The sequence below is a fragment of the Emys orbicularis genome, chromosome 25, assembly GCF_028017835.1.
Source record: "Emys orbicularis isolate rEmyOrb1 chromosome 25, rEmyOrb1.hap1, whole genome shotgun sequence".
Taxonomy (NCBI): domain Eukaryota; kingdom Metazoa; phylum Chordata; order Testudines; family Emydidae; genus Emys; species Emys orbicularis.
The window spans coordinates 2,637,645-2,709,451 of NC_088707.1; the positions used below are offsets into that span (position 1 = coordinate 2,637,645).

Consider the following 71,807-nt stretch of genomic DNA (forward strand, 5'->3'; position numbering starts at 1 on the left):
GCAGTATACCTTTTTAAACTCCTTAAATTCAGCTTGTTTAATAAGGTGCCTAAAGAAAAGACCCCTTGCCCTGTAGTGAAGGTATGAGCTGGCGTTTGATTGAACGTAGTGTCTGAACTTACATTTATGTTACTGAATACATGAATAGGTTAGATTTGTCAGAATTTTCATTGTTTCTGTATGTCATAAGCATATACAGCTTTCTCTGCCATGCATATATCAATATGTATGGTATCTTTAAATTCCTGTTAATTTAAAAGCATTAAACAGTTTCAGTTAATGTTTTTCAAATCCATCTCTGTGTGTATATATGTATACATTTGGTAATGCATACACCTCATGTACATTATAACTCTATGCAAGTATGTATGCATTGTTTCATAGAACTTCATAAATGTAGTGAAACATAAAAATATCCAGATTAAAAATACTGAAAGCAAAAACACTGAACATTAACCTTCTTGGCCATTTTCAAGTGTGGAACCGCAGTCCCCAATCCTGCTAATACTTATTTGAGTCTGATTAATTTTAGACATGAAAATAATCCCATGGAACTGCTCACGGGTGTTTGCAGGATTGGGGCCTTTAGAATCTACAGTTGTTACAAACTATATGATGTCAGTATACTATTCCAGGAGGAACAAACCTTGTCTTGTTATAAATGCACTATTTTTAACTGAGATGGTGTGTAGATGGAAGAGAACAGAAGATTAAGTGGATGCTACAGCTTTCAATCAATAACAATTACTGTTTAGTGTCTTCTTCTTTTTTTTTTTTTAAGTGCAGGCAACGTGCTTGGCATTGTACAAACCTAAAGGAAGACAAGGTCTCTCAAGGAGCTCACAATCTAATTTGGACAAGAACAATACAATTCGGACACAAATGATGCACAGGTTGAGGGATCAGTCTCATAGGGATTTTTTTTAATATTTGGATTGACTCCCAAGTTCCCATTGAAAGATTTCTTGGAAGAAGTGTATTTCTAAGACGGATTGAATGAAAGAATGTCTAGATAATTTCCTGCTCTTTCATACTTTCTCCTTATCCTTTTCCCAGTAGTAATTTCTTTAGTTGTCAGAGCAGGTACCATAACAGTGATTCTCATCAAAATTGAGGAAAACAAACTGTTGGGACCGGTGAGCAGAAGCAAATTTTTAGATTCTCTTTTGGTTTTGAGAAAACTGTCCCCTTTTGGACTTTTATTGAGTAACCTTTTTCAAACTAATACTTGGACAAATACATTTGGGGCCGGGGGAGGGGGAATTTTGCAAATTAATATGAGGACCAGTTATAGTACCTGTACATGTATTTAATATACAAGAGTATTTATATTCCCAGACTACTGTGTATTGAAATTGCCTAGTTTTCATGTTAAGAAATGGATTTATCCATTTTGTTTTTGTTTTTTATAGGCTTCCTCTGGTATTACAATTCCCAAACCCCCAAAGCCACCCGATAAGCCTCTGATGCCCTACATGAGGTACAGCAGGAAGGTGGGTACACAGTGTTTTGGATCTAGGTTGAATAAGTAGCATTAAAGGTTAAGTTTATGCCAACAATTGATTAGTTATTTTAGTTCCAACTTCTAAACTCTGTTGAATTCTAACAACCTGCAGAGTTTACTTATTCATAAAGGGAATTTTAAAACACAGTTGCTTTCCCCATCAGAATAACAGCAACAATGGTTTAACCATATGGTAGCCACCTTCTAGGAAAACAAAATTATCCCCCAAACAAAAGGTCAGCACCCTCTATTTTCCTGTGTGACTTTTTTTTTCTTTTTTTTTTATCTACAGGGTTAGGGGAGGGGAAATTAAGATTTTTCTTTGAAATTATTTTTAACTACCTTTGTCCCTGCTGTCAAGGATCCACATATTGTCAGCACTTCCTCTGTATAGAAAGTGCTCATTGTGGCATAGTATGATGCTGTAGCTAGACTTCAAGAGTAGCAGTGAGAGGAATGTGTGTGTTCACCTACTAACCTGTAGCACTACTTCATTATTCTGTGAACTGTTTGAGAGGCAATGGGAAATTGAATATTGTGAAGAGTCTGGAATCTGATTCTGCATGGGAAGGGCGTGTGATCCAGTTTCAAGGAGTGGGTGAGCCAGAAGGAAATATACATGCCTTCCTGTTTCTGGTAAAGTGTCTTTACCAGCAGCCTGAATTAAGCCAACAGCCCTCCCACCCCTCATATCTGGTATTCCTAATCACACATGGCAAGTAATAACACTGACAGCTTGCTTTCTTTATATAAAGTTAGAAACTAGGTTTTGATGGAATCAGAACTTGTTGGAATTGAAATTGATCAATATGACTGAAAACTTGTTGAATACACGAAGGTCCAAGTTCTGATCTTAAAAGTTAAATGCACATTGTCATGTGTCTGAACATAAATGTTGCTTGACGTGTTTGCATAGTAATATATTTAATTTTTTCCCAGAGATACAGTGATGTGCATTTTGGAATAGAATTCACAGGTTTCAGGGCAAGATTCACAACTGAAGCTGGTGTCAATAAATCAGGCTGTTGCCAGTTTCAATAGATGACTGTACTACTGTCTTCCTGCCCCAAAAAGTAATCACTGGAGATAGCCAGACTTTTTCTTAATATAGCTTGGTTTTATAGTGATCTTTTCTGAAAGAATACTAAGATGATACCATAAAACATTTAATTTGGAAGTGTTTGCATATCAGTAGTAAAGCTCCAGCTGTTTCTGTTAAGGTCTGGGATCAAGTGAAGGCATCCAACCCTGACTTGAAGTTATGGGAAATTGGCAAGATCATTGGAGGGATGTGGCGAGATCTCACTGATGAGGAGAAACAAGAGTACTTGAATGAATATGAAGCAGAAAAGGTAAAGGGATGAAATCTTTTGTTATTAATGCTGATTCTCTCATCTTATGCCCCTGGCACCACTGTCATAAAGAGTTAAGCTTGTTCCCCAGTGCAGCAAGATAGTTAAGCATGTGCCCAACTTTAAGCACATGAGTAGTCCCATTGAAGTTAATAGAGTATTCTCATGCTCTAAGTTAAGCATATGCTTAAGTGCCTTGCTGAATTAAGGCCTTGTAACATTTCACAGTACATACAAATAGAAAATAATTTCTTAGGTCATCTAGTCCTTTCTAGGATTGTTCCCCACAATATGTCTTCCATCCTGTGGCGTTTGATGTTTTTATTCTAGAAACTACTCTGAGAATCAGATTTCATCTTTCCTATATGGTGGCTTGTGTATGTCATTTACTAAGCCCTGTATATACTGATAAGCCTCTTGATCATAATCGTATGTCAACAGGGACTTCAGTTTTTTAGACCCTACTCAAAATGAAATGTTTATATTGAATAGGAATTTTAACTGAGTGGACTTGATTTTTTCCACACCAAAATCCTCTTTCAAAACTGATTCTCTGTAGCTTCAGCTGGTCAGTTATGAATATGTGTGTAAGAATTGGTTTCCATGATACAGCCTTGAAAAATTTTACTCTGCCAGAATGTTTTTGTTGTTGTTTTTTGATGGGCAAGTAAAATATCACTAGTTTTTCATTATTTATCATCATGGCAAAGGGCAATAATATATTTTCTGTCCATGCTGATAGTTTTAAAGAGTTTTGCAAGGCTGCTACAGTAATAGATATCCAAAGCTATGTAGGACAATTACAAGCTGTTTGTTTGACATCTCTCGTGTTGTATTAAAATTGCAGGCATCTGAGGTCATAGGTAACCTGGTCAAATAGGTGCTTAGAACTGTTTTCATCCAAAATACCACCTTTCTATTTTTAAAGAACAGAAAAATTATTTTAAATTAGGGTTCTGCCATTTGAAGCAAAATCAAGGATTCCTACTTTTTAACTCAATAAAAAGGACTAATTTAGTAAAAGTTAAAGACACCTTTGGGTACATACAGCAGTATCATACAGTATAACTGACCTTTAATACAGAGCATCTCAAAACAAGTGAAAGACTGTACTCAAAAAAAGTAGTTATCAATGGTTTGCTGTCAGACTGGGAGGGTGTATCTATACCAGGGGTCAGTCCTGGGTCCGGAACTATTAAATATTTTCATTAATGACTTGAATAATGGAGTGGAGTGGAAAGTATGCTTAAGTATTTGCAGATGACACCCAGCTGGGAAGGGTTGCAAGTACTTTGGAGGACAGGAAAGGAATTCAAAACAACTTTGACAAATTGGAGAATTGAATTCGACCAAGATAAGTGCAAAGTACTACACTTAGGAAAGAAAAATCAAATGCACAACTGCAAAATGGGAATAAATAGCTAGGCGGTAGTACTGCAGAATATTATGTGGGGATTATAGTAGTTCACAAATTGCATATGAGTCAACAATGTGATGCAATTGCAAAAAAGGATATCATTCTGGGATGTATTAAGAGGAGTGTTATATGTAAAACCTGGGAGGCGATTGTCTCACACTAATTGGGACTGGTGAGGCCTCAGCTGGAGTACTGTGTCGAATTCTAGACACCGCTCTTTAGGAAAGATGTGCACAAATAGAAGAGAGTCCAAAGGAGAGCAACGAAAACAATAAAAGGTTTAGAAAACCTGACCTATGAGAGAGGTTAAATGGGCTGGACATGTTTAGTCTTGAAAACAGCAGACTGGGGAGGGGAGAGGCTTATAAGTTTTCAGATATATTAAGGGTAGTTAGAGGACTGTGATCAATTGTTCTCCCACGTCCACTGAATGTAGGACAAGTAGTAATGGGCTTAATCTGCAGCAAGAGAGACTTACCAAGAAAAACTTTCTATCTAACCTAACTGTAAGCTCTGGAATAGGTTTGCAAGGAAAATTGTGGAATCCCCATCATTGGAGATTTTCAAGAACAAACACCTGTCGGGTAGCCTAGATTTACTCGATCCTGCCTCAGTGCAGGGGGCTGGACTTGATGACTTCCCTTCCAGCCCTACATTTCTGTGGTTCTGTGAAAATGTTTATTTTGAGTTTTTAAAGCAAGGTTTAAAAGTGAGATTTAAAAAAGTGGTTGAAATGGTCAGTAGATCAATGCAGGCAGGTGGAGTGATACAATTCTGCTACCTGAAGTGAGAAAATAGACTGTCTGGATCACCCCTAGCCACGTGTAGGGAGGGACTGAAGAACACAATAAAAGAATGAAAAGTGGGATTTTTAATACATGATGATGGAATTGACAAAAATAAAAAATGGTTCTGGCCTGTCCTGGAGGAAATGATAAGCAGGCTCTGAGATAAGAGATATTGGGGGGAGGGAGGAGAGGACATCAGGATCAAGGTTAACTCTCAGGATTTTTAGATGTGTAAAGTAGTTGGAAGTGATAGAATTGGAAACATGGGATGTCTCTACAGTAGTTATAGACAAAACAAAGAATTGCTTGCAAGCTTTAATCTTTAATCATAGCAGTGAGGATAGCATTAGACTTCCCAGAATTAAATTCTTCTTGACTCTTGTGTGTAGGTGCCCCACCACCACTCAGATTAGTAGTGCACCCTAAATCAAGAGCAATATGAAAGAGGTTTGTGTAATTCTTTCCCCTACAGAGAATTCTTTCTCAGGAATCTGGCTGGTGGGTCTTGCCCACATGCTTAGAGTCTAAGTGATCGCTATATTTGGGGTTGGGAATGAATTTTCCTCTAGATCAGATTGTCAGAGACTCTGGGATTTTTTTGCCTTCCTCTGTAGCATGGGTTGCTTGCTGATTTAAATTAGATTAAATGATGGATTCTCTCTAACTTGAAGTCTTTGAATCAAGATCTGAGGACTTCAGTAACTCAGCCAAAGGCTCTGAGTCTATTGCAGGAGTGCAAGGGGGAGGTTCCGTGGCCTGTGATGTGCAGGAGATCAACTAGATGATTACAATGGTCCCTTCTGGCCTTAGTCTCTGAGTGTATGTACCTAAAAGAGAAATGCGGTAGAAAGGGAGGCAAATCGTTTATACCAAATTGTCCTTTTGGATATTTGGCCGATGTCAATAAGCAAAACAGGGCTGCCAAGGTACAATAGATAGTTTTTATTTCAATAAAACAGTATCCGTCAAATTTCAGATAGAGTACAATGAATCCATGAAGGCCTACCATAACTCGCCAGCTTACCTTGCCTACATCAACGCAAAGAGTCGGGCTGAGGCTGCGTTAGAGGAAGAGAGCCGACAAAGGCAATCACGCATGGAGAAAGGTGAACCTTATATGAGCATCCAGCCAGCAGAAGACCCAGATGGTAAGCAGAAAGGAGATTTATATACACTTTTGGTGAGGTATATTTTTACCTTAGGACATAAAATCTAGAGTAAGTTTCAGGCAGCTGTTTTGTTTATTCCCTTGGTATTGAAAACTGTTAATATTTCACTGACTTACTCCTGGACTATAATGGGAAACACTTGCACACCATATAACAAAGAAAATACTAAATGTATAACTTTAGTACTAACTTTCAGAATCATCTTACCTCAAACTACAAGTTAAGGTGACACAACTGTTCTTCTTAACCTTAAGACTGAATTGACCACCAGCAGCCAGGCTACTCTTAAAAAGTTCTTGTAAACCTCTAATGTTGTGGGTTGCAACCCTGTTAAAAATATTTTCAAAATGCCTGTTTCAGACTTGACAAGTTGATGGTTATTTGTGGTTTAGGCTACAGTTTTGCTAAAAATTTCCATTCTAAATTGCCCAGCAGAGATGCAGGGGTTAAATGTAGCTTTCACTACAGCAACATACACAAGAGTGGGAGCAAGCTCATGCTGCAGCTACTGTCACAGTCTGATCATTGTAACCTTGTGCATGGGGTTGCAGTGCCACTCAGGTTTTGTCCCGTTTGCCTCTCCGTAAATGGAAATGGAGGAGCTGATGGGTCAAATTTGATTGGCTTTGCAATCTAGCATATGAACCAGGTGGCAACACTTGATTTGGGGGCCTAATCATATGTATTTTTACAGCCATTTCTAAGATTTAACTGACTTTTTATTCAAATTCACATTTTCTGTGATCTCAGTGACAAAATCCATACTCCTATTTGTAGTCCGTGCAGTACTTTATACTTCGTAGGGCTCCCTCAGTCCTACTTGAATGAAATGTTGTACTTTAATAATAGGTGCAGCAGGTAGTTCTCGCAGACTCTACTTAATTGTTGTCTTTCGACTTATTCCATATGGTGATTGAACACACCTAAGCAGCTGAACTTAAAAAGGCTTCTGTCAATCAAAAGATAACTTCTCAACACAAAGTGCAACTTAATGAAGAAACTGTCAAAACATTTCCTTTAATTGAAAGGAAATACCACTTTGGCATCCATATCACACCCACTGAGAAAAGTCACGCAAAGATATTGTCAATTTCAGTTTTTAAAATGATGCTAAAAGGCTGACTGTTGAAATCTGAGGATGAAAAATGCAGCCAGGCAATTACACCTCCTCTTCTCCCTCCTCACCCCCAAACAAGCACAGCCATGAGATAATTCCCATGGTAAATAGCACTTTCCGCCGTGTGCAGTATAAGCTGTGTAAAACACATGAATGTGCCTGGGGGTTTTTTAGCAATTGGCATTTCACAGCCTACTGTTCAACCTGATTATACCTCGGTCAAATTCAACTCAGATATAACCAGGGGCAACTCCCACTGAAGTGGGTTATACTTGTTTGTCAAGTGTGAACTTGGTCCACCATTTGACAGCATAGAAAGGGACTTGCAATCTCACGCTGAAATCACATATTGACGATTGTAGTTTTCTAATGGTAGAAGGCTCTTTAGTCTAGAAGATGAAGCTATAACAGGGGTAGGCAACCTATGGCACGCGTGCCGAAGGCGGCAGGCAAGCTGATTTTCAGTGGCACTCACACTGCCCGGGTCCTGGCCACTGGTCCGGGAGGCTCTGCATTTTAATTTAATTTTAAATGAAGCTTCTTAAACATTTTAAAAACCTTATTTACTTTACATACAACAATAGTTTAGTTGTATATTATAGACTTATAGAAAGAGACCTTCTAAAAACATTAAAGTGTATGACTGGCACACGAAACCTTAAATTAGAGTGAATAAATGAAGACTTGGCACAGCACTGCTGAAAGGTTGCTGACCCCTGAGCTATAACAAAATCCAGTGGTTGGAAGCTGAAGCTAGACAAATTCAGAGTAGGAATTAAGCACTTTTTAAATTTTAACAGCAAGGGTAGTAAAACAATAGAGAATCCACCACATACAAATTTCAGTCAGTTGAAGTCTAAATCAGGATTGGATGGCTTTCTAAAAGATGTGTTCTGGTGCAAAAACCAGAAGTTATGGGCTTCTTTCAGGTATCACTTGGTGCAATTCTAGGTCTGATGATTATAAAGGTCCCTGTTGGCCTGAAAATCCACTGCTCCACTGAAGAGTGGAGCAACAATCTCAACATGTATCCCATAACTGGGAAAGTTGTGTAAAATAAAAAACAGAACTTAGACATTTAAAGGAGATGGGGAAAGATTTTTCAGTGATGACAATGAAGATAGAAAATGAAAGCATAAGAGGACTAGCATCCTTTAAAGCTTAGGAACCTCTTTGATATTACAGTGATGGGACTATTGAAAACACTACGGGCATGTCGTCATGAAAACTTAGTTTGTGGCAAGCTGGAGTGGGGATGTAGCTCAACTAGCCTGCAGTCTTAACTGTCCTTGTGGATCCTGCTGAGGCACATTAGCAGTTTGTTAATGTGCTTTGAGCTAATCCATTTTGAAACAGGAATAGATCATAGTGCATTAATGAATTGATAATGCGCATCAGCTGTTCCCAAACAGACATCAGACTGTGGCAGGCTAGTGCAGGGTAGATTGACCCATTTGTTTGGCCTGAACTAAACATTCCTGTAGAGAGATCCTAAAATAAGAGAGAACCAGCTTAATAATCTTGGAGATTTTTTTTTTTTTTTCCTGGTGTGGTCTCAAAATGTTGTTCTGCTTTTTAAAGTGAATATCTAGTACATTCAGTAATATTTGGTTAATACAACAGTTTCACAAACAGGGCCGGCTCCAGGGTTTTGGCCGCCCCAAGCAGCCCAAAAAAAAAAGCCATGATCGCGACCTGCGGCGGCAATTCGGCGGGAGGTCCTTCGCTCCGAGGCGGAGTGAGGGACCGTCCGCCGAATTGCCGCCAAATACCTGGACGTGCCGCCCCTCTCCGGAGCGGCCGCCCCAAGCACCTGCTTGACAAACTGGTGCCTGGAGCCGGCCCTATTCACAAATAGTTACATGTAATCCTCAGAATAACATCTGCCTAAACTCCTATTTTGCCATAGAGCTAAAGCTCCATTTTAATTAAGGAAAAAATTTCTTTGGTCTGTCATATACCTTTTGGGGTAGTTCATCTTCTACAAATGTATCAAAAAAAGGCAGTTCGTCATAGGCTTGAGACCAAACCTTTCTCTGGTATTTTCTTCTACTCCCTCAAGAAGCTTGTAGGAGACTAGCACTTGACATTTGTTACCCTATAACTTTCTTCTAATGCATGTTTATCTCAATTTTTTTTCCAGCAAGTGATTTTTGCTAATTAATTGCTTGGCTTCTGTGAGCAACCTTAGAGTAGGTTTTGTTCGTGTGGCTTTTTTACATTAGGACCTGAGTGGCTGAGCAGCTGCCATTTCGGTTTACTTCAGTTGGTGCTGCCAGGTGCTCAGCAGTTCTAAAAGCTAGGCCCGTTAGGGTTGAGGCACAAAGTTTACTTTCGTTGAACTCTCGTCTGTGTTTTAATGAGGAATTTATTGTAGTGAGCACCAGAAATTGTGAGGTTTCATTATCAGAGTTTGAATAATCAGTGTGTTTATCTCTCTTGTTCTTGACAAATTAAAAGTAGTGCGTTGGCATAGGCACTGATAATTGCTGTTTAAAGAGAATAGATCAGTTTGTAGCCGTGTGTGGGATCTGGCTAAAATCATAGCTCCCGTCCTGTGCTGTCTCCCAGCACATAAAATACTGTCTCTCCAAACTGAGTTTGTTTGATTATTTTACTGCTCTGTAATTCTAGTATCTTTGTACATAAACTTATTCATGGTGTCATGGCAGCAGTTTTGTTCCTGGTTGAATTGAAAACTGCAATGTATTTGAAGGATACATTTTAATGAGACTTGCCGCTTGGCTTGTCTAATTTGTTAAATTTTTGTTTCAGATTATGATGATGGATTTTCTATGAAGCACACAGCTACAGCCCGCTTCCAGAGGAACCACCGTCTGATTAGTGAGATACTGAGTGAAAGTGTGGTACCAGACGTCCGCTCCGTTGTCACTACAGCTAGAATGCAAGTTCTCAAACGTCAAGTTCAGTCCTTAATGGTTCATCAGGTAAATATTTCAGAGTGGTAGCCGTGTTAGTCTGTATCGGCAAAAAGAACAAGGAGTACTTGTGGCACCTTAGAGACTAACAAATGTATTTGGGCATAAGCTTTCATGGGCTAAAACTCATGCATCCGATGAAGTGAGTTTTAGCCCACGAAAGCTTATGCCCAAATACATTTGTTAGTCTCTAAGGTGCCACAAGTACTCCGCATCAGGTAAATATTAATTACCTAAAACTTATTAAATATAATGGTTCTGGGCTGTACTCCAAGTTTAAAATAATTTGGATCATCTACATGAATGTACTTGTTGAAGTGTCAGTACTCTTCATGCCCCAGATAACTAACCTCTCCCTGGCTTTTTGGGAGGAGCAAGGGATAAGTCCAAACTTCTGTGATTCCCATGCATCATACAAAATTGTGACATTGTATCTACTAAAGGATACAATACAGTGATTAAGAGGTGTCGATTAACCTCTTACTTATACATCACATCACAGTCCTCTGCAGTTATATAACCCTTCAACATGTAAAGAAAAGCTTTTGATTTAAAGGTATTGGTGCAGTTATGACTTTCAATAGCTTGTTACCTATAGCTATGTATTTGTTAGTGGCCCTCTTTTTAATGTGGTCAATCTCCCCCTTTTTAACATTCGTAACTGAAAATTAAAAGCATAAGTGAGTGTCTAATAACTGAAATGTGTCTTAAATGTGAGTTAACTTCAACAGATTCCTGTGTGTGTATACCAATTGAAAAGAAAAGGCTGATTGATATATATTGTATGTGTATGTATATACGTAACACTTGGGCAGATTAGGCAGAGACAAGAAAGAGTGAAGATTTCTTTTTAAATTGCAAAAGAAAGGGGGAAATGTGTTGCATCCAATTTCCTTCTTCCATTTTAATCTCCATTTGTATTGTACTAGCGCATATAATGCGCTAGGCACTGTAAATGTATAGAAAGACATAGATTGCAAGCTCTTCAGGTCAAGCACCTATCATCTTATGTCTTATGCCTAGAACTTCTTAGGGCACAATATAATTCATCCAATTTCTTTATGGTTTCTTATTACTATGACTTGGGGATGGGGGGCTTCCCTCATTTGCACATTTGAGCTATTGAGCATCAAATCAGGAAAGTCAGATTCCATCATAAGGGTGAGATGGATATAAAAAAATTGATCTACATTGTTTGTATGCATCAAAACATTTTACCCAGTATTTGGTATATTTGAGTATTAAGTTTCATAACTCAGTTACTATCATTTTTAGCGAAAACTGGAAGCTGAGCTCCTGCAAATAGAAGAGCGCCACCAGGAAAAGAAGAGGAAGTTCTTGGAGAGCACAGAATCCTTTAACAATGAACTGAAGAGGGTACAGCTTTAAAATGTTCTCTCTCCTTCTAGGACACTACGTGTTGCACATTATTCAAAAAGAGTCCTCTGCCCAGCTTCTGTCTAGCTCTTTTAAATATAGAGGGTTCATGTTCTAGAATCTCTTTTTGTGGTGCCCCAGAGCTATAGAATGCAGCGAGTCTTGGCCAGAGGGCTTCCATGTCCCTTGGTGATTCTAGGCTTCTGCAATGGCCCACCAGGGTTATTGGCAGCCAGCATAATTAAAAGCAGCCTTCAGACTGATCTAACTGAAGCCAAGGAGATCAGCACTGTGCTCCCAAGATCAAGAGATGGTTTAAAGCCACCTTTGTGTGCACGCTTCTCAAATGCACTGTGTATTCCTTGAATAGAGCTGAGAATCAAGGCCTACATTGTTTTTCCGTTTTTGCTGCATAGTCTTATCCCAGATCTCTGTGAGAGAACTGATCTTCTATAGCTGCTGGAGCTCTCCATTTTACATTCTTAAACTTAGCAAACCAAGGTGCAAACATTGTCCCATGCAGAACTACTAAACTCAGAATGAGGTTTTCCTCTGTGTTATGTTCCAAAATGCATTCTTAATGCACAAGCTATCTGCTTTGCCTGACACCAAAATGCTAAACTTAGAGAGCAAAGTACTGGATTAATAAAAGGACTTTTCTCTTCTGATTGCTAGTTATGCAGTTTGAAGGTGGAGGTGGACATGGAAAAAATAGCAGCTGAAATTGCTCAGGCTGAGGAACAGGCCCGCAAGAGGCAAGAGGAAAGGGAAAAAGAAGCAGCCGAGCAGGCTGAACGCAGTCAGACTAATGCGGCACCTGAGGCAGAGCAAGCCGTTAACAAGACAGAGGAGAAGAAGGAAGAAGAGAGCACTCCCATGGAGACAGGTAACTGCACGTGAAGACTGGCTTCAGAATTCTCTTACATCAATAGAACAAGCAGGAAAGGCCATAACTAAAATTTAGGGTTTTTTTCACCTTTAAATAACCTCAATTTTGAAAAGGGAAAAAAGAATAGCAACAAAAACTATATTGTGCAGGATGCGTGGTGCACCCAGCAGAAGAGGTTTGATTTCCAAACCTTCCCTAAATCTCACCTTATCTTTTAGTCATTAATGTAGATGGAAACAAAACAGGACGTTTTCACTGCACCAGGGAAGGAGGAGAGGGAGCTCTCCCTCTGCTTTTAGCAGACATGGGAAAGCTGCACTTCCCTGGCTGTGCCTGTCCACTTTAACCTTTGCTTACCTCCCCCACTGTCAGATTTCCTTTCCAAACCAAAAGTGGTGGCACTAGTGGAAGAATTAGATATTGTAAGCATTACTGCATCATTTTGAACCACAGCTTGTTGTCATAACAGTTGGGGTAGGTGAGTGTGGTAGGGAAGTTGGAGTTCTATTGCTCAATTTTCTTTTTTTATTTGTGGCTAGCCTTCTTAGGGTTAGAGGCTGCAGGGTACTTCTAAGAAGTCGTGTGGAAGGTACCTTGTATATTCATGCATGTTTTATGAGATTTTTCCAGAGCAGTAACTACTAAAAATTTCTAAACAATGTAAATTATTGATATCAAATAGAAATGTCAGTGATATCTTTGATACTTTCTCCCCCGGAGCTTTCTAGCTCCTAAAATGTATTTGCATTGCCAACTATAGTGGTGTAAATGACACTGAGAAATGTCTTCTTCCAGAGGAGGCTCACCCAGAAGAAACTACAGAGAACCAGCAGAACGGTGAAGAAGGAACATCCACACCAGAAGATAAGGAGAGTGGCCAGGAAGGGGTTGACAGTACTGCAGAGGAAGGAACTAGTGATAGTAACACTGGTTCAGAGAGCAATAGCGCAACAGTTGAGGAGCCTCCAGCAGACCCTGCCCCCGAGGATAGTGAGAAGAAAGAATAAATATTGGTTTATTCCATGTCTCTTAACAAGTATTGTTTTGAGTTTAAAATGTGCTGTGCTCCTTTTTTTTTTTTTTTTTTTTAATCTTCCTTGTCCATATCATTTGTCACCAAAGGATACTGGGCATTAACTACTTGATTATCATAATGTATCAATACCAGCATGGCCAAGCTAAAGGGGCCTTTAGGGGGTGAGGAATGTCTTAATAGTAACCTACAAAGGAAAAGACAGTATTTGTGTCCTTAACCATTGCTCTATGATATATATATATATAAGATAGTATCCTTCATGGGCTGGGTTTTCTCTCTCTCTCTCTCTCTCTCTCTCTCTCTCTCTCTCCTCCCCCTTTGCCCCCCCCCCCCCACCCCCCAAGTTAATGATTTTTACATAAGAAATATCAGGTAACTACTCTGTCCTAACTAGGAATTCCTTCAATGACTGGTGTGGCATCCCCTCCCATTCAGCTGACGATTGGGTTTGACCTTTTGTGAGGGTCACCAAATCATTCCAGTTCTCTGCCTTAGCCTCAGGTGTTTTCCTCCAAATCCTCCATCTTGGTTATCATAAGGGAGTACTAAATATGTACCCAGGGAGTTGATAACTCAACCCTGGATGCTAATGAAGTTGCATTGAATTGGCTGTTGGGGAAACTTTTGTTTGCAGCATTTGTACTCACTTCTATACAATAAACACTGGTTGGCATTAAAATTTTTAGATGCTCTAGTGCAGTTTGCATTGGTGCCAACCAAGAAACTCCACTGGTTCCAGGCCATAATAGCGAGATCAGACCTCTTATTGCATAAGCCCCTCCATGGTTTGTTTTGTTTTCGCTTTGTTTCTCTCTCTCTCAAACTAACTTAAATTCCTCTGGCTAAAATAATGGATTTGTCTTTCAGGTAGTTGTCATGTTGTTATCCATATGCCAGGAAAAGAGCATGAAGTGTTAGAAGGGATAAAAGCGCAGCAGCATGGCATGTATTGCCACTTTGCTTTGCTTTTATAGCTGCCTCCCTTTTTTGCCAAGTGCAATATCTCCAATAAGTGCCAAGTCCTTCAGCCTTTGCTCACTAAAACTTGCCTTTAAATCTATGAAGAGCTTTCCTCAATAAGGGCTGCAGGACTTGGTCCTAATTCTTCTGTGTGGTCTCTGCTCTCTTTTGTACAGTAACTGTTTCACAAGAGAGAAAAGGCAGGTTGTTCTTGTATGCTCTGAAGTGTCATGTGCACATTTCCAAATGATCAGAAGCTCGATCTGCTTCCAATGCTATTACTGTGGTTATGGTATGCCTCAGGGCTGTTTTATGTAATGTGGGATTTGTATCTGCATCAGTCCTTGTTCATCTATGCTCTTTGATCCCTTTGTTCAATACAAACGATTTTATTCAAAGGTGTGGCAAAATATAAAGCAAGGGAATACTTAAACAGCATATTTCTTGCCCTCCCATGCTGACTGTGTTGTAAACGCAGAACAAACAGTAACAAATAGACACCTCCCTTGACATGAGCTTTCAAAATCTCTAGCAGTTTCAAAACATGAAAATTCTGTTGTCCCCCACCCCAAACAACCACCCCTTCCAAATAAAATGCTCCTTATCTTTTGATAAAATTAAGGCAGACACCAGACATTTCATGACTTTTTCCAGCTAAAAGAGACCACATGATGCATTTGCTTCATGTAAACTCTAGTATGTTTTTACTGAATAGTAGTATTTCTGATAGTGTGTTCTCTTTAAAAACAAAATAAAACCCTTTTGGTCTTTTTTTAAATGTTCTAAACATAATAAAATGGAACGTGTTTTTTAAAAAAATCTGCATCGGTCTGTTATCTGTCTATGAAGACATTGACTATACAAAGACCTCCTCTCCCCCCCCCCCCCCCCCCAGCACATCTCCCTTTTAAATCAGAGATGAACTAAAATTTCAAGTCCACTATACACAAGCCTCATTTCTGTAGTATATTAAATACAAAAAGTTATTCTGCAATAATACTTGTTTTTGAGTTGGTTTGGGTTTTTGTTTTTGTATTTGCTCTTGTCCTAAGAGCTTACATGCCAGATATCTCTGAAAAGAATTCTAATCGTGTCTTTCAATTTAAACCACTGAACACAAAAGATTTGAAATGGAAATGCCATAAGGAGCAGCTGACTTGTGATCTTTTTGCATATAAACATTTAACTCTCCTTGACTGGTTTGAAATAATAATTTAAATGTTGTTAGAACAAAGTGAAATTTCCACAACATATTTTAGATTGGACTAAAAGCCATAATTGGTTTGCAAGAGATGAAGAACCAACTGTGTAATCCTGAGTATTTTAACCTCCTGCCCTAAATTCTGCCATGAATCACTGCTGTGCAGCCCCCTTGACATCAGAGGATATTACAAACATTAAGGAAGGCTGGACTTGGCCTTTGGGTTCCCACAGGCAAATTGTCACTTGCTCATATATTGCAATACTTTCTTTTAAATTGTGCATTTGCGGTGTATATATGCAAAATGCACTATGGGCATATCATCTCCTCTTGCTGTACATACTTGTTAGATTCATGTACACGCTGTCCAGGAGGGGAACTGAATATGTAATATGCTATTTCTTAACCTCTTGACAGTTGGTGCTGAGTAGAGGCTTTTGCTGGACTGCCTTCAGTAATTTTTAGAACATGTGAGTTCTCGTGTGAAACAGCAGTGGGACTTGGCATCTAGAGTATTGCTTTAAGTCCTTATTGTGGAAATTATACTAAACATCCCCCCACACACACACACACACACGCTCACAAGTTTCACCGAGCCTCAGCATGCATATGCTTTGTCTTGTTTTACCCTTTGGACAAATCTTGTTGGAATAATAACACATTTTCAAAACATTGGCTTATTGAGGCAGAGAAGAATACACGTGTTTTATAATCATGCCAGTGACAAGTGAATATTGCTAGCACACCAGGAATGATTATTAACCAGTTACTACAGCTAATTTAACTTCAGATGCTTGTTAAAATGTACATACCTATCTTTTTAATTAGTACTGCAGATTAAATAGCATAAAATACAAAGATCAAAATACAGTTGGAAGTAAGGAAGGATGGTAGTGAATGGATCTTTAGTAGCTTTGCACAGATAAAATGGCAAACTACTCAAGTGGCTCATTTAATTCTCTAAAAGGATTATCTATAGTTGTGATTTTGGCATGTGTCCTGAGGAGAAAAGTGCTTATTGATGGTGGCGGGGGCGGGGAATTCCAAAACATGTGAGTGAGGAAGCGTTGATGGAAATTTTGGCTGCACCTGAATCTTGTGGAAAAGATTGCTCAATTTTTTTTTAAGGTCTTTGTATACTTTTTAAAACAAGCCATGTGAAACAAAGACCAAAACCTAAAAGCTGTTCTAAATACTGTCTGTAAAAGTCAGGCTCTCCTCAGGTGACATGAGTGTTGTTCCAACTTTATGCTTAAACAGCTGTATCTGTATTGGTTAAATTACATTTCAGGAGTTTCCCACCTTTAGCTTTACAAATTTGTTCCTGGAAACACAGCTACTAAGATTCTTGAGAGGAGTGAATTTTTCTAGAAATTACATGTTTGATTGTAACTGCTCCAGAAAGGTAGGCATATATGTATGGTTTTAAAAGTCCCTCTAACAATTTGGCCTGTCATTTCTAAAGAAATGTACCACCCTGAGGGGAAAAAAAAAAAATCTGATTCAGACACAAAACAAGCTTGATAATCTAGGTGCTCATGCTAAATTCAGCTACACATTTTCTTGCTCTCATGGGTGGAAGAGAGACCTTTAATAAGCAGTATCAGATTAATTATATAGTTGTCACTACAAAAGACTTTTTAAAATTGCCTTCCAGACCAAAGGCAAAACTTGTCACAAAGAAATCTAAACTTGTCTTAACTAACCCCTCCAAAAGCATTTAGTTCCTGTATAATATACAAATTCTCAAATTGTTACACAAATACTTTATTTGTATCACAGAAGCCTTGATCCACAAAGGGACTTGAGTATTGCAATGCTGATCATCATGGCACCTAGCAAATCACAGGAACGCCATTGCAATCCACAAAGCCCGAATTAGGCACGTAGGTTCCCTATACAATGAATTGGGGGAGAGAGGTGCCTTTCAATGCGATAGGTAGGGAGCTACTGATGAGAGGGGATTGTGTTAAATCCCACCCCTCTGTCAGAGGCAGGTGCCTATCTCTGTTTAGTGATCCCCGAATGGGTTAGATGCCTGGCTCGGTCCACACAAAGGAGTTTGTAACTTTTAGCCCTGTGGTTAGAGCGTTCACCTAGGATGTTTGAGCCCAAGGTTCAGTTCCACCTCTGCCAGGGGGGAGAATGGATTGGAACAGGGGTTGCTTACATCTCAGAGTGCACTAACCACTGAGCTATCAGATATTCTATGGTTTCAGAGTAGCAGCCGTGTTAGTCTGTATCCGCAAAAAGAGCAGGAGAACTTGTGGCACCTTAGAAACTAACAAATTTATTTGAGCATAAGCTTTCGTGGGCTACAGCATCCGAAGAAGTGGGCTGTAGCCCACGGAAGCTTATGCTCAAATAAATTTGTTAGTCTCTAAGGTGCCACAAGTTCTCCTGCTCTTTTTGCAGATATTCTATGTAGACATGGGGTGGGCAAACTTTTTGGCCCGAGGGCCACATCGGGGTTGCAAAACTGTATGGAGGGCTGGGTAGGGAAGGCTGTGCCTCCCCAAACAGCCTGGCCCCCATTCCCTATCCGCCCCCTCCCACTGCCCACCCCCGACTGCCCCCTGAGAACTCCCAACCCATCCAACCCCCCCCCTGCTCCTTGTCCCCTGAACGCCCCCTCCTGGGACCCCCTGCCCCTAACCACCACCCTGGGATCCCACCCCCTATCCAACCCCCCCACCCCCGTTCCCTGTCCCCTGACTGTCCCGCCCCCTGACAGGTCCCCTGGGACTCCCAGGCCTATCCAACCCCCCTGTTCCCCGTCCCCAACCGCCCCCTGCCCCGTATCCAACCCTCCCTCCCCCTTACCATGCCGCTCAGAGCAGCAGAACTAGCAGTCGCGCCACCGTGCTTCCCAGCAGGAGCCAGCCACACCACCCAGAGCGCTGCTGGCACGGGGAGCTGAGGGGGAGGGGCCAGGGACTAGTCTCCCCAGCTGGGAGCTCAAGGGCCGGGCAGGACGGTCCTGCGGGCCAGATGTGGCCCACGGGCTGTAGTTTGCCCACCTCTGATGTAGACTATAGAATTGTTCTCTTTCTCTTGCTCTATGACTTTTGAGTCTTTATCCACAGTGCAACCGTCATTTGGTCAGAGAGAGAAGAGAGGTTGTGAGAATGACTCTAGTCCAGCGGCTCAGGCACCCATGTGTGGTGAGTGACCCAGGGGCCAGCCCACCTGCTCCAATCGCTCATTATTTATCCACAGTGGAAGAGCTTCAACAGAAGAGACGGAGGTAGCCCTGCATCAGAGTATCCCAGAGCTCAGTGATTAGAACATTCCTGAAAGGTGGGAGACCCCTATTCAAATCCTCCTCCCCTCCCAACCCTCCGGGAGAGCAGGTAGATTGTACCTGGGTCTCCCACATCCCAGATGAGTGCTCTAATTATTGGGCTAAAAATTATAAGGTGGGTGGCAGCAGCACCTCCTCCTCCGAGTCTACCAAATCGGGTCACGTTTAAAATCTGGTCAGTCAGAGGCTGCCCATGGGATCGGATCCTGCAAACAACTTGGGTGGATTCACACTTGCCTTCCCCCAGGTCACGAATTGCTCAGGGGTTTAGGTGGGAGATACGGTGTCTGGACAGCTAGACAGAGGCACTGGTGTATGTGCCCAGAAACATTGGCACCGAGTGAGTTTAGGCGCATATAGAGTTTGGTGGGAGTTTTGTGGATCATAGTGGAGACTAAAAATAGGACAGACTCCTAAACCCAAGACTTTGGTGCCTAAGTACCTGTGTTGAGATGGGCCGGAGTTGCTAATGTAATTGATTCTTGCAAATATTTAGTTCTCTTTGTTTTGCGCTATTAGTGCAGAGGCTCTTAAGTCTGAAAACTCTGACAGCTGTCAATATTAAACTGTAACTTGCTCTAACCTATTCTTACTCCAACAATTAAAGTAACCTCTCTGTAAATTTGCTTAATTTCTGTTACTTTTATTTGAGTCTGTTCAGTTGCTCAAGGGTAAACATTGTGCATGCATCTGCCATTATGTTATTCTCATCCCATTTGGAACATATAATTAGCAACAGAACACATACAGTGGGGAATTCCCCTTGTTAAAATCTAATTATTATAATTATTGGAAGAGGATAGAAAGGCAGGGCTGTTGCCCTTCTTAACTGATTAACATTTTGGCCCTAATTAGCACTTTTTATATTTCTTAGTAGGATGGTTAATTTAGATATAAAACATGGAATACCTGACACACTAACTTTTTATTCTCCCTGGATAGCCTTGGGATTTTTTTCAAGTTATGCTGCTGAGCTGTATCCAATCAATATTATATGTTCTTCAGAAATGAGGAAGTATTGGTGCTATTGGCTAAGCTCCCATTCAGTAAATGGTAAGTCATTCCTTTGATTAGATGCAGAGATTCCTTTCTTCTTTAATGAGACTATTTGCTGACATTAAGAGACCAAGCTATTGTGAACTCCTATGTTGTAACAGCTTTTATCTGCAAGGTTGTGATTTTTTTAAGTTGTTTTGTGTCTTCATCAAGAACATATTCTCATGGCATATTTTAATTGACAGTAATTACTGGCAGAGACAGGCTGTCTTGCAGTAAAAGGTGTGTATGAAAAGGAGCAGGTAAATTTTTCAGTGATAAAATTAATTCTTCTGAGCACCATGGAACCCATTTTACATAATCCTTAGTAAGTGATTAAACCTGCAAAAACATTTTAAGTACCAGCTCAAGGACATAGAATAAACTTGAAATGAATACACACCTCATTTGCTGTAATAGCTTATCCCTGCCTAACTAATGCCACCCCCCAGAAAAAATCATGGGACTATGACGACGACGGCTGCTGTCACTTCATTTTGTGTTGTAGCCTGGCCTATTTAGATTGCAAACTCCTGGGCAAGAACTGTCTACCACGCTGTGTTTGTACAGTGCCTAACACATGGGGCTCCAATCTGGGTTGGTAGATACACACTACCTTAATAAACATAATTATTAATAAGAACATTTATAATTATAATAGGATAAAATTTTTAAAATCCTTATGCATCAGGGCATAAACTGATCACCACTGAGCTAGGGTGAGGAGAAATGTTCCCCTACAATATAATACAGTTAAGTATTGTATAGGAATTATATAATTAGGTACATTATGAGGCACATTTGTGAGAATTCCCCTGAAGTATCAGAGGCCAAGGTTGGAAGCCTTTAACGCTGCTGTTTTGCAGTGTGCCCACTAGTGGGGCTAGAAGCAAGTAGGCCAAATCTGTTTCTTCTTTCCCTGACAGCTCTCAAAGCTATGCCTCCAACACCCACTAGTGGATTTTTATTAAAAGTTTTCAGAGTGGTTCAAGTAGCCCAGGTAAGTAAAGAGTTTCCTTATTTCTATCAGTAATGCCATTGGGGGGTAAAAAAAGGCTCCCAAGAAACCCAGGCATGAAAGCATAAGAAAAAGAAAAGTGCAGAAAGCTTTGAGTGATGAAGGGAGAGCATAAATGCCTTTGAAGTTAAATGAGGCTGCTGTTTAAAATATACATCAATGTTGTACAACAGTTCAGGGCAGGAATTGAAGAAGAATAAGAATGTATCTATGTGAAAGTTAAGTGGGGAATTTAGATAGGCAGAATCAGATTGCCTAAGCCAGAATTTTGGGATACTGAGGTTAGCACTTGTCCACCCGCAAAGCAATGCTGTGGTGTTTTAAATGCCCACGAAGCTCAGAGGACCTTTGTTTTATGTTTCATCCGAAAGAAAGCAGTACGCCACCTCCTAAGCCTGTGACAAGGCATAGGCTCAGAACCAGTGCTTAAAGTGGTCTGAAAGAAGTGGAGAGTTGTAATGGGTGATCTGTCCCCTTTAAGGGTAGTAGGGCCTACGGGGTCAGCCAGACCACGTTCAATAGAATGCCCCTGTTAAGGTTTGGGAAGTTTTGAGATCCCCAAGAGCCTAGGAAAATGAGAGAGGCAGTTACAGGGAGAGAGGAAGCAGTCCTGGGGGAATAGTTTGTGTTTAGGGGGAGGAGGGGAGACCTGGTCTACTTTCCCATTCAGGGCCCTGGACCAGGAGCCTTGAACAGAGAGCAGGATAAGGCTCCTGTCTCTCCCAACTAACCAAGACCAGCTCTGGGAAAGAGGTCTCTATATGTTCTCGGAACAGGGAGATACCAGCAGGGGAAGGGGGCCACCAAGGGGGAAAGGACTAAAGTAAAAAGAAGCCAGGGGTGGAAGAGCTGATCGGCCTGAATCAGTGAGGACAGCCCAACCAGGAGAACTGGCCAAATCAAAGTTTATTTGGATTATTTTGTTTTGGTTTTAACATCTAGTTTATAGGGAGGACCAGCAAAGCAGTATTCCTTCAAGTCAAGAAGAGACGTCCCAGAATGCTTTGAGGAACACCCCAGCAGGCAGACCTGTGGCTAAACTGTTCATGCAAATTGACTCTTTCCCCTGGGTCCAGTCACCGTGCTCCAATGACTCTTTAATTAGTTACACAGAGTGGAACAGCTTCAGCAAGAGAGAGGAGGGAGCCCTACATCAGAATCTCCTGTAGCACCAATGGTTAGAGCACCTCTCTGGGACATGGGAGACCCAGGTTTAAGTGCCTCCTCAAACAGGGGGAGAGAGGATTTTAATTGGGGTCTCCTATACCTCTTGGTGATACATGTGGGGGATTGGATACTGGGTCTCCCAGGTGGGTGCCCTGACAACCAGGCTGCAGAGTCATTCTCACTCTGCCTGGCTCTACGACTCTATGAAGATTTATATACAGTGGAACAGCTTCAGTAGGAGAATTTGATGAAGAGCCACATCAGAGTATCTCAAGCTGTTCCACCTGAGTGGTGAGGGAGACCCCTGTTAAAATCCTTTTCCTTCCCCCTTTCTCTGTCTGAGGAGGAATTGAACCTGGGTCTCCCACATCCCAGGCAAGTGGTCTAGCCTCCTGGTGAAAAGTTATAAGGTGTAGGTGGCAGCAACCAGCATATGTGAGATTTTGAATGGGACCCGATCTGGGAGGCAGCATCTGAGCACGCCTACCTGATTGGGCCTGTGGCCAAGATAGGCGTCTGTCCACCTGTCTTTACCTGATCTGTGGTTCATTTGGGGGCTCAAGTAGGAGATAGGCAGCTGGGTGCCTGGAGTGGGGCCACAGTGCACGTGCCCAGAAGCAGAATCTTAAGCACCTAGGGAACTTTTTCTGCAAAAAATGTAGGTCCTGATTGTGTTTAGGCGGCAGCTGAGCTGGAGTTTTGTGTGTTGCAGTGGAGCCTAAAACTCTGGGGGCTAGGCACTGAAGTACCTTTGTGGATCTGGGACTCTCTCTAGCAACTGGCTAATCAGCAGTATCTCACATAGGTTTAATTACAAGGATTACCACAATGCCCAGCCATTGAGGGCAGTGGGGATTAATTACCCTATCAGAGTGAGTAAAGAGACTCCTTCTGGCTTGTTGAGCTGATCTGGGAAACACAGCTTCTGTGGAATGAAAAATAGAATCTGGCTCTGGAAGCTTTTGAGCCTTCATTTATGCATAAAGCATAAACTGTCCTTTAGCTGCACCTTTGCTTATCCCCTCGCCAAAATAAAGATGCATCTCCTTAATAGAAGTAGCTACCAGTGCTAATCAAATAGTTAGGTCAAAACAAACCTATCCCAGGTTCATAAATCAATGAGTGAATTACCGAGACAGTTAGTCTCCATTATATGGAGCCAAGGCAAGAATCAGAGAGAGATGGATTAATGAATGCAGGGTCATGAAGGACTACAGCAAATGCAGCCACTAGGTGTCCCTCGTAAGCCTTTATCTATAGCTGTCAAGATACAGTAAGAATTACAGTTAAGTAGCTGTCAGGGATAAGAATGTATATTTTATTATATTCTGGCTTGGAAGACTATCGGCAATGAACTCCAGAAAGGACAGCATCAGGAATCTCTGGTTAGGGCACATTACACATGGCTTATCAAATTCTGATCAGAGCCTGAAACTGCACAATTATCTAATTTGGAAGTATATTTCCCTGCCTATGAAGGCTGTAGCAGACATTGATCCCATATTATAATACATTTCTTACAAACTTTCTTATTTTCCTCCATCATTGACTGAGCAACAGCTGTGGATTTCTTGCCTGTCCCAAGCTATGAGAGAAACAAGTGAACGAATCAAGAAAACACCATAATATTTTTTTATTGTCAAATTTAAAGCCACTTTTCACATGCAACAAGCAGAGAGTAAAGCGATGCCTTGGAAGAACTTGTGCAGAATCCATTCTGCGTGTGCTTTAGGAAAAGGTGTGCTTAAAGAAAGGAAAGAAAAGATGGGATCCAGGAACAGCAGAGAGAAATTTAATGACACCTTCTCTGTGTCACCAACAGCAATCCCTTTAATATGGAATATAACTGATTGCTAAGCCCAATTTTACATGCAAAGGAAAGCAGTTGAAAATGGCGCACATCAGAGTGAGGTGTCAATCTGCCAGGTACTGTTTGCATGAAGTATCTTGTCAACTGGATTTAGTGGCTCTGTGCACTTTGTCCCAAGATCTGCAGCCTACCTTGAGTTCCCCAAAAACTAAAGAGCTTCAAGGGTCTTGTGGGTTTTTTGCACAAGATTTTAACTTCAGGTTGTTTTTGCAAAATGTGAGAAAATGTGGTCGAAAGGAAGAAGAACCACATAGAATGTCAGTAAATGCCTTCAGAATCCACTGGCCGAGTCTGTTGCATGCACTGCAGAAAGGAGTCACTACACCTCATACAGCCAAATATATCTGTTTTCTTAACTTTCCAGGCACCAACTGTGTATGGGTTTGTTTGTTTGTTTTGCTACACAGAGGCTTTCCCATGCAATTAGTGTAGGTCAAATTCTTTTCTCAGATACATCGGTGTAAATCTGGAGTAACTCCACTGCAGTCAATTCAATTATTAGTGGAGGTAATCTGGAGTTACACTGATTTAACAGCAAATTTTGGTCCCTAATGTTTGCAAAGTTCTTTATGATGCTTGGGGAAAGGTGATAAGAAAGTGCAAAAAAGTCTGTGGTGCATAACAACAATAAACTGACGTCGTGTCTTCACTGCCAAAAAAGATGGGTTTTTACAACGGGATACCGAATGCATGTTCTCATTGTAAAACTGAGTGAAGACCAGGCGTCGGCTATTTTTAGCATGATGTAACTAGGCAAGTTCAACACTATACCCCTACCCCTCCTGCCAGGTTTGATCTTAACTGGCTACATTGTGGTAAAAACTACAGTGCCTAGCCTCCGGTAGGATTTTACATGGAGAGCACTAACGCACGTTCGCTTTCTCGCTATAAGAACATACCTTAAGGCAGTGAAGACAAAGGTCCTGGTTTTTAAAGGTGTTTAGGCCCCTGCATATGCAGATAGACACCTAGTGGGGTTTCCAAAAGCACCCATGTGCCTGGGAGTTAGAAACAATCTACTGCATTCCCCAGATCAGAGTATCCCCAGCAGCTGGCCCTATTCGCAGTGGGGGCCCTGCGTGAGGGCAGACTGCCCTGTTCAGTTTCTTTTATAAACTTGGCTGGGGGTGGCACTTGGACAAGATACAGGCTCTCACAAGCTGCCACAAGCCAGATTCTTAAGCATTTGGATCTCGTCTTGAATGGACAACATCTTACGCTTGTCATCCCCTTAGCTCCTTTACTGAATTGACCATAGTCCCTTAACTTCAGAAGTGAGAGCTTACAGAATAGGTATAACAGTCCTCTGTTGCCAGAGTCCCAAAATCCCCTTTTCTCTGGGACTGGGACAGAGACGTTCTTTGTTAGTGGTCACAAGTGGTCTTTCTAATGGTTACAGCAGGAAAGGTGAACTCTCTGTGTGACTCTTAGGCCTTCTCTACATTACAAAATTAAGTTGACCTCACTTAGGTCGATGTACAGCCACCGAGTAATTACTGCGGTTTTTGATGTTCACACTAGCTCCTGTCGGCGGTGCCCGTCCTCACCAGGAGCGCTTCCACCAATTTAACTGGCACTGCGGGGCACTGACAGCCTGGGGTCCCACCGCCGGGGCTGACAGTCCGGAGCCCCACTACCGCTTCCTGGTGAGGGATTGAGGGAGAAAGAGTAGGAGAGCCCAAGCCGGACGGTGGCCAGGCTTGGGCTCTCCTTCTCGCTGCCTGCAATCCCTCACCAGGAGGTGGCAGCAGGGCTCCAGCTGTCAGCCGTCGTTATCGGGGCTGACACCCAACAGGCAATGTAAGTAACTCGGTGTCTACACAGACACTGCGTTGCCCTTCCTACATCAACCTAAGCACTGCGCCTCTTGCCGAGGTGGAGTTACTAAGTCGATGTAGTGGGTGATTTACATCGGCGGGAGCATCATTGTAGTGTAGATACAGAGGTAGTGTAGACGTAAGCTGCTTCTCTAGAGTAGACCAAGCCTAAGTTTCCTGCTTTGTAGAATGACTCCTGTGATAGTTACCTACATTCCACAGGGGCTTCTGAAGCTTAATCAGTGTTTTTAAAGTGCTGTGTGGTGACCTAATGTGGCAGATGTTCTAAAAGTACAAAGCATTATTGTTTATCTTATTGGCTTTTGATAGTGATTTGGAGCCAGATCCTGCAAGCTTTCCTCATAAGAAACTCGTATTGAAACCAATGGGCGTTCATCTGGCAAGCTGTAGGTTTGCAGGATTGGGCCCTTACTGTGGTTTTTCCTGTCTCTTGCAGTTTTGTTCTCTCCCCTTTCCTTTCGTTGGCTTTTTGACCTTCAGGGCTTTCTTTGAAGTGGCTTTTTGTTATTGTCAAGGCAGCACATCATCTCACAGCAACATCACTCTCAGCCCTGCTTACACATCTGCTAGATGTGAAAGGCCTCAATTCATTGTAAACAGCTAGAGTTTAGTTCTGTTCTTTGTTCTCTTGTTCTGTTGCGAAGGGGCAAGAAAGCATCCTTTGAAATCCCACCATCACTTCTGGAGTTCTTAAGCATGAAAGAAATGAACAAACATAAAAATGAGAATTGGCATGGTGATGAGAGCATAAAAATTCAAACTAAAAGTCTGCATACCCTGTTATTTTCTACCAAGGATGGAGTGTGTTCAGAGAATCCTAGAACTTTGAGGTGAAGAATAACAATTAAGTGATCCAAACAATGCAGGAAATTTTTTGTTCTATTCAGACTAATTTTTCCCTCTTTTGATTCATCCCATTAAACCTAATTACACATCCTTGTTCCAACCTAAATAATTATTCTCCTTCATTGGTGTTAACACTCTTCAGATACTTGTAGACTGTTAACTATCGTATCCCCTCTTAGCCATGGATTAGCCAACCTATGCACAGTTAGTTCTCTTAATGTCTCATAAGTCATTACCTCTCTTTCCTCAACTCTGACCTCCACCCTTCCAGTGTAATCTTGGAAGCATCATTGACTCTGAGATTTCATAGAATCATGGAATATAAGGTTGGAAGGCACCATTATGATCATTCAAGTCTGAGCTCTTGCATAACACAGGCCAGAGAATTTCACCCAGTTGTTCTGAAACCGGCTCAGTGATTTGTGGTACAACTAACTGGAGCAGATCTTTTAGAAAGACGTCCTGTCTTGACTTAAAGACTTTGGGTGATAGAGAAGCCAGCACCTTCCTTGGCTCCAGTAGTTAACTGCTCTCACTTTCTTTTGCACATTGATCCAATTTGCAAGCCTAACTATTGCATTATTCCCTCTGCAGCCCAGACCAGCCTGCCTCTTCTTGCCACTCACTCAACTGAATGGCTCCTTCATCCATTTGCTCCTTCTCACTTTGATGTCTGAAACTCCCTCCCCTTGGGACATCCTACATCTCTAATGGCAAGTCTCGACTACAAAATTAAGTCGACCTAAGTTACATCGACAAACAGCCACCACAGTAATTTAATCAGTTTTACACATCCACACTACACTCCATGTGTTGGCGGTGTGCGTCCTCACCAAAAGCGCTTGCGCTGATTTAACTGCCGGTATGGGGCATTTTAGGACAGTTTCTGAAAGGCAGAAACAATCAACGTAAGCAACGCAGCGTCTACACTGACATTGTGTCGACCTAACTACATCAACTGAAGCGCTACGCCTCTTGCAGAGGTGGAATTATGAAGTCGTAACTCACCCACTACACCATCGGGAGGAGCTACATTTAATTGTAGACGCTTACAGCTGCCTTACATCGACCTAACTTTGTAGTGTAAACCAGGCTTTATATCCTAAGTTCAGGAGGCTGCAGCAGGCCCTCAACCTCATACCTGTGTTGGGAAGACCTCTGTTGGTTCCTCATCTACAAAACCATGCTCCTTCTCTTCCAGGTCCTTCATAGGCATCATGGCCCCAACTATCCCTGTGATCTCATCTCTATACAAACTCTACAACCACCCTGTGCTCTGTCAGGTCTGGCCTCCTCTCAATATCTCCTCTCTCATCCTCCTGTTGGAGGTTCATTCTTTGCTGCCAGCACGCCAGCTTTCTGGAGCTGTCTCAGTTGTTCCTCAACTTTTTTTTTAATGAAGCTCAAAGCCCATCTTTTGTATGCCATCTACACCCAATGAGCTGTCAACTACTTCACCATATTGGTGCTTATTATTAACAGTTTTTCGTGCGTCTCTTTGTTTACTACTTCCACCTAAATTATAAAGAACAATGCCTGCTTGCAGTCCTATATTCGCTCTGGTGAATCTCTCCTACCTGTACCATTGTCCATCTCATCGATTTGCATCAGACTTCTGTCTGGAAAGCTGTATAAAGCCTTTACAATGTGCAGAACTAAAACTCAGGGTTTTCTACACATTTATCCAGCTCTTTGGGCTTTACATTGGCTGCTAGTTAAATCCCATTCCTGGTGAAGCCTGGGCCCTTGGCCTCCCTGCAGCTACAGGCCTGACAGCTTTGTCTAAAGCAGCTCTGCTTAGTTCATAGGACACAAATGTGAGAGTCTGGGAGCCACTTTCCTTAGCATATGGACATTGGGTAAATGTGCAGAGAGCTTGCCAAGTGATTTGCTCATGTCAGTAGAAGAATCAGGAACAGTATGCAAGAGTCCTGACGCTCATCTCCTGCTCTGAGTGCTAAATTATTCCCTAAAATGCATAGTAAATATAATCCCACACCAAACTCCTACTTCTTAAAATAAAAAGAGAACTGAAGAGAAGCAAAATAGCATAATTGAGAGGGAGGTGGATTCCCAGTGACAGCATGTATGTGCCCTTTACGTGTGTTTGGCCCACAGAGAACGCTGAGTCAAATGGGCTTGTGATTAGCTGGGATTCAGAATCCTTCTGGCGAACTGCCTGGCTCTGATTATCTGCAAGATGTGCCTGCTGCACAGGCGCTTGCTTCCTCCTTCGTGTGGATGGCTGTCACTGTAACAGCCACATCAGCAGAGAATATTCTCATGATCTTTCAGGATATCCCCTAAAAACACAAAATTACCCCCTGGCTGGTGTATGCCAGCTCACCCTGGCTTTTAATGTCAAGAATTCCCTCGAGATTTCACTTCTGCTATTTTGTTTGTTTGAAGGGCACACTGACTTCAGTGAAACTGAACTTTTCCAGGGTGAGTTCCCTCCCCCCCCCCCGAAACTCTCTATTACCAGCTTGAGAACTGGCAGGGACATTTAGAAAGTTAGAAGCAAAACTTCTAGTGAGATAATCCAGAGATGTGACACGCTGGCTCTCCTGTGTATCTTATTTTGCATAGGGAATTTTTCTGTGCTTCTCTGGCACAGAAAGGGTAACTGTGCACATAGGGAGAAGATGGCAGAGTTGTCTCCACAAAGTTTTGGGGGCTTCACTGCGCTTTCATTTAGGGGGCAGATGACAAAGGCAGTTAGATACCCAACTCTTATTGAAAATCAGTGAGAGTTGGGCACTTAAGTGGTTTTGGAAATTCTCCCCCTTAGTGACCTACTGATTTCCCAGCCTAGATGAATCTGGGCTTCCTTCAGTGATTAGGGGAGAAATCTTCTGAGCTGGGTCAGAGGGCAAGCAGAAGGGTGGGTAGTAGTCTGGGCTCCCATACATCAAGAGGCATTCCTCCACAGTACCTTAATGTGTGGCGATACAGAAAGGGCTTGGAGGTAGGGCAGGGACCAGTATGTCTGAGATTTGAATTTGGCCTTCAGCGTTTTACTTGGCAATATGAAACCTTTTTTCTGATACTTAGCCTTACTCTGTGCTGGGATGATTTCAATCCCGTAGTTGGAAAGGGTTTGTTAATGCTGCTAGCTCAGTGCATTTTATGAGATGAACCATGAAATGCAGTTTGGCTGATTCTTTGCACTTCAGTACATGGAAGTAGGTGGCAGTGAGCAAAAATTGGAATTTCCAGCTGATGGGAAATTCTGATATTTCAACATCTGTTTGGGACAAAAAGTCAAAATAATAAAAAAAATTTGTGGAGTGAAAAATTCAGAAAAATTTTGGTTTGGAAATCTTGAATAATTTCCTTTTGAGTCAGATCTGCAGATACAGTTTAATATCTGTGGTGGCACAGAGCCTCTTGAGTGGTGTAGTTCAGGTGCCTTCTGCCATCATTACTCTCTCTGGGCCAGGCTACCTGGTCAGATTACATCTCCCATGATGCAGCACATGGTTCAGTGCATCATGGGGATATAGTCCAGCCAAGAAATACAGTTCATAGAAGAGAATGGGGACATGAAGTATCTGAACTACAATTCCCCTGAAGCACTACAACATCCTAGGCAGATTCAATTTAACGTTAAACTGATTCAAAACAAAATGTTTCGGTTCATTGCAGCAAACTAAAATGTTTCTGGTCAGGTTGAACCAAATTTTGTTTAGATTTATTTTTAATTTCCTATAGAAAATTCTAATTTTATGGAAAGTGTATGTGTGGGGGCGGGAGGTTCCTACCAAAACATCATTTTAATGGAAAATCCCAACCAGTTTTAGAATTGGGTTTTCATGCAATAAACTGTAATGCTGATTTCTTCTTCTTCTTTTCTTGCAGTCTTGATTGGCAGTAGTAAAAGGTGGTTCTAGCATAATGATATCTGTCAATTCCTGAATCCTCTCTCTCCTATGATTTGTTTGAAAAAAATGTTAATTTGGATTTTAATGTAGTACATTCTCTCCTCTCCTAAAGGGCCAGTTGGCAGTGACTTCACTGGGTCAGGCCCAACATGAAAAGTTTCTTAAAACTTTGCGTGATCTGAATGTCAAGTGTCCGCTTAGCCCCTGTAATAGGTAATCATCAACACTTTGAATTGCACCCAGAACTGGATGGGAAGCGTAGGTGTTATATGATCCTCCACTCACAAGCAGAAGCTTCCAAGTAGCCTCCAGCCTGGAGATAAGAAAAGCATGGGTCGCTGTGGATTGGAGCACATCAGGGAGGAAGGGCCTGACCCCACTACCTGAAAAATGGTAAGAAGCATTTTGAGTTAGTGCTGTCATATGATAACCAAGGAGCAGCAAGAAACCATACCACTGAGCACAGAAGCAGACATATCTCCTCAATAAAGGGAGCACTCCTAGTCTATCCTTTCCTCCTTCTGACTCCCCTCGATCCAAGTTAGTAGCATCAAGGACAACAGAGGAATAGTGGGGGTACTGGATTGCCATACTTTTCTTTATCAGTTTTCCCTACAGAACATCCATCTCCATACACCTGACTACTGAAATCAGCCATCTGCCATTGGGACGTTAACCTCTTCCGTGCTGTTTTTGTCTGTAAAGTATGGTAACCTGGACAGGACAATCATGGAGGAGGGACACCGAGGGACCAGTGTACCCGTGCTTGCAGATAAGACAGTAATAACAGTCTGCTAGGATTCTGAGCTAATGGTCACCAACACAATCTCCTTTTTGGAAAAAAACATGAACATGGCTGCTAAGCAACAGGGGTGATAATATTTCACATTGAAAACACATTGTGCATTGTTATTTTTAACATTTCTAGCCGCACCTTGCAGAAAGTTATTTACATAGGTTGTCAGAGACGAGTGAATCTATCATTTAACCTGTAGCAGCAACGACAGCTTTGAAGATAACCCATGTGAAAAGCATACAGGAAGCTGCAGAAGACACTGCAACATCTGCTTGGCTGCCCCACTCTCATTGTCTCTGACCGCAGCCAGAATTACTCAGTATTGACACTGCATTAGGCTCAGGTTGGCTCCTATATATTTGGTAACTGCTGGCCAAGAGAGGGTTCAGAAGAATGTGACCATCCTACCAACTCCACTCACTCCTATATACAGTAAGTAAAGTGTGTAAGTCAAAACCTTTCCACCTACCATTTCTAAATATTTACTTGCCCTACAATGTGGTTTTCCTCTTCAGACCTCATTCCAGGAAGAGGTATTAAAAAAAAAAAAGGGGGGGGGGGGATGAATCTCTCTCAAAGGTAGCACATCTGCTTCTGCAAGTTGTGTAGTCAAAGTAAAAAGTGTCAGAGATTCAGTTGTTAAATGGACCTACATATACCTAGAGAAAGAGGGAGAGAGAAAGAGCTTGTGTGACTTGCATCATGGTGGTATGTGCTTAGGAAGCCACAAGTGAATTTTTGTAGATCGTCCCAAGTGAGGACTGATTAAAACTTCAGTACCGTGCCACGTGCAGTATCTTATAAAAACGCAATTTTACAAAGTTGGCACAGAAATTATTGGGAATATTTTTTCTTTTCCCTCCCTCCCTCCCTTACCATCAGCATAATGTTTGCAGGATAACAACTTTTGGATTGGCTAGTGTAATGGTTCTAGTTATTGGGCTAAATTCATCTTTGGTGTAAATGCATTGAAGTCACTGGGGTTGCATCATGGATTTATTTGGTCCGTTGTGTGAGAGAGACAACTAGGATTACACAAAGCACAATTAGGAGAGAGCAGCACGGGACTGACAACCCTTAAGAACAAAGTCCCTCCAAAGAGCAGGTGATACAGTCCAGCACGGGCAACCGCAGTGCAAAGTTCCCACTCTCTCCACCTTTGCAGTGTGCCTCGTTGTTAACCTGGAGGAACCATCTCCTCATGCTCGCTCACAGGCCCTAGGAGTTCTGCAGAGGCAGTATGCTCAGGAAGCTCCTGGTGTCCATCCTGTGTACTGAGAGGCCTTGGAGGGAGCGGCCAGGAAGGAAGGATCAGGCCAAAGGAGGGATACGATATCCTTCTGTAGGGGAAAGGGTGCGGAAGATTGGCGAGGAGCTAAGTGGCGGACCGAGTATGTGACTGAATGTGAGCGGAAGATGCAGGCTGTGCAGTTGAAGGCCATGCAATGAACCTTGTGCGGCAGATCCTGCCAAAATGTAGTTTGGTATAGTTCAGCATGCTTTTGTCTGTAAACAAGTCAGCTTATATAATATGTATGATTTATGAATGCAGCCAGCTGTTGACCCCATGTAACCTTGAGATAAGCGCGGGGGGATATAGCATTGCAGCGGACTCCCTTCAGTGGAGTCCTGCCTGGCCAACTGTCCCGGACGGTCAGCGTTCCCTGCAGCCCCTCCTGCGCGCCCTGGGACTCCCCGCGCAGCTTGGAGTGTAAGTTCTTCCTTCAGTAAAGCCTTACTTTTTTACTCTCAGGCCTGAGTGTCATTCTTTCGCCGGTATCATGGCCCCCCTTGCAGGCACACCTTCAGAGTCCAAAGCTCCTGCAGTGACACCGTCCCACAAGGAGGGGAGGACACTGTTGCGGAAACTGGACCTTTAGTCAGGAACCTTTGATTTCTCTGAAATCCTGGAGTGATGTGGTGGTGGGGAAGGAGCAGGGGAATCACATATCCACGGAGACTTTCGAGGCAGATAGTGTGGTGAGATATTTAGCAGATGATAATGCAAACCACAGAGAAATAGGAGGAGGAGGAAATTTGTTTGCTGGCTTGGAAGCTGTTGAGCATTTAGAGACGGGGGAGATCAACTTGGTGATGGGAGCCAATATAATAACCTAGATAGATTTACCTTGGCTTCCTCACTGTAAACAAACCACTGGAGAAAACTTGTTCCCTTCCCACGTAGCTGTTGAGTGCTCTCCCCAGGAAAAGATGGTAGGGGGGGAGGAGTGGTTTTTTTTCTGTTTCTCATCAGTACTTGGGTTCTGGTAGATGTGCTAAATGTACTGCAGTCTATTCTCACCTCAGTGTGGATGAATTATAGGGAGGCGAAATAACAAAGGAATAACAAGCCCTCTCCTCTTGGATACAGCCACTATCCTCTTGTGCCAGATTCTGCTGTTACCGAACTCTGTTTGGGGAGAGCTCCGCTCTCGGCAATATAGCAATGCACCAGGAAGCACTCTGTGCTGTGGTCCCGAGAGGCGTAGTGTGGATGGCTCAGTGGGGTGGTAGGAGGAGCATGATCAAAATCTCAGCAGCCTCCAAGCATGTCGTGTATAAAAGCCAGAGTTCCCCAAAAGGGGCCCTTCACAAGAAATGCTGCACTCTGACACCACACTGGAGTATATGGTGCTTTCACCCACCCTGAGATTGTAACGCCAGCAGAAGGCAGACCATGGACAGTGGTGAGTGCATCTTCCCCATCCTTTGGATATACCCATATGCTCTTGTTCTCATCTGCGCTACTAGGGATGCTCCCCGTGTCATTGCAAATGACGCTGAGAGGAAAGGAGCAGCCATGCATTACAATGAAATTTTTTTTTTTTAATTTCTATTTAAAATATTCTTTTTACATTGTTTTAATTTTCCTCGATTTTCACATCTTAAAACAAACAGGGGAAACCATCTCGCTAACCAGATTTTTAAAACTACTTAATTTTCCTATTTTTAAATGACAAAGAGGACCTTTTCTCCCGAGTGTCGTTGACACACTCTAGTGATTTGAGTAGGAGCGAGGACGTTTGGATTCTGTTCCTGGCTCTGCCACAGACACCCTGTGCAGTCTTGAGTGAGTCACTTCCTCTCTCTCTGCCTTGATTTCCCTATGTGTGAAATGGGGATAATTTTACAATGCTTCTCCAGAGGTAAGAAGCAGGATTGAAGACCAGATGAAGGAGAGGTATCAGCCTTTTATAGTCTTTTCCAGGTGTAAGAATACCTCTTTGTCCTTACTGTGGAAAATTATAGCAAAATGGAGTCTGGAGTCACATGGGCCAGTCCCTGCATACTTTGCTGAGTTGCAAGGCGTATTTGCCTTCTCTCAATGGGTCAGTTGTATAGCTGATGGTCCTTAATGGGCCATCAAGCAGGCTAGGCAGAGCTAACACCAACTTGTCTGGGAAGTTTCCCAGAAGCATAGCATAAGTTTGAAATACAGACAGTATAGAGCCAATATTCATAACTTCAACTACAAAATTGATACACACATATAGACAGCATAATTATAACCAGCAAACTATTACCTTGTCTTAGACACCTCATTTGACCCCCTTTATACAAGATTTGGTGCCACTACAGGACTTTGGTTGCAACCATGTTCTATATGGTCCCAGTTCAAATCAATAACGTGACACCCAGCTGAGATGAGTCCCATTGTGTAGGTGCTGTACATGCGTAGAGAGACAGTCCCTGCCCCTTAACTATTTCAATGGGATCTTTGAGTTACCTTACACTCTTTGAAAATCCCACCCATAATAGGCAAGACAGAGAAACGGTGGGTGCAAGGAAGTATGTTCCCCTTTGCAGAGATGGTGAAACTGAGATGCAGAAAAATTAAGTGACTTTCCCAAGGTCACACAGGGAGAAGGTGGTGGAGCTGGGGAACAAACCCAGGTTTCCTAGATCTCAGTCCAGTCTTAATCACAAGACCATGCTTCCTCTCTAAGGAGTTTTTGAAACGCCAGTAGCACATGCCCACAGTGAACATAGATTGCGAATAATAAACGGGCAAACGTAGGGCAAGGTCTAGGGCAGCTGTCATGGAACACGTGTGCTTCGAGTAGGGCCAGTGCTGTTCAGGGATAGAGGATCCGGAGCCTTGGCATGGCGGGGAAAGGAAAGAGGTGCAGAATGCCATTCCGCTTAACTAAATATGGGGGGACGACAGGGAGGTCACCTCATTGTCCATGCCCTGTGAAAGCCTACAAGACATTAGATTACGGATTAGAAACCCTAGACTGCAAAATGTACTCACATTACGAATCCCTGCTCAGTTGTGTAAAGGTAGCAAACTCCAGCTCAAGGGACTTAGGACCTGATCTCGCAAGGCACTTCAGCACATGCTTAACTTTACCACCAGCACAATTGGAGCCACTGGGACTACTCCGATGCTCAAGTGCTTTTTCAGCCTGGGGCTTAGTGGTTATTACTGACACAGCGCTTATGGCAGAAAACACGAGTTACTCTTTTTTAGAATGAGTTTTCTGCTAATCTGTTTATCTCTGCAGCCCTCTCGTTCGGTTCACAATTTCCATGAGGGGGTGGGGAAAGAGAGTTTATTTCTTGCTGCTATCACAATGTGTTGCGAGTGCCTGAGATGAAAGGCCCAGTTTTGCCTGACTGGTCTTTTTCGCTACTGAAATGAGGGAACTAGGCCTTGATGGCAAGAGCTGAGTGACAGAACGAGAGAGAGAGGGGAGCTATGGGCACTAACACCTCCACGAGAGAGACTAAATATGCTAATAAGTGATGATGAACCATTCTTTCTCAGAAACTGGTTGTTTCCATGAAGGTCACAGAGTTTGAAGAGAGTGAGGGGGGCGTCAGAAGCAGCTTCTGCCTTAGCAGGCACCCTATCTGAAACCCAGGCCAGGTCTACACTACAGACTTACAGCGGTATAACTGTGTGGCTCAAGGGTGTGAAAAATCCACACCCCTGAACGACATGGTTATACCAACCTGGCGGCCTAGGGCTGCCAATTTTGATTGGACATATTCCTGGAAGTTTCATCACATGACATAATCTTTAATGAAAGACTCATCTTTAATTCCTGGAGACTCCAGGACAACCCTGGAGGGTTGGCAATCCTAACCTGGCCCCTGGTGTAGACAGCGCTGTGTCAACAGAAGCTCTCCCGTTGGTGTAGTCGTGTCTTCACTAAAGCACTACAGCAGCACTGCACATGAAGATAAGCCCACAAACACACATTGCATTAGCCCGTAGGTATGTCTACACCGCACACGAAGGTACGATTGGTCACACAGTTATGCCTACCCGTGCCAGTTTTAATCTAGCTAATGAGGACAATAGTAGTGCAGATGTGGCGGCATGGATTTCAGCTCATGACAGTTCCAGGGTATGTACCCAGGGTCCCCAATGGGCTTGTATTGGGGTGGTTAGCCCACACTGAATCCTGTACGGCTCCATCTTCACTCGTCTTGTTACCCGCACTAGCTAGATTAAATCGACCATGCGTCTGCCTGACCGCACTGCATGAACTTGCCGTGTAAATGTGCCCTTCGTCTAAATGTGGGTTTAGGTCCCTGACTTTGAAACTCAGGTTCTGTATTTCTGGCTAGTGCGAGAGGATCATTCGCCTGTGGCCATAGCCCCAGAGTAGACTCTCCTCTATAAGAGCCAGGCAGGTTTTCTGCTGAGTTTATTGGGTCTGTTGCTGCTACTGTTCAAAGTCTTCTCCAGCCATCTTCTGAAAATCCAGTGGCATCGCCAACTCCGTTACCCTGCACCTGGTGCAGCCATTTACAGTGCAAAATGGGTGTAAAACGACCATCTCTGGATGAGAGTTTAGCCCACCCCAATCTATGAGTCCTAGATTCATAGCAGGTGAGGATGGAGCAGACCTGTTAGGTCACTTGTGGTTCATTGTGCAAGAGTCCGTGTAGGATGGTTTTCTGGTCCATTCTGCAGGGCTGCATCCGGTCTAGGTTTAAATGCCCCAGTTGATGGGGTTTCTGCTACTTCGCTTGGGAGGCTGTTCCATAGCCAAATACATGCCATGGTCTGGAAGCGTTTTCTTTGATGCTCAGCCTAAAGTTTCCTGTTCCTCATTCCATCTCTTTACTTCTGCATAGGTTGTGCAGCTGAACACAAATGCCTCTTTTTTCCTCCTGCTGCAGAATCTTCCCTGAGCTGGCTTGAGATCTGTCCCCTTGTGCAATGAGACGATCCAGAGCATAATGAATACGTGGGGGGGAAATAGCCTAAAGCACTCATGCCTACCTCCATGCCCCCTGAAATTAATGGGCATTTTGCCAGTGACTTAATGGGAGCAGAGAGGGGCCAATGCTAAGCATTTTTTAGCATCCTACCTTGTCTCCAGAAGGAGTGAGGAGCTCTCAGCTGGGACCCACCTCCCCACTGCTAGGCTGGTAGGGACCATGATGAGATGGTCTCAGCTGGAAATCGCAGCTCCCATGTTCATCTAGGAGAGGAACCAGGCTGAGCTGGAAGTCTCTCTGTGCAGGTCTTCTGGTGCGTTTGAAAAACAGAGTGGTTGAAGAGCATGTACAGAAAACAGCCAAAGGACCTGGAGGGGGGCACTGGACCCCATGTCTGAACTAGTTCCCTGCCCTGGATATTTTTTTATTTATTTAGCATGGTTGTGAGTTTTGCTGTTACGGGGACTTTCAAGGGGGGATTTTCTATTAGTATTTTGAGAGATGAAACTTTAGGAAAATACCCAGAACCAAGAAGAACCACAAGACTTTTTTTTTTTTTTTTTTGGCGTAAACATGCCCATGAAACTCCAGAGTTCAAGGGGCTGTTTGGCTCATTTCTACTCCGCTCCTGCCAGCCACTTCATCTCTCCCCAATTCTTTGGAAAGCTTGGCTCCCAGCAGTGGTGTTAGCGAGATAGGGCAGTGGGCTCTCGTGCCCACTACACTTAGAATGGGACTCACTCAACAAGCTGATGAGGGAAAGCCAGGTAGGAAGAAGTTGTCTCCTTAGTCAGTCCTTTCTGGCTTGTCAACTGCCCGGGGGGGGGGGGGGGGGAGGGGGGAGGGAGTTAAGCAGTTTTTCTTGGGACTGGAAATCAAGTAACACTGAAAACTTCTAAAGAAAGCAAAACAGGGGCTCTTTAAAGAAAAGTTATGTAGATGAGCTATCCAAAAATGGTTAGTTGAGTCACTTTTGTTTTCAGTTCAGTATCACTCTCCAAAGCGAAAACCAGACCACTGTGGGGTTGTGATGTTGTCACTCAGAGGTTAAGTGCGGGCAGATCTGGTCAGCGGTTGGATGAGAGATGCAGTGCCCTTTAAATTACTGAACTCCTGCCTTAACCTGGTGCTAGGAGGCTGCAGGAGGTGCGGTCTTGGAGGAGATTAAAAAAAGACAAAGGCCTCACTAATCACTAAAGATCCCACTGGGCTTCTGGGAAGAGTTGGGGTGTTTGCCTCCGTGTCCCCTCCAAAGCCAGGTAACTGGATTCTGCCTCACTAAATTCCACCAGCTGTTTCAACTGATGGTGGGCACCCTCCAGGTTTCCTGCCCCATATGCGGTGGTGTAGCTCTCAGTGAGGGGTAGCAGCTCTCAGTGGTGAGCGAAGTTGTTCCTGCTGCCAGTTTTGGTGGGAGGAGGTGTTACACTTCATCCTTGGAAACATCTGGCCCTGGCCACTGTCAGGGATAGGATACCGGACTGAATGGGCTACTGGTCTGATCCATTCTGGCAGTTTTCCCTGATACCCCATGTAGTTTGGTCAAAGAAACAGATGGAGACCAAAGTGTCTGTGCTTCTGTATTATGTCTAGGACCCCCCAGACGGGGATTGTCCTGGATCCTGCGGGAGGGAAGGGTGTGTGCACAACACACAGTTATATCAGACGTTTGATGACAGAAGCTGGCAAGTGACCCACAGCTACATGCTGCAGAGGAAGGTGAAAAACTCCCAAGGTCACTGCCCATCTGACCTGGGGGGAAATTCTTTCCCAACCCCACATATGGCGATCTGCTAGACCCTGAGCATGGGAGCACCAACCAGCCAAGCCCCTGAGAGAGAGGGAGAGAGCTCTGTGCCACCTCGGAGCCCTGGCCCTCCCTGCCAATGTCCCATCTCCAGCCAAGGCCTAGACTTTTGAGAAACTTTGTGGTAAGTTCACAGAAGGCTCTAGGAGGAAGAGAACCATGACTTTCTCATCGCTCTATAGGAAGACTAGGCCTCCTTTGGTCTCACATCAGCATGAAACAATCTACAACATCTTTGCTGATTGTCACCCAATACTGAGCTAACCATTGATCTGAATAATGCCATTACCTATACTACAGACCTAGGACCTACAGGTGGCAGTGTGGCAACAGACTCCTGAAATAATGGATCTCAATTCTCCCAATGCATAGGAGCAATTGCACAAGAGCTTCCTAGAGCTGAGACCCGGCACAAACTGGCATTGCAAAGGCACTGCAGAGAGACAACAGCCAGCAATCCGAGAAAAAATAGAGCTGAACACCGCGGAGGGTGGTAACAACAATGGGAGTGAATGAATAATTCAAACTCAGGAATGAATGGGTTTAAAGTACAAAGGCAGCATAGCCTATGGAAGAAACAAAGGGCTGTGAACCAATGGGTCATCACTGGCTCTGCCAGTGACTTGCTAAGCGACCTTGGGCAAATCATTTGACTTTATTGTGTCTCAATTTCCCCATTGGTAAGATGGGGTCTGTCTCTCAGGGTCATTACTTGGTTGATCCCTGTGTGAAGCAAGTGCTAAATGTTACTAGGGGGTTGCAGATGTCCTAGCAAACAAGTTGGGCTTCAGAGCCAGGGCTGCAACTCCACAGCACTGTCTACACAGTAGAGCACTAGTAGGAGCCCCTGGGCAGGGGCTCGCTGCCATGGGCTGTGTAGATAAACCCCAAGAGGCCACGTATCTCCCAAGATGGGATGCATCTACAGCTCCCCTCAGAGCCAGAGGGAACTGAGGACTTTCACGGCTTGCAGGATCAACTTCTAACCTAGGTAGCTGATGACTGGAGGCTGAGGTAAGAAACCGGAGTCTGTTTTAAACAGCGGAAAGCAAAATGCTTTCACTGGCCTCTGCATCTTCGCTAACCACAGGAGGAAGAGCTGCTTGTCTGCGATTGCTCTAGCACATCACTCCTGGCTCTGAATTTACTCTTTCCTTCCCTGTCTTCAGCAGGCAGCATCTCTGAGTTCAAAGCATAAGTCAGCTCTGACACTTAGAAAACTATAATAAATTTCAGCCCGCTTCAGTCAACTGTATCCTGTAGGTGAGCTCAGTTCTTTGCTCTGTAGTCTTCTGTCAGGGAACAGCTAGGCCAAATTTATCACAGACACAGCTATACTTTTTTAAATTCACATTAAGTAAGCTTTAGCCCACAATTAAGAGGCATGTATGAGCTATGCATGGCTGGTTGCTGACTGTGTCCTCGTCCCCTGCAAGCGAGAGAGGCTATTTGTAAAGAAATAACTAAAAATAAACCAGACATCGTGATAAACCAAGCACAAGTTAACTGTCTTTAACTTCATTCACCTGGTTTCTATTTCTTGCTTTTATATTAACTTGCTATGTGACTTGGGGTTTGTCACGTAAGCCAAGAAACTCAAAGGTCTTTAGGCGCCTCTCACTGATTTCAGTGGGAATTAGGGACATAAAGACCTTTGAGCATCTGGACCTTAACTTCTTTTTTATGCCTCAGTTTATCCATCTGTGCAAGGCTTAATAAGGTTTGTCAAATGCTTTGGGATTCATGGGTGAGAGACGCTATAGCAGTGCAATGTATTATGTTAAAACTTGGAGACCATTTTCAAACTTTATTTCCAGGACAAATGTACATTACCTGGGAACCCCTCTTAATGGCAACCATTAATATTGGGCTTCCTCCTTCTCTAGGTAAACAGGTGAAGGTAACAGCTGTTTTGAGTCTTCCCTTCATTTTCCAGGTAAGAAGTTAAAAACAAAAAAGGGACTTGGTTGAAATCTAGCTGTGTTCATGCACTGAATGTAGAGGTGACGGTACGGATAACTTTGATAGATAAAGCAGCAGCAAAAGTGATTCTGATAGAAACTACTTTTCATATTAGAATCCTAAAGGGTTTTCAGGTGGCCACCTAGAGCAAAGTGGGGAGAATTCACAGAACAACTATCTGAATTATTATCCGTCCAGGGCCAGTGAGATCTGAGGAAAGAAAGAAAGAAAGAAAGAACTAAAGATAATGAACGTAATGCAAAGTGACCATTAAGGCTGGGATGTCCAGAAGGGCTTCCGTACCGACAGTCTTGCTCCCATTTCAGTACCTAAACAAATGGCCAGGTTTCCCACCTGTTGGGTGCTGAGCTCTTTGGAAAAATCTGGTCATAGTGACCTGATACTGCAGCCTTTGCTCATGTGAGAAAGGGCTGCAGGATTGGGGCCTGATCAGTGGCACATTGCAGGAGGAGGAAGAGTTCCTCATCTGCCATGAACGCCTCCTTCATTCTCTTCCTCCAATTCAGAGTAAAACTAGAGCTGGAAAAGGGAAACGTAAAAGAATCTAGCATTACTGAACTGTCCATTCTGACCTGCTAGCGAGCTCTGTGCCAGGACCAGCTGTACTCTAGGACTGCTGCATCTTTGGGAGCATGCCTCATCCGCCCCACAGTATCACTCTGCAAGGGGCTCTGTGAAACAAGGAAGGTTTTGCGGTGGGTTTCTTTCCCCTTTCACTCCTAGCAGGGCTTCAGATTGTGTGCAGGATGTGGTGAAAGCCAAGCCTGGCAGCAACGAAGAGTATGCTAAGATTCATGGCGATAAGACAGGCAGATGCCACCCAGAGGGGAAGCCTTTCATCTTTGCATACAGCAGAGAGGAAGGGAGGGTAGTAGAGACTAATGGCACAGATTAAAGCAGGGTGCAGCTATCACAAGCTCATGCTGCTCTTTAGGCTACTCTAGTCTGGCAAGTTGAGAGAGAAGCAGCAGCAACAGAACTTGAGTTAAGCAGTAGGAGACTCTGAGTGAGAAAGTGTCTCTCATTTCCTGGTAGCTTCACTCACTGGATTTTGTCTGGGCTGTAGTGCCCCTCTCTTATTGTTTTAGTACAGAAAGTCATTGAGGTGGGGGGCCCCAGTCATGTCATCCCCCAGGGGCCCTGTCCACAACCACACCAAAGTTCTTCGTTTCTGCTACTTCACAGGCTTACTCATAACAGGGAGAGCAAGGGTAGCAATTGTTTTATGCAAGTTCTCTGGCCTGTGTTACACAGGAGGTCTGATTAGATGACAGTGCACCCATCTAGCCTTGGGATCTAGGAGAGCCAGAAAGCATCTAAGGAGAGCTGGGCTTCCAGTGCTGTCTCAGCGTTGCCTACTCTCACAGTTCTATCATGAAGCTCACGGCTCCGGCATCATGGAATCGTGTGAGCATTTCCGCTTTCGTTTTTAAAAAGCCAATGTTTGTAATCCTTCTGGCTGGTGAGGAAAGCTTGACAATGTGAGCCTTCAAGGCTCCAAAAACCAGAAATCAAATAGGAACCTTAATTCCCCCCCACCCCTCCCCATATTGAAGCCAATCTCATGATTTTGGGGGGACCTGACTCAATTTTTGAACACTTGTGATTGGCAATGCCGCCATGTCTACATTCCATATCAGTGAAGTGACTGTGGTTCATTCAAATGTTGCTTTGTAATTCAATCGGTGTGCATGCTGGCATTTCTACAATACGCTCCATTTTAGTGAGATGACTAGAGGGCCACTGAAATTCGGTCCCAGCAGAGCGAGGAGTCTAGTAGTTCAAAGCACACCTGCACACAGATTAAATTAAAAAAACACACCAACATTTTAATACACCATGGGCTGAAACTTTAAAAAAAATCTTCCAGGCAGCACCACTGAGCGCAGATCTTGAAACAAGAGCCTCTTTAAGGAAGGAGCTGTGGGCAGTGCCAGTCTGACCGTCTCACCTGAATATCTATAAGGAATCCAACTCCCTCTTCAGCATCCAGCTGCTTTCTTGGTCAAGGGAAGCTTTGGCCAGCTTGTCTGGACTAATGCCACCCCTCAGGTCTTTCTGCAAATTCACCTCGTGCCAGCAGGTCTTCTGCTCACGAGGGCAACATTCCCATTGGTGCAGAGGCCACACTGATATTAGCAACTGACTGCCTTCAAAGGATGTGGATGAAAAAACACGTCCACAACTGATTCAGGGCTCTCAGCCCTGGCATATGGGGCTGGAAGCCTCACAGGATCAGTTTCGCTCTTGCAGTAATTAGCTGCTTCCCCCTTGCAGAGTTGCCTGTCGATGAAGTGTTACGCCAACCAAAGTTTGAACTGCTCAAATTAAGGTTCAGTTTTGTTTGGCCTTTAGGGACCTGTCAAGATCAGTTCTAATTTTATCCAAAAGTCTATCCCTTGGGGGAGTCTCTGAAGAACCTACAGGACACTTTGAGAACAGGGATGTTGATGTTTCCTGGCTAGGCTCACTTGGGTCGTTACATTCCATGTACAGCAGGGGTTCTCAAGCTGGGGGTGGGGACCCCTCAGGGGGTTGTGAGGTTATTACATGGGGGGGTCGTGAGCTGTCAGCCCCCCCCCCCCCCCCGACCCCACTGTGCATCCAGCATTTATAATGGTGTTAACTATATTAAAAAATGTTTTTAATTTATAAGGGGGGTGTCGCACTCAGAGGCTTGCAATGTGAAAGGGGTCACCAGTACAAAAGTTTGAGAATCACTGATTTACAGGGTCTATTGCATACATTTTCTACCCTGACGTGTTGCTGTGTGTTTCATGATACTGCTTCTGTTTCTCCCCTGAAGCATAGTGGCCTTTGAACCTTTTGGAGATTCTTAGTGATGAAACTGCTAAACGAGAGTGATTTCTTGCTTTACCTCCTGCAATCACTCTCGTTTAGCAGTTTCATCACTAAGAATCCCCCAAAAGTTCAAAAGCCACTATATAATTTTAATTGTATGTATTTATGGTTGTGCCTAGGGTCCCCATCCTGGATCAGGGCCCCATGTATAAAAGCCAGCTATTATTAAATGGCACCGCTCTGTCTGTTCCATGTCATTTGTTATTCCCAGCATTTATATGCACTTCCCATTATCTTAAGGGAAGTGGTGTGAGCGAACATTCAAGGAGGAAAGGCAGAAAATTCTTTGTGACCAGAGCTGGTCAGGAAACGTTTTTGTTCCAATAAGTATGAATTTTTTTTTCTGAGGTTTCTGGTTTTTCTACAAAAACATGAAAAAAATTTAGTTAAACTCCAGCATTTCCTATAGAATTTCCATTTTTCATCCCAAAAAAAAAAAAAAAATTGACTGAAAAGCTCTGACCAGCTCTGCTCATGATGCTTGCCAGGGAAAGGCTTGGAAGTGATCTGGGATTTCTCTGCTTTTGGAGGCTTGGTGGTTTTACTCACTTTACATTCCCAGTTCAGGCCGCGCTCCTGCAATGAGTTATTTACCAGGGATCTGCCTCATTGCAGGGTAAGGCCTTGAGCATGTTTGTTTCCTTCCCCTTCTAGTTGTGCACAGGCAACAATGTCACTGACTACTATGACGCCAACATGACTGTCGATTACAACATGTTTGAGACGCTCTGTGAGAAGGCTGAGGTCCGGAGCTTCCGCGCCGCATTCCTCCCAGCTATGTACTCACTCATCTGCTTCGTTGGGCTCCTGGGGAACGGGCTGGTGATGCTGACCTACATTTACTTCAAGAGGCTCAAGACAATGACCGACATCTACCTGCTGAACCTGGCCTTAGCGGACATCCTCTTCCTGCTGACGCTCCCCTTCTGGGCCACGAGCGCAGCCAAGTACTGGCTTTTTGGGGAGTTTGCCTGCAAAGCCGTCTACTGCATCTGCAAGATGAGCTTCTTCAGCGGGATGCTGCTGCTCCTGGCCATCAGCATTGACAGGTACTTCTCCATCGTCCAGGCCGCCTCCGCCCACCGTCTCCGCTCCCGCATGATCTTCATCAGCAAGATCACGTGCTTCTCCATCTGGATCCTGGCCTTTGTCCTCTCCATCCCAGAACTGGTCCACAGTGGAGTGAACGCATCCGAGACCCCCCGCTGCTCCATCATCGCCACCACCGACTTGCACAAGTTCGACACTGGCATCAAAGTGTCCCAGATGGTCTTTGGCTTCCTAGTCCCCCTGTTGGTCATGTCCTTCTGCTACTTTGTCATCGTCAAGACCTTGCTCCAGGCCCGTAACTTTGAGAAGAACAAGGCCATCAAGGTCATCATCGCTGTGGTGATAGTCTTCGTCGTCTTCCAGCTGCCTTACAATGGCGTCATGTTGGCCAAGACCATCTCAGCTTTCAACAATACTGACAGCCTGTGCGAGAAGAGTAAGCAGCTTGACGTGGCAGACGACGTGACCTACACTCTGGCCTGCTTCCGCTGCTGCCTCAACCCCTTCCTCTATGCCTTCATTGGCGTCAAGTTCCGCAACGACCTCTTCAAGCTTCTCAAGGAGCTGGGTTGCCTGAGCCAGGAGCGCCTCTGGCATCTGTCGAGCTGCCGGGAGAACAGGCGGTTCTCCTTTGCTATGGAGACCGAGACAACCACCACTTTCTCACCGTGAGGGGTGTTCTGTGCCTGCTTTGACTGGGCCAAGGCTGGGGTAGTCCTGCATCTTGCAGCCATCTTGAATTACTGATTTGAGCAGGGCCAGCCTCACCTTGGCCAGAGAGCTGTATCAGTGCAGAACAAAACCTGTTAACTCCCCCACATTTCAGGAAATCCAGGTAGGTCTACAGTACTCCATGTGGGAGAGACTCCGCTAAGGCTACAACAAAGTACTAAGCTGGGGGGCAATTAGACCTCGTGTTAATTGTTCCATTTCCCCTCAATTCCATTTGGGCATCATTCCTCATTGCTCCCATATAAAAACCTTTTTCTTATGTGTGTTACAGCTGAGCTCTCCGGAGCACCTCCTTGCTTTGAATGCCGCATTTAACAAGACTGCATTTTGCTCTCTTACACACACACACTTTGTAGCACTGATCCAGCTAGTAAGACAGAATGGGACCAAGCCGTGCCTCAAACTCCAAGCTCACCACAATACATGGTATAAGCTAGCATTGACTTCTGATTCTTGATTAGGCTTTAGTTGCTTGAATGCTGGAATGAATCAGTATCCCTAGCATGCTACTCCCAGTTCCCTCCTCTTCACTCCAAAAGTCAGAGTTGCATAATTAACCCTAAAACTACAGATTTTTAAAATGAATAAGTTTGATAACAGTCACTGTTAATGCAAAATCTCGAAAGTTTGCTGGGGGAAACAATGGCTTTCAACGCACTTTGCTTGTGCTGAGATTTCGGATTTTGCCTATATAGTTCCATATGGTTTAGAGCAGGGGTTCTCAAACTGGGGGTCGGGACCCCTCAGGGGGTCGCAAGGTTATTACATGGGGGGTTGCGAGCTGTCAGCCTCCACCCCAAACCCCGCTTTGCCTCCTGCATTTATAATGGTGTTAAATATATTTAAAAGTGTTTTTAATGTATAAGGGGGTGTCGCACTCAGAGACTTGCTGTGTGAAAGGGGTCACCAGTACAGAAGTCTGAGAACCACTGGTTTAGGGCTTGTGCATCATTGGAGGCAGCCTCTTCACTATGGCAGAGAATTAAGCTAAACTTCACCAAGGCCACTTCAGTACTGAATGAGAGGGTTTGTCTACAAGGGGACACTCCAGATAAATAATCCAAATTAACTAACAGTGTGAATTTTAAAGTGGATTAGTTAAACCACATTAAATCCCTGTGTGGACGCTTCAAAATTAAAGTGGCCTTAATTTGATTTAATTCATTAATGAAGTTGAACTAATGTGCTTTAAATTCACACCTTTCGTTAATTTGGATTTACTTTTCTGAGCGTCCCTGCGTAGACAAGCCCTCAGTGTTTGTAAACTACCAGTTGAGAACATCTGGGGCATTACTGCATGATCCTGAAAATGGCAAAGTACTCTGGCCCCAATCTATCATGATACTTAAGCATGTATTTAATTTTAAGCACCCCGGATAGTCCCCAGCCCCTGCCGCCCCAGTGAAGTCAAATAGGATTACTCACATGCTTGACTTTAAGCACACGGGTAATAAGCATTTCGCTGGACTGGGCCAAAGTGTTTAGCAGGAATGAGTCCAGGGCCCCTATAGCTCTATAATATATATTTCTCAGTGGAGGGCTCTGACCTGGAATTTGTTTCTGACCTTGGTTTGACAGCTCATGGACGCCAGTCTTTGGAGCCTGTCATAAAGGCTGCTCAGGCTTTTCATGAGATGGGAGGCAGGTTTTCCTCAAGGAGCAGCGTTTTTTATTCTCACTTGCTGACCTCAGTTTAATAGAGGAACACGTAGATGTGAGTTCCCCACCCAAGCTCACTTTTCCCTCGAAGAAGCTGTAACAGGTGCCTTTTGATAACGCAAGGGAAATTTTAAAAAATAAACCTCCATAAACTCCTGAAAGTGCATCTTACATTCAGACAGTCAGTGCTATTAATGGTGCTCTTCGTTACAGTTGGATTTAAAAGTGACAGACAGCCAGCCATGTGTCTGTGGCAGCTAAGCAATAGATTACTGTCATGTAAACTAAGACATGGAAAAGAAGCCCAGAGTGTAATGCCCGTTGGTGCATTTAGTGGAAACCTGAGGGACTCAAACTTGTGGAGGACCATCCTGGGAATTGCTGTCATGGGATGGCTGAATGTCAATTGAGTGGGCGTCTCCGTAATTCAATCTGCCATTGCAGCTGTTCTGACTACAGAGCTGTCATCACTAAAGCACACAGAGACAGGTCTCCCTTGAACCAGATACCAAGGGCAAAAGGTCCTGGCAGTACCCCAGCGTCTGTGGCAGGGGGCATTTTACGACATCCGAGTGACACAGAAGGAAGCTCCTAACTCCCATCCTCTTGGCACACTAAACACAAATTCTGCCCTCCCAGCCAAGAAGCCAAACAGCCTCTAGCTGATCCTTCTTCACCTGCTACACAATAGTCCACTATAAAAATAACCCTCTTGGAAGCTTTTGATCGGGGGCAAGAGAGTCCAGTAAAGGATACACTGCCTTAAAGGAGAAAACAAATTCTGCTCTGCAAAGTTGATGTATTTAGGATTATACAATCCTAGCTGATTGTTTATAGTGTTTCATGGTGCCCATGTCTCTTGTACGAGCACTGCTTTCTTACTACCCCTAAGTAACGGGGGCTGTGAACTAACACACTGGATATTTAGGTTTTTTGGTTTGATCCGGCACTCCTTATTCAGGAAAGCTACCAATCATCTCTCAACGTGTTTGCCAGAGCAAGGAATTCATCTAATACAGGGTCTTATTTTGGTGCATCAATAGGATAGACTTGTACTGTATATTCAGATATATAAAGTTGCTATATGTAGAACAAGAGGTGAATTTGTACATGAATGTATTCTGTAAGGCTGTACTGCCCAGAAACAGGGTTTGTCTATACAAACAATTCATTTATGGGGACCTGGGGTGTGAATCTTCCCTGCACTAATCTGTTGTGGACTAATTTGTTCAAGTACACTCTGCTGATTTGCATTAACAGTTTGTTAATATGCTTTGATCTAATCCTCTTTGAAATGGGACTAGATCAAAGCACATTAACAAATGGTTAACATGCACTAGCAAGGCCTACGCCAACAGTCAGTCTGTGGCAGACAAGTGCTGGGTAGAGTCACGCTACAGCTTGCTGCAAATCATTTGTGGAGACAAACCCTACGCTTTTTCTGGCTAAACATGTTCAAGCTAATTCATTTTTCATTTAAAAAAAACCAACCAACCAAAAACTATTTCACCAAGAAAATGCAATTGCAATTTTATCAAGTCTTATAAGAACAACATATGAATGGCCATATGGGGTCAAACCAATGGTCCATCTAGCCCAGTGCCAGAGGGAGTGAACAGAGCAATTGAGTGATCCATCCTCTGTCATCCAGTCCCAGCTTCTAGAAGTTGGAGGTCTATGGAAACCCAGAGCATGGGGATGCATCACTGACCATCTTGGCTAATAGCCACTGATGGACCTATCCTCCATGAACTTATCTAATTCTTTTTTGAGCCCAGTTATATTTTGGCTGTCACAACATTCCCTGAAATGAGTTCCACAGGTTGACTGTGCATTGTGTGAAGAAATACTTCCTCTTATTTGTTTGAAACCTACATCCTATTAATTTCATTGTGTTAAGTGAAGGGGTAAATAACACTTCCCTATTCACTTTCTCCACATCATGCATGATTTTATAGATCTCTATCATATCTCCTCTTAGTCATCTCTTTTCTATGCTGATTAGGCCCAGTCGTCTTAATCTCTCCTCCTCTGAAAGCCATTCCATACCCATACTCATTTTGTTGCCCTTCTTGGTACTTTTTCCAGTTCTAATATGTTTTTGAGATAGGGCAATCAGAACTGCACATAGTATTCAAGTTGTGGGCATACCAGGGTTTATATAATGGCATTATGATATTTTCTGTCTTATCTATCCTTTTCCTAATGGTTCCAAACATTGTTCCATTTTTTGACTGCCATTGCATGTTGAGTATCAGAGGGGTAGCCGTGTTAGGCTGGATCTGTAAAAAGCAACAGAGAGTCCTGTGGCACCTTTAAGACTAACAGATGTATTGGAGCATAAGCTTTCGTGGGTGAATGTCACATGCATCCAACGAAGTGGGCATTCACCCACGAAAGCTTATGCTCCAATACATCTGTTAGTCTTAAAGGTGCCACAGGACTCTCTGTTGCTTATTGCATGTTGAGTAGATGTTTTCAGAGAACTATCAGTGATGACGCCAAGATCTCGCTCTTGAGTGGTAACAGCTAATTTAGACCCCATTATTTTGTATCTATGGTTGGGATTATGTTTTCCAATGTGCATTACCTTTCATTTATCAACACTGAATTTCCATCTGCCATTTTCCTGCCCAGTTGTCCAGTTTTGTGAGATCCCTTTGTAGCTCTTCACATCAGCTTTAGACTTAACTATCTTGATTAATTTTGTATCACCTGCAAACTTTGCCATCTCACTGTTTACTCCTTGAATGTACGTTGAACAGCACTGGTCCCAGTACAGATCCTTGTGGGACCCCACTATCTACCTCTTTCCATTGTGAAAACGGACCATGTATTCCTACTGTTTGCTTCCTTACTTTGCTTAAAGAGCCTTTATTGAGGGACCTTGTCAAAGGCTTTCTGAAAGTCCAACTACCCTGTATCCACTCGATTGCCCTTGTCCGCATGTTTGTGAACACCCTCAAAGAATTCTAGTAGATTTGTAAAGGAAAATCCTGCCTCACCAAAGCCATGTTGATTCTCAATCCTCATAACAATCCTCATTCCATCCTCTGAAATAAGGACACACTTCAAGCCTTTATGGCATCAGTGCCTACATTAGACAGATTATTAAAGGAATATTAACAGAATGCTGGGTAAAGTTACACACAAATTATGTAGATACAGAAGAGCCAGATACTTAAACATTTGGCCCAAGATTTTTTGAAAGTTGGGGCCTTAAGTTAAGCTTTAAGTCCACATTAGGCATTTGGTAAGTCAGGCCACGTGTCTAGCTCTCATAAAGCTGAGTACAAAATCTCAATAATACAGGGCTCTTCAATCTACCAGACAAAGGTCTAACAAGATTCACTGGCTGGAAGTTGAAGCTAGACAAATTTAGACTGGAACTAAACTGTACATTTTGAGAGTAATTAACCACTGGATCAACTCACCAAGGGCTGTGGATTCTCCATCACTGGAAATTTTTACATCAAGAGTGGATTTTCTTTCTAAAAGATCTGCTCAATTTCAAAGAGGAATTAATGCAGGCGAGTCCTGTGGCCTCTGTCACACTAGGTCAGGGGTTCTTAAACTGCACTGCACTGCGACCCCCTTCTGACAACAAAAATCACTAAGTGACCCCAGGAGGGGGGGATCAAAGCCGAGCTCACTTGAGCCCTGTCGCCCCAGGTGGTGGGGCCAAAGGCCAAGGGTTTCAGCCCAGGCAGGGAGCCTATAACCTGAGCCCCACCGCCCAGGGCTGAAGCCCTCGGGCTTCCGCTTTGGCCCCAGGCCCCAGCAAGTCTAAGACAGCCCTGGTGACCCCATTAAAACGGGTCTGCGACCCACTTTGGGATCCTGACCCATAGTTTGAGAACCGCTGCACCAGGTGAGCAAAGTGGCCCCTTCTGACTTGAGACTCTTAAGAATCAAATGCACCTTCCATAGAAGATACTGTCGCTCTCAATGTACCTAGTTACTCAAAAAACCCCACAAAAACAGGCCACTTACTTAGGTGTCTAACTTTAGGGCCCCGATAGAATCACAGCGATGTCAGGCTGGAAAGGACCTCAGGAGATCCTTCATTCCCTGCACTGGGGCAGGCTTAAGTCTACCTGCCCAGCCCAGCCCTGACAGATGTTTTTTCTAACCTGTTCTTAACCATGTTTTAAACTGAAAACTGAGACTGTGTCAAGATGAGTTTTTGCTGGTGGTGCAGAAAGTAACATTACTGTTAACTGAAAAACACACCTTGTTTTTTCCCGCCACTGGTATATTTTCCGTGACGTGGAGCTTGTACTGATCATAAAGGTTAATGTTCGATCCTTCTAGTCCTCTAGAGAGATGTTCCTTTGCCCAGCCTAGCTTCACATCAATATTACTCTATAGAAAAAGCTGTGTAAAATATCCTTAATTGGGAACTGATCTGGAGATCTTATTTTCCTTCACCTATAGGTGATAAATACAGTAAAACAAGTTACCGGTGTATTTTAAACAGTGGTGTTTATCCTTATTCTAACCCATAACCCATTTGCCTCAATGCTGCTCACATACTGTATAAATCTGATGCCCTTTTTTATGACTGCTTATGTAAGAAGGTATTTTGTACTGTTCCTGAATTTTTTTTTATTAAAGATAAACAAAATTGTTAATGAGAAGGTCTTATTTTTTGGTAACTTTGTGGAAGTTGTTCACATGATGAGATGATGACAGCATTGCTCCTGGCTGGAATTCACCTCCTTTACGTGTTTTTTTTTTAAATTCCTAGAAACTATCAGACCAGTTGTCTAACTATTTTAGTCTCCTATCTCTGATTTTGGCCAGTGCCAGATATCAGAGAGGAAGGTACAAAACAAAAACACCCCATGATGGACAGTTATCCCACAATCTATACACAGAGGGAAATTATTCCTAACCTCCATGGTTGGCTTATTATCTGAAGCATGAGGGTTGATATCCATTATAAAAATTGTCTTATAATTTAACTATGGCAGTTTTATCCTGGGATATTTTTAACCCTTAACCACATCAACAATCCTGTAACGACATGACAACAGTTAAATCAGAAGGAGTTACTGCTGTTGTAAAATGAAATTGGCCTGTGACATGGATGGGATCAAACAATAAACAAGCAGAAAGATGCTTCTCAGTCCAACAGCCTTTATTATTTTACAAGTGAAAATAACCTAAGACATTTAAAAAGACCAACCACATCTTATAAAATATTCAGTTACATACACACCTCAGCAAAAAAGCTGATTAACCAACACAGCCTAAAAAACTCAAAGGGCCATGAACACAACTAGGCTTAAATATTTTTTCTTTAAAATTGCTTTTTTGTAATTTGCATCCCATCAACTAACTAACATTTTAACCATGAATTAAGGTGCTTAACTGACTAGGGACATGTAGCGATAACTGGAACTGAACATGTGACACATTTTGTAAGCATGCTGTGCACTTGCAAAGTCTGGGCTGGATTCTGATCTCTGATGCACAGGGACCGCATCACCAGAGACTCCCTAGGATCTGCTGGCAGAGACACAGCAGCAGTATTGGTAATTTTTTGGGACACTGAGTGATGCTTGACAGGCATGAGACACCAGGCTCTGGCCCAGTTTTGGGCTCTCAAAGGGCACACACTTGGCCCCTCTGCAAAGAGCCATTTCACTAATGGTGAACTCCTCATGTTGGACTAACATGATGCAAGGTCTTTTCACTTACCAGGGACAACCACAGCTTCCAATTCATCTTATAAAATACAGACTGCTCCTGAAACACAGAGTGGTCTCCATCCCTAGTTAGCAAGCCAATCTCAAGTCACTGAAATAATTGGGTGACATGGTCAGAGCAAAACTGTATATTGGGAGCAGTACCAATGGAGAGAGAAGTGAATGAAAGATCTGTAAACAAGTAACAAGAATGCAGCGATAGAAATGGCTGGATTCCCGATTGCAGAGCACATGTGGATTCCCTGTCAGAGCTCAGAGGCATGAGTTTGCTTTGGTCAAATACAAGAATAAAAAGCAGCTTTTTTGTTTTGTTTTGTACTTAAACGCATTCTCTTCTAAATCCCGGGTCAACAAGCCCACTGCCACCTGCTCCTGGGCAGGTATCAAGCGGGATGAACACAAGGCCAAACAAAAATATCCTTTATGCCATCAATAACAAACAGAGCAGGTCAGGTGAGAGTCACAGTCAGCATCCTGAGGTGCGTGGAATCAGGGGAACAAAACCTCAGGTGACACCAGACCCCTCTCTCGCGCTCTCTCACACACACACCTAGGCTTCAGTGCCTAGAGAATAAGGCTCATTTCGGCTTTCACCAAGCAACGCAAGTTACTAATGGTTCCTCTCTAGAACTAAAGTATTCAACCAGTTTCAAAGTCAGCCCACATTTCAGATAGCAATAAGAGATATCTAAAGGGTGCAACACCACCACACTGAGGTCACGAGTCTACAGGTAGAGGGTTTTTAAATGCATCTCAGGCCAAATTTACCAACTACTTAAGCAGGTGCAACTCTACTGCATAGAAAGCAATGATATACTAATTTCTTAATTTGCAATTACTGTACTCTGGATCAGATCCATCAGAGCTCCAAGTCTGCCTGACCACTGAGCTCCTGCGAGGCCGCAGTTTACAATCTGTGTTTCCTGTGGTGTGGGTACGGAAAACCAACCTGGCCTGCTACGGGTGGATCTGACCCAAGCTTCTCAATCTTAATGAAAACCCTGGATCTTTGGGCAAGTTCAGATCTTCATTTAGAATGTTGCAGCTGAGGTCCATTAACAACCGTCTCCGATTACAGCCTCAGAAGAAAAGTTACTTAACAGCTCAGGGGATTCATGTGAATTTCAATTTTAAACCTTTTTAAATAAAAGTCAATTAAACAAACCAACCTCAAGATCACCAGAAAGAATTTTTTATGCATGATGCAGACAAGGTAATCTTAGTTAATTAGGGGCCCTGATGCCTGAATTTAGAAGAGGGGATTCCAGGTTTAACTAGAAACTACTAACACGTCACACGAGCATTTTACAGATGGGATCTGGAGCCAGCTACATGACACAAGTTCAGGCATTTTTAGAGCCCAGCTTCTGACCACACGTCTGTCAAAATACACATGGCAAAACAACAACGTGGAGGCACAATTCAGTCTCTGGAAGCTACGTTAACCATAGGGCAGGGCAAAACCAAACCAAACCAAACCAATCAGTAATTAATCTGGACTAATACTAAACTCTTCTGCTAATGGACTTGATATTTTTAAATGTAGAAAAAAAATCCCAAACATACAGGCACAGAAAGAGAAATAAAACAGAGCCCCTACCATAAAGAACAGTGGGGTGAAGATAAATTTCCAGTACATTAGAAGGGACCAGGCGAAACCATGTAATTACAGTCTCAAGGTTCAGCTGGCCCCCTCCAAAAGGCAAAACCAATCCGAACTCAGACAGGCACGTTCTCTTTCAAAGCACTGAGCGATCTCACTACTCAGTGAAGACTGGAAAGGAGCCTTGCTGTCACTGAGGCTGCTCCGTAGCCAACCAGTTCGTTGGCCCTTCCCCGGTCCCCTTCAGTCTATGGTCATTACACCAGAGCCACATCAAATAGTGCAAGTCACAGAAAACCCTCTTTTCCTCCCTCTCTGGTGGGTGTCCGATGCAAAGCATGTCCACCCCATCCTCCTACAGCCAAGAACTGCACCTCTTGTCCCCCATTAACGAGACCCCACTGCCCCCACCTGCACCAGATAAAAAGCAGGACAGCTGGCTACGTATCCATTCAGCCATCTGGATTCCGCATGATGACCGCTACTGCTTCTCCGAGTCACTTTGAGAGCTTAAGAGAAAGTTGTCACCATTTTAAGGGCTGGGATCCAAATTCAATCGATATTGTTCCCGACATGAACAGACTACTCCAGTTTACTAAGGCCGGCTCCCTGATCCCCCCCACAAACATATATTTTAAAACACAGATCTCTCTATTTTAAAGGGAGTTTTAAAAGCTCTAGACATTGACTGATCCTTGGGAGAGGAGGGAGAAATGAAAGGTGAATTGGTTTCAAGCCTCACTAAATACAAAGGACGCTGTTGTTCTGTGTGGCACAGCACGAGGTTTGGCTTTGCTCCCCGGTCTGATTTTAGCCTTCTCTCACGTGCTCAGTCTCATCTTTTCAGACCCAGGTGCTGCTTCCTGCCGGTTCACTTGCGGGGCTGGTGGATGTGCTGATTGCCCCACAACATCGCATCAAACTTCTCCAGGCAGGGCTGCGGTTTCTGGTGAGCCACCTGGGCAGCGGCTGGAGGGAAGTCTTTGTGGCCCTAGAAAGAATGAGTAGGGGCTAAATCGGACAGACCTTGGAAAATAAACAAGGAAGAGCAGTGACACGCTCAGCAGCAGCTGGTGGGCAAAGAGCTCCCCTCCCCTCCCCACCTCTTAACACAGGCCTGGTTCAGTTTGTCGAATGGCGGGTGGGGAGTGTCGGATTTTGGGAATTGGGGAGGACGCTATAAAATGAATAGGCAGCAGGTTTAAAACAGACAAAGGAAGTATTTTTTCACACAACTCTTCGGATGTTGTGAAGGCCAAGACTATAACAGGGTTCAATAAAGAACTAGATAACCTCATGGAGGATAGGTCCATCAATGGCTATTAGCCAGGATGGGCAGGGATGGTGTCCCTAGCCTCTGTTTGCCAGAACCTGGGAATGGGCGACAGGGGACGGATCACTTGATGATTCCCTGTTCTGTTCATTCCCTCTGGGGCACCTGGCATTGGCCACTGTCGGAAGACAGGATACTGGGCTAGATGGACCTTTGGTCTGACCCAATCTGGCCGCTCTTATGTTTGTCGGCCACTAGCAGAAGGATGGTCCAGTGGTTTGGGCACTAGCTTAGGATGTAGGAGGCCCAGGTTTAATTCCCTGCACAGACTTTCTATGGGACCTTGGGCAAGCCACCTAGCCTCTCTGTGCCTCGGTTCCCCCAGCTGTACAATGGGGAATAACAACCCTGCCCTGCCTCCCAGGGGGGTTGTGAGGATAAATACATGAGTGACTGGGAAGCGCTTAGAGATCTACTGGCGACAAACACTCTATAAGAGGAATTTTTATCATTACTACTAGTTTTTATTGTTATTAGCCGCTCTACAGAGGTGTTTGTCTCCTCTTAAAGCTACATTTGATTGATTTAATACAGCAATTTTGAGCCCTTTGTGTACCAGGAACTCCCCTCCCTGCCCAATCTAGCCAGGACCATCATTCCAGTTAGCAATATGGGAAGGACAACATGGTAGGAATCCTGCTTGCAACTGGCCCTTGCCTCCCCCTGGGAAGTTAGCCCAGGTCAGGAACTCCTGAGCCAATACATGCAGGGGACCAGAAGAGAGGATCTGAAATACACACAATTCTGTCTGGTTGTTCCTACAAGAGGTACAGGTCCGTGGAGGGAAACAGATCCCCACAAAACACACTGAGAAAGCTAAGGGCATGAACAGCAATAGAATGCTACATTTAATGCTAGGCAACAAGACACATTGTCAGACAGCCTTACCCTCATTATGGCTCCTGATATAATGAGAGTTTGCTTTGGAGAGCTGAAAGAGAATAAGCTATTAGAGAACAGTCATTTACTACAGTGCGCTCAATGCTGAGACTATGGGTGACCATAAAACGAAATATGTAAAAGAGGAACAGTGTGGCCTGTAGGACAGAGCACTGGACTGGGACTTAGGAGATGTGGTTTCTAGTTCCAGCTCTGCCATTGGCTTCCCAGGTGACCTTGGGCAAGTCACGTCACACTGTACACCATCTGTAAAATGGGGATAATGATACTTTACAAAGGAAGTAAGAGCTAGGTATTATTAAATACGGGAGCTTTCCCCTTGCTCGTTAAGACAGAAAAACTTGTTAAACTTACCTGATTCTGGCAACAGTGTATTAAAATCTCAAGTCACCAGACATACACAGAATTTTAAGTTACAGATAAAGCATTGCTGGAAGTTATTTTTTACTTTAATCATCCAGCAAAATCTTGTGTCAAGGGTCTATTTCTCCTGCAAACAGTGGAGAGGTCATCAACACCTAAGAGACAGAAGGGCAGCTAGCTGTCTCTCCCAACACTGATTTAGGCAGCTGCCATGCCAACAAGTGGTGCAAAATCTTAAAATCTTGCCTTGGCAAGTAGAAGCCTTCAGTCCTCAACAGAGAGCGACTTTCGGCAGGATTTGGTGTTGTTGCCATTGCAGTACAATGCAAATCTGCAGATTGTGGGAACTGAAACTACCACTTCCCTTCTTGCTGCTTTGTTTTTGGTTTAATTGTCTAAAACAAGGTATTGAACAGCTATTTATTTTCTTGCTAGTTGTGTTTTGTTCGTTAACAAAGTCCCAGTTTTGCAGGGCGCAAAAGTGCCAGGTGCTATACGCAGGTTGGGCCTACTGTTTCTGACAACGTGAGAGTTAGGGGTAGATCTGAATTTTTAAGAAGGGAGGAAAAACCCAAGCCACCTCACGTGCAAAGCAGTCAGATGGGCATCAGATAACTAACTGAAGTCTTGGGTATTTCACTGTTAAAGAAACATGTTGCTGAGTTTTTTCTCCTAGTTCCCTCCTGTTTCACCATTTGCCTGATCCAAAGCTCACTGAAGTTAATGGGAGTCTTTCTGTTGACTTCAATGAGCCTTGGATGAAGATCTGTATGAATCTCTGACATACACAACAGTGCCGGGGTAAAACCCCAGGAGACCCCCAGAACCACAAGCTGTACCAATTTTTAAGTTTTACTGAATAAAACATTGTGGCAATCCATTACCTGTTCCTCAGCTGTTCTACCTGCCTTGATAGTGGGGCAGCAGGTTGCTCCATAACTACAGAAATGCTATTTTGCACCTTTCCAGCCCTGCTCTTCTTCAGCAGCAAGCATTCCCACACCCCATACAGCACAGGCGGGAGTTCGTGAGGAAGGGTAACGTTTCCACGAGTGCCTAAGACACCCACGCGCAATGAGCCTAAGGCCCATTTTCAAAAGCAACTTTGGCACCTGCCTAGCGTACGGACGAAGCCTCAACCGTTTTCAGACGTGACTAGAGATTTTGGGTGCCCCATTGGAAAGCAGGTCAAGGGACCGGTTTTTGAGAAAGACGCCCACCTTCTGAAAGTCAGGCTCCTTTAAGGTGTCTCATGCCTGGCACTGAAAAACTACAACTACCCAAGTCACTTTTGAAAATCTTGGCCGAAATCAAGGGAAATTACGCTTTTAAGTCACTTGGAATTTGGGTAAAGTTTTCAGACATGCCCAAAATGATTAGCGCCCAACCATATGAGTAGGCCCCACAGCCCCTCACGGCAGAGTTCCAGAGAGGAGGAGGAGTTGTTAGAGAGACTTGCAAACCGACATTAACCCCAGACAACCTTCAATTTCAATTCACCGAAGCATCACCCACCCCAGTTACAAGGCAGGGGAAAACACTCCTCTTTCTGCTTCTACCTGGAGCAAGGTAACCTATGTACATGATGACTGGCCTGTACAGCCATCACTCACTCTTATTTAACGAGCACAGCTGGTCTATGCAACTTTGAGATTCCCACACCTCACTCCCCCCCCCCGCACCCCACCAACCACTTTAAAATCTTGTTAGTCCTTACTCTCCACCCTATATATGTTTGCAAACTGCCCAGCGCAGGCGGGCCCTGATCCCAACGCAGCCAGACCCTGGCCGCTGCCATTACACACGTTTAAACATTATCTAAGTCCTGCCAGCGGAGCCTGGCATGTAGGAGTTGGTGGTTTTGTGGGAAGAGTTTGTGAAGGCTCCCAAGGACCCGCATGCAGCGTTCAGTCGGGCAGAAGCAATCTGTACAGTGGTGTCCAGGCTGCAAGGGAGAAGACAGAAGTTAAAAAACAGCCTCTCTCAGAATGACTAAACACAGCTAACAGCAAGAGCGGGCTATACAGCTTCTGCCGGGAGCCGTGCAGGGCTCCTTTGAAGAGGTTAAGACAACTCAGCGACAGCCCACTTTCTTCAGCGTAGCTGAACGTTCCCAGAGATGTCTCAGGTGTCAAGAACAGATAAGCTCAACACCCCCAAACCTAACCACAAGCAGCAGGTTATCTGGTCGCACGGAGAAGTGCTGCACGAGGGCCCGATTTCACACGCTCTTTAGAAGGGGTTGCAAGAGGGCTGGCAAATAACAAGATATTTTATAATTTATCACCATGTCTTCGGTGCCGGATGCCTCTGACATGGCTCCAAGGTAACCCTATGAACACGAGAGCGCCATGTGGCTGCGATGCCTGAGCAAGCTGAGACAGACAGACAGCTCCAGCATCAGACTGGAGGTTGTTTTAAAGCATACCACAGATAGATCTATCTATCTCCAGGCCTGTAAGCCACCAACAATGAGACCCGAAACAGCCTTCAAACCCCAGCTGCTCAGCCCAGCATCCTATTCAGGGCACTGCATGGCTGAACATTGCACCGTCCTGCCAAGGAGCACCCCGAAGACTGAGCAATGAGATGTACTTGCCCCTTTACATTTGGTCATAACCAGAGCCACTTCCACCAGTCCCCGTGTCAGAGCCATTGTTCTTCTGGCCAAAGAGGACTGGACGAGATGCGCCCTTTGAAACTCACCCATACAACGAGGCCTTCATTTGACCCACTTCTGCCCTCTCGCCAAGGACTGGGACTGGGCCTGAAGATGCTGACTCCGGAGAGCTCCCAGCCGCTCCTAGCCTAGAGCAGGGAAGGTAGCTGTGCTTTGCAATCCAGGCTCCTGCATCAACGTGGCGCAGGGAATGCCCCAATGTCCCCTCCGCAGCTCCAGGGACCGGCATGGGGGATAGAAACGGTGCCGTGAGGCTTTTGTTTCTTTCTTCCAGCAGGGCCATTGTCTGAGCTGCCGCACAGTCTTAAACCTGTCGCGCGCCAGCAACGCCATGTATTTCCCTCCAGTCATCCAAGAATTGTTTGGCGGGGATCAATACACATGGGTGTGGGCGTGGATACACAAACAGGATGTGATTAAGCAGGACGCCTCAGGTCTGTAACAATTCACCAGGCTTCCTGGCTAACCCCTTGGCTCTCACACCAATGTTTTGGAGGGCAGGGGGCGTACGCCTACCAAGCAGAAGTGGTGATCCCCCGCTTGCAACGTTAATTCATTTTATATCACTAATAAAAAGGATTCTTTCCCCGTAAAGTCCCACAGACGTGTGTCTGGTATGTGGGTCATGGCCTAAGCCGTCCACTGCAATAATTCTGCAGTGACCAGCAGCTGAAATGGAAACATTTCACTCTCTTCCTGTGAGGGGAAGCGATTTGAAGCCAGAATACAGATGAAATGCACAGATTAGGGCAGTGGTTTTCAGCGTGTGCTCTGTCCGCAGACTGTGTCTAGAGTCCCACGAAAGACAGACTGAAAACAGACTGGATGGAATTCAACGATATACACTGCGCAGACAATAGATTTCCCAAGCTGTCTGCAAACGAAAAGAGGTTGAAAACCACCGGACCTATTGGGATCCAGGAAGTGGGCGGGCTTATCCCCCCCAGCCTAAGGGGGGGGTCCACAGGACCTGGAGACCAAAAAATTACGGGGGACAACTAATTTAAAAAAAAAAAACACAGGGACAGGAGTGAGGTCAAAGTGAAAACCACCGGAGCAGGGTTTCTAGAACATTCCCATGTGACAATTTGCTCTTCACCATATCAGGTATTCAGGTCAGGCACAGATTGGAATCCAACCCATCCATGGTCTCTGTGGGATGAATGTGGGGGAGGGGTTTCAGTCCAGCCCCCCATTGGGATAGTGCCATTTCTGGTGTGGGCCCCTAACAGCTGGCCCCTTTACTGGCAGGCTCAGCAGAGGCTGAAGATAAATGCTGAGATCTGAAGGCCAAAGTGGGCCATTTATGATGTGACCTCTGGGGAATGCAGGCCTCCCCTGGGCCATAGAGAGGCCGAATCCTGCTACGTGCCCAGCACGCTCAATTCCTATGGACTTTGACAAGAGTTGAGGTCACCATTCACCTTGCAGGATAAGGTCCTTCCAGGACCATGGAGACGAAATGTCCCTCTCCCCCTCTGGGTGCAGGTTGAGGCGTTTGCAGGGGAAGCACATGCCGCTGCTGGGCCTTGTTCTTTTCTGTTCCACTGCCAGGATTTTGCTTGATGCAGCCCGGAGTTCGCTTTGAAATGAAAGCAGCATTAGCCCTGGCTCAGCGTTCTCTGCACTCTTACAATGCAAAGCTGTCTTCGTGCTAAGTGAAATCATTATCCAGAGCCACATAACCGGGACCATGCCACTAGCCACACAGGGACAGCCTGCCTACCTGCACAAGATCTGAATTCCAAGGGCAGTCACCAACTCAGATCCCCCGATCAGCGTGTTAGGAGAACATTACAATACCAGACAATGGTCTGTAAGCAGCAATTACGTCGCGCTGCTACAAGACGTCATTAGAAACAAGGCAGACACTTGGATTGCCTTTTGCTCTCGCAAACATAGACTGTTTGCTGTTCTGAGTAGAGTGTGTCTTAATTAGGGGAACCCATCGGGCTTATCAGACTGTGTAACAAATGCAAGCGACCGGATGGTCTTTTATGCTCAACAGAGCATTAGCAAGCAAATGCAATGCCTGCTAAAACAAGCAAAGAGCGGCACAAAAAACAGTGACAGGCAGCTACTTCTAAAACTTGCCACAAACTCAGAACACGCTGTGCAGTAACTCGTGTAAGAGGCCCAACAATTCTGGAAGCAAGTGCTACCGCCAGGGTAGACAACTTCCCAACCTAGTTATAAAGAACATACACGTTGAACTGGTGTCTCCGGAGTACGACAAAAGGCTGCCGGTTACCAGTCTGGTTCCAGGAACAGACAGAACACATCAAGCAGGGTCTAGTTTATGCTTTAAAACTCAGACGCTGATGCAGTTGCTCTGCTCTTTGCATGTGGAAAGCAGTCAGTGTGTGGCTACGGACCTTGCTTTGGATCCTGACAGCTGCAGAATGTACGGCAGCATGAACATTTCTACTGCATATCCTTCTCTTTGACCTGCTCCCTTCCCGCTGTGTTAGATAATAAAGAGATGCAAGGGTATTAACTCCTGGAAAGCTTCCCTGGGATCAGGTGAAGGCCTGGGTAAAACAGCCAGCACGTTGTGGGACAGGAACGTTGATTGAGCTCTCTTTAAGGGATGCTGACACCTTGTGGGAAATGTTAGTAAATGGTCCCTATACAGACCGCTCTGCTTGCATTCAGCGGACAAGATTTTCAGAGCAGGCTCAGGGATTTAGACACGTGACCTACCATTAACTGGAGCATTCAGGTCCCGAGATCACTTTAGAGACTTCAGTCTCCCCTTGTTCCTCTTACCACTACGGAGTCTGCAGAAAACCAGCATCACTGCAGCTTCAGAGCGTATCCACTTCTGGTGCCGTCCCTCAGCTAAAGGCAGAATCTTCCAAGGTGTCAGAGTTAGGTTATAGTGGCGATCATGGAGGGAAGGAATCGGACATACGTTAAAGCTCTTGCTGATCAAATGGGTTCTACAAATAAAGGTTTTCCTCAGGAGGCGTCAGCTGACTTTGACGCACCCCCTGGGCAGAGATAAAGAACAGCAGGATTTTCTAAAGCATCATGTTATGCTTGGGATGTTAGCTCTGCAATTCGGGCTTAAACAACGGTTTTATGCAGCTCATTGAAAATATGTTGCCTTGAATGTAACCTTTGGTGCTCTCAATTTCTGTATATTCTACATCCCAATCAGCCAAAGCCCTCTAGCCCAACGCTGCCCTCTGCCCAGTATTATCTGAAGTAAAGGCGTATCCTTCCAGCTGTTCCAGATGGGATAGGGTGGAAAAACCACCAAAATACTACATAATGCCATTCAACAGGATCGCCTCCTCTGGGCTCCTGTGTTACGGTCTGGACACCCGCTCTCAGACAAGGAAATACAGTAGAAATAGGTGGGGTTCAGAGACAGTCAACAAAAACCAATTAGAATCCCGGAGATCCTTTCCTATGAAGAGAGGGTGGAAAGGCTGGGGTTGTTTATTTCAGAGGGAGACGAATAAGAGGGGAATGCACCAGAGAAACACAAGGGGCCAGTCAGTAAATTTGAAATGTATCAAATTTAAAACTGGTAAAAGAAATAATCTGCATGAAAAAAAAATAGTTAGCCCATGGCACTCACTGCCTGAGGCCAAAAGCTTGATCCAGGACTCAAAGGGTTAGAAAGATTTATATGGATGAGAACATCCACAGACACATTAGTTACTATTTTAAAACACGTTTAGAAAACAGTCCTCAGGCTTCAGGATATAAGACAGTCATTAACTGATAGGGGTCAGGAAGAAACTTCTCCTATGGGTGGACTATTCCATAATTGTCCATAATGAGGTTTCTAGCACCTTTCTGTGAAGTCGCCTGTCAGAGACAGGATACCAGGCTAGACAGACTGTTGGTATGATCCAGTGTAGCATAGCAATGCCTATCTTCTTAGGCAAAAGACTGTGAATACGGCTGGCAAAAAGTTACCAGATTAGGATAGTTTGCAGACAATTAATAAAAACTGACCCTCCTCCCAGCTGCTAAAGTTCACACATGCAGTCCCTGTAAAGCAGTGGTGGGCAACCTGCGGCCCATCAGGGTAAGCTGATTGCAGGCAGTGAGACACTTTGCAGCTGTTGACGGTCCACAGGCACGGCCCCCAGTGGCCGCTGTTCGCTGTCCCCAGGCACTGGGAGCTGCAGGCCACAAAGACGTGCTGGCCAGCGCTTCCCGCAGCTCCCATTGGCCGGGAACAGTGAACCGCGGCCACTGGGAGCTGCGGGGGGGGGCTGTGCCTGCGGACATTGACTGTCCGCAAAATGTCTCACAGCCCACAATCAGCTTACCCTGATGGGCCGCAGGTTGCCCACCACTGCTGCGAAGTCTGCAGCTACAGTTCTTGTCCAATATGCAGAAACTATAAGTTAGTTTTAGATGCTCTACTTCAATGGATCCTAACACTGGCAAAGCTTTAACGTCAGTTGCAGGCACTATTTTCAATGCTTCCAGTACAGCTCCCTCTCCCTGAAGGATTCCCACGTTTCCCCGATCCATCCTCACAGTTGGGGATGTACTGTACCATACTCCTCCTTATCTTCACATGGACTCTGCCATTCATGAAATCAGAAGGGCTGGTTCTGCACGGCAGAGTATGAATTTACTATGCTTTATGGGGAAACGAGAGCCTTTGTCACAAACTGACACCTCCCCTCTCCACGGCGGCTGGCTCTGACAACCTCTCTTATTTGCATGGAAAAGGTGCCCTTTAGCTGTGGCTTTTCGCAGAGGTTAAAAGGAACAAAAACAACTGCTGTCGTTCATTTCTACTCCCCCTATGCTGACAGCTACCTGGAAGGCGCTCTGCCCACACTTCACACCCTGCCACCCGCCAAAAAAAAATATCGGTGTGTGAAGTCTGTTATCTAGAAACATTCCCCCACCCACCCCAAACCCAAGTGTTTTACTATTTTGTTCATTGACTTCCCCCTCCACCCCAACTGCAGGCAACCTCGAATAACAATGTACATGCAGCGGGGTGAAGAGTTCAGCTTCCCTTTGCAGCTTCCACGAGGTTACACGGAACAGCTTCTACCCCCAGTGACCTGCCGTCCCCTCGCCTCTTGTTTTCTAGCGTGTGCCCCAGCAATGGGAGATCTGGAGGGGAGGCGTGCTGGGAAAGCAGAGCAGGGAAAGGATTAGGGCTTAGCACACCGTGTCCTGCAGCTTGTCTCTAACAACACGCTGACCATTGTGGTCTAATCAGGGGTGGCCAACCTGAGCCTGAGAAGGAGCCAGAATTTACCAATGGACATTGCCAAAGAGCCACAGTAATACGTCAGCAGCCCCCCATCAGCTTCCCCCCCCCCCCCCCCGCGCATAGCACCTCCCACCCACCGGCACCCCCCCCCTCCCCCCGCTGATCAGCACCTCCCCCTCCCTCCCGATCAGCTGTTTCGTGGCATGCAGGAGACTCTGGGGGGGGAGGAGCGAGGGCACGGCAGGCTCAGGGGAGGGGGCGGGAAGGGGTGGAGTGGGGGCAGGACCTGTGGCAGAGCCAGGGGTTGAGCAGTGAGGACCCCCCAGCTCACTGGAAAGTTGGTGCCTGTAGCTCCAGCCCCGGAGTCTGTGCCTGTACAAGGAGCCGCATATTAACTTCTGAAGAGCCGCCTTGGCTCCGGAGTGACAGGTTGGCCACCCCTGGGCTCTAATTGTTCCCTTGTACTCCCCCTGTTTATCTGTCTTACACTCAGAGCGTGAGCGCTTTTGTTCTGTCTTTGTACAGCACCTGGCACAACAAGGGCCACAATACACAAAATTAACAAGTTTCCCACGTGACACAAGCTATGGCTTCACATAGGGCTTAGACAGAGACCTCATCCACCAACCCATGAGCCAAGTGAGGGGGAAGAAAGATGGTTTCTACTTTGAAGGTATCTCTACTGTGTGATGCAATCCACCCTAATGATAATGAACCTGTGGGAGGTCTGAGCACTGGGGAGGAGGCGGAAAGATCTAGTCTTGGTGCCCAAGCAGAGCAGACAGGTTCAGAGATGCCCAATATCTTACCGCAATCTTTTTCACCAGAACTGCTGGAGAATGAACATCTGCTCGAGCGTGATAGCAAGACAAGAAGCCAAACAGCAAAGGCAAAGCAGACTAGTTTTTGGTCCCAAAATAACCAACCAGTCCCTGTGCTCAGAACAGCACAAGAGTCAGAGGGTTTTCCTCCCCAAAGCAAAAGAACTGGGGTTTTGTTGGGCATACGAACGGGAACGGACAAGACAAAATGTCTTCCACCTGGACAATAAATGTGATCAACTCCCTTGGAAGGGCAGAACTAGAAGCTTTCAGTTCACGCCAGGGCTCAGTCTCTATTTGAGACATCGTTTTTTCAAAAGGAAACAGAAGTTTGGCTGCCAACTGGGGGAGGTGGGGGGGGGCACATCACACTGGGTAAAACCGGGATATTCACAAGCTACATGTAACTGCTAGGCCATGCAGATAGAGCGCCACTGGGACACGTGACAAGCTCAATAGCTCATTTAGCGTTTCTGTGGTGCAAACCCAGTAAGAAAAGCCTGTCCTCCTGCACAATATTAGTCATCTTTTTAAAATTTCGCCACTAGCGTTCACCTCTATCGTGGTGTGGGCCCAATCCAAACACAGGGATGTTTGCACTGGGGGGTTGGGGGAGGGGGTTTCTAGTTAAGAATTAAGTGTTATTCCTCCTCTCCTGGTTTTTCTTCTCCAAGAGGCAAAATCATGCAGGTTTCCCTACTAGCTAAATAAAAATCGGAAAGCTATTCTCCAGTGAGTACTGCAGACACTCTCTCACACCATGTGGGGTCTGAGGCTCATTTCCAAAAGCAAACAGACACAACACCTAACTTCGAGATGGGAGGAGCTGCCTGATAAGTTGTCAATTGTGCAAACTGGTTTTCACACCTTCCCGCTTGTCAGTGAGGTGGCGTGGCCCGATCACCACCCATGCGGTAAGGGCATGATTAAAACAAAGTTAACCCCCACGTCGGGGGAAGCTACACCTGAAATCCAAATAATCCCGGCACATGGGAAACAATGAATTGTGCTTCTCCTTCCCCACCCCCGCCCGACTGGGCTCTAAGCCTATTTGAATCGGGGCAGACACAGTGCAGCCCACAGATGTCTTTACAGACAATCTGGGGGTGCAGCCGGCAGGGACTGAGCGAGGCAGTAAGATACGCTGATCCTGCTGGAACCTGCAATCTCCAGGGCCCACACCTCCCTACCGGTATCAAAGGAGGCAGCGTTTGCTCTATAGCGCCCTTGCCAGCACGGCCCTTGGCTTTGCCCATCTGGAATTAGAACGGCAAACTCTTCATGTGTGCGCCTTCATGGGCAGGGACTCGTCGGGTTTATGAAGAGCGATGCAGCTTTGTGAGGAAGAGGATGTGGAGGAAGGGAAAAGACGGCAGCCACAGGGAGGAGGTGCACTGGCACAGCATGCAGGCAATGTCACGCTTTGAGCACCCCGCCTCTGACCATACACTAGACATGGCAGATTAGTGTCAGTCGTACTTCAGTTAGCAGGAATGTCTAGAGCCGGGCACAGGGACTGCTACTTCACCGGGATGACCCTAGGGACCCTTTCTCTCTTTGTTGTGGTCTCCGGTCAGCCCCAGGAGAGTCTCTCGCCAGCTCCCAAAGTGTTAAAATCCATGAGAGAACCCTGCATTGAGTGGCTGACCCTCTCAGCAGGTGCAGAAGCTCCAAAGGACCCAAGGAAAAGGCCGCTCTGTCTCTTACCTGCCACACTCCCATTCTTCAGGGTCCTGGTCTCGCTCTTGGTTCCAATGTTCACCACTGCTGGGATGCTTCCCTCTCGCTTTCGCCGGAAAGGGGCCATCGCAAGGTGGTTCAGTTTCAGTCACCGACAGGCATTGGGACATCTGGGTAAAGGGGGAGGAGAGAGATGCTGTCAATTCCTTCCACAGAGCATTTGCAAAGAGAGGAGCATTTGCTTTTCCTCGGTATTTATTGCACCCACCAAGAGTTTGGTGAAGCTCCGGGGTCTGGCTGTATTAACTACATTATTTTTCATTCCTAAATTAAACAACATTGGGTAAAATTTTCACCAATGCCTAGGCTTTGAAGTCCTACTGGTTTTTAAGCCACCTCGGCACAAATGTTGCCCACTGTCTGGTTCTGCAAAAAGGAGACCCGAGACTTGGGGTTTGTCTACGTGGGGACTCTCTGGAAAGTGAAGACAAACGAAAGGGCGTGAAGTTACAGTTAAAGCATCCTGTGTAGACACTCATTCAGAAGTAAAGTGGGCTTAATTCACTTTAGCATAATCTTCCTTCAATGTCCCCATGTAGACAAGCTCTTGAAAATGTGTGGCCAGCGCCCTGAAGGGCTCAGAGGAGCACAGACCTTCCCAAGTGCCAGCTAAACAGAAGCTTTACTTTTTAACCCTGACACCAGGCACAGTTGTACCCGAAGTCACACGCTGCTAAGCATCCTGAGCAAGGCCCTTGCTCGTTCTGGAGGGGACCTCCAGCCAATGTCATCTCCCCACGTCAGAAGGTTGCAACAGTTTCTCCACCAGAATGTGAAGAAATAAAAGGTTGGGAGAAAGGCTGGTCTCAGGGTTGAGGCTCTGGGCTGGGACTCAGGAGATCTGGGTTTAATTTGCAGCTCTGTCACAGGCTCCCTGGGCGACCTCGGGCAAGCCATTGCCCTTCCTCACCTGTAAAGTGATGACATTAGTTATTTCTCCCACCCTTTGTCTGTCCGGATTGTGAACTCTTTGGGGAAGAGACGAGTGATGTGTTTCCACAGGGCCTAGCAACGGGAGCCTCTAGACACAAGTGAAATATAAAGTAACAGGAAAAAGAATTTAAACTCCCACAACTCCCCGAGCCCTGAGCCCCTCCAGCGCCCCAAACACCTCATCCCCAGTCCCAGCCAGAGCCCTCACCCCCCACCCCTCTGCCCCAGCCCTGAGCCCCTCCCACACCCCAAACCTCCCATTCCCAGAGCCCTCACCCTGACTCTCGCCCTGAGCCCCTCCCACACTCCAAACCCCTCATCTGCAGCCACAACCCATAGCCCTCACCCCTGCACCCCCTCCCTCTGCACCCCTCCCAACCCCAAACTCCCTCCCAGAGCCTGCACCCCAATCCCCTGCCCCAGCCTAGGGCCTGCACCCCAGACCTCCTCCCTCACCCAAACTCCCTCCCAGAGCCTTGGGCAGGTGGGGGGGCAGAGTTTGGGTGGGGGTGGGTTCTGGGCACCACCAAAATGTCTACAAACCCTGCCACCCCTGATCCTGCCCTGCAGACCTGAACTCCCAGCATTCTCAGGACACATGCTGATCCCTAGTGGCCACTGCTGATATCCAGCACCTCCCTCCTCTTAACCTGTGAGTCCCTCTCTGGATTGGAACTAGACTGGAACCAAAGACCATCTTGGAAGCAACGTTACCAGCCCAAGCTGTCAAAAATCATGAGTTGACCCCCCAAAATCACAGGCTCTACCACCGCCCCTTCATTCATTCTTCGGCGGCAATTCGGCGGCAGGCCCTTCCCTCCGAGAGGGACTGAGGGACCCGCCGCCGAAGAGCCGGCCCTGGGGGAGGGCGCAATTTTATATTCTTGCCTCGGGTGCAAAAATACCTAGTTACGGCTCTGCCAGACAGGTGATTAAAGTTCGGCTGTAGCCACATGGACGTGGGGCTTACCACTGAGAACCGTTTGCAGTTCCCCGGTTACCTGAACTCCAGGCTGAACACTGCCAGACAGGCTGAAATTAACACCAGCTCAGCAGGGTTCTTTTGTAGCTTCCTGCCCTTTGCACCTCAGGTGATTAGTGGATATCGGATGATTCGGTGTAATCCGAGCAGTCAGCACTCCCAGCATGGCAGGGGCAGCAAAGGTTGGTCTCTTTCCCAACTGAAAGAAATTAGAATGAAAGAAAACGCCAATTTGCTTTACAGCCCTGCTTCTGCTGTGAGAGGGAGGGGGTGGGGGTTTGATAGAACTGCTGCCCAGCACTCTCCTGGCAAGTCTGCAAATTCCACATACGTTTGGCTTCGCCCCCCTAAAGGAGCATTTCCCTTCCCAGCCCAGCGGTCAGGAATGACCCAGCAATAGGTCAGCATGTGCGTGCAACTGAGGAGCAGATTTCAGTTCGTTAGGAGGGTTAATGGAGACAGATTAAATAAGCTCTCGTGAAGCTTTGAAAAGCACCTCAATAAAGGATGGTTTGAGGAGCTGAACCCCAGTGCTGGGGACCCTTCACCCAAGGGAGTTATTGACGGCCAGCGTAACACTGACAGACCCTGGTCGTTAGCAGGCGGAGCTTAGTGCATGAGCTAAAAACCAACGGCCTGTGCGCTAAGGCTGTAGCAGACTCATTAACTCCTCGGTGCCACTAGATGGGGCAGAACCCCACAGCCAGGAGGCGTGTGGGTTACACAAACACCACACACTTCACAGGCGAGCAGCCAGACAGTGACGGGGCAGGCTGTTATTTGTATTCCAGTGATGCCTACGAGGCCCATACAATAGCAGAGGCCCCCGTGCGGGGTGCCGTACAGATACCTAGGAAGAGACGGCGCCTGCCTCAGAGACCTTACCCCCCAAACAGACGAGATGGGGCCGGGGAAAAGAAAGGTCACTGTCCCCATTTTACAGACGAGGAGCTGAGGCACAAAGGGAGTAAGGGGGTCAGACCAGATGGCCCTGGCAGTCTCTTAACTCTACCCTAGGATTCTCTGACTTGCCCACATTCACTTGGCGAGTCTGGGGCAGGGCTGGGAACTGATCTCCTGAGGCCCAGTCAAATGCTTGAACCCCAGGAGCATTCATTAGCTGGACTCTTCAGACTCCAGGGATCACCTTGCTTAGCGCCGAGGCAGGGCCCTGGTTATTCTTACCTACCAAGGGGAGGGGCCACATTTGGTGAATTAATGCCTCATAACAAAGACAACTGCACCCCCCCACACACACACCTCCAAAGTCTGCCACCAAACAGACCCTGGAAGCCACATGCACAAGCCTCTGCCCCAGGGAATGACCTGGGCCTGCCAGGGGCTGAGTGGGGGCCGGGCAATGGCCCAAGGCAGAGGCAGGAGAGCCCTGGCCAAGGGGTGGCTGGGGCAGTGCTGGGGGGGGGGGGGGGGGGGAGGCTTGATGAAGTGGGGGAAAATTTCTTTTTTAAAATAAAGTTATCAGCTTAATGGGGGGAGCACAGATGCAAACTCCACCCCCCCCCCCATTTGACAGCCAAGTGTGGAAGAGCAGCCTCCCCCCAAAAATACCCACACACACAGCTCCAACTTCCAGCCCCCGGGGCCACCTGCTACCCAGCCCCCAGGAAGCCACTGGACCCCCCTCACTCCCCCCAGAACCAGCCCCTAGGGAGCCACTGTAGCCCCTGAGCCGCCCCCACACACACCCCAGAGTCACTGAACCACCCAGAGCCCGCCCCCCACGCCCCAAACCAG

At 45.1% G+C, this 71,807-nt stretch overlaps 2 protein-coding genes across 5 annotated transcripts in view; both read left to right on the forward strand.

The window, feature by feature from the left end:
- Nucleotides 1–13,559, forward strand: part of SMARCE1 (SWI/SNF related, matrix associated, actin dependent regulator of chromatin, subfamily e, member 1) — a 21,612-nt gene extending 8,053 nt beyond the window's left edge. For all 3 annotated transcript variants that reach the window (XM_065422591.1, XM_065422590.1, XM_065422592.1), the window contains exons 5-11: nt 1,413–1,493; nt 2,725–2,856; nt 6,038–6,209; nt 10,123–10,295; nt 11,562–11,663; nt 12,339–12,549; nt 13,348–13,559. In XM_065422591.1, the coding sequence (XP_065278663.1) occupies nt 1,413–1,493; nt 2,725–2,856; nt 6,038–6,209; nt 10,123–10,295; nt 11,562–11,663; nt 12,339–12,549; nt 13,348–13,559 (1,083 nt within the window). The remainder of the gene's footprint in view (nt 1–1,412; nt 1,494–2,724; nt 2,857–6,037; nt 6,210–10,122; nt 10,296–11,561; nt 11,664–12,338; nt 12,550–13,347) is intronic.
- Nucleotides 13,560–34,102: 20,543 nt separating this feature from the next.
- CCR7 (C-C motif chemokine receptor 7) lies at nt 34,103–46,061 on the forward strand. 2 transcript variants are annotated; one of them, XM_065422724.1, is made up of 3 exons: nt 34,103–34,194; nt 41,381–41,430; nt 44,994–46,061. In XM_065422724.1, exons 1-3 carry the CDS (start codon nt 34,185–34,187, stop codon nt 46,059–46,061), a joined length of 1,128 nt encoding a protein of 375 aa, XP_065278796.1. In that variant the 5' UTR covers nt 34,103–34,184. The 2 variants fall into 2 exon arrangements, with proteins under 2 accessions (XP_065278796.1, XP_065278795.1); XM_065422723.1 differs by lacking the exon at nt 34,103–34,194 and having other exon boundaries at nt 41,317–41,430.
- The last annotated feature ends 25,746 nt before the right edge of the window (nt 46,062–71,807 follow it).

Coding starts and splice junctions, on each gene's coding strand:
- CCR7 (XM_065422723.1), top strand. CDS start 41,317: ATGTACATTACCTGGGAACCCCTCTTAATGGCAACCATTAATATTGGG. Junction 41,431..44,993: donor GTCTTCCCTTCATTTTCCAG/GTAAGAAGTTAA, acceptor TTCCCCTTCTAG/TTGTGCACAGGCAACAATGT.